Source organism: Sciurus carolinensis, chromosome 11 (assembly GCF_902686445.1).
Source record: "Sciurus carolinensis chromosome 11, mSciCar1.2, whole genome shotgun sequence".
Lineage (NCBI taxonomy): Eukaryota > Metazoa > Chordata > Mammalia > Rodentia > Sciuridae > Sciurus > Sciurus carolinensis.
The window spans coordinates 25,473,789-25,545,877 of NC_062223.1; the positions used below are offsets into that span (position 1 = coordinate 25,473,789).

The window sequence follows — 72,089 nt, forward strand, 5'->3', positions numbered from 1 at the left end:
ACAACTACTTCCTATGAGAACTTCATAATCTATGATATGGTATAGGTAGTTGATGGAAAATGCATTATTTTGCTAAACTCCCTCATGCCTATTTTATGGTTAGAAGTGTTTTCCACTTTAATTCAATTGGTAAAGTGGTAAGAGGTGAAGCACCATAAACCCTTAGAATGTCTAAACTTTGCAACCTGGCCTAGAGAAGCTCTGACAATCTCATACCTACAACATCCAGTGACCTTGTCATATCTTTAAGTAAAATGGGAAAAGGGAGGGAAATATAATGCTCTTTTTGAGTGGGTTCTAGCTCAAATAGGCCTTTTACTTATGTTTTTAAAATATAATTTTATAAGAGCTGAAGAAACTTAGTTGTGTTCATCTTTATATATACAGAGATATAGGTGTAGGTATTTGGTCACTCAGAATGCAGAGTACTTTGAAGGTAGCCACTGGCAGTTTGATGAGAAAAGAAGGCATCAGTGATGATTGTAAGGATTGTACATTTTCCTCCCACATCAAGGATCCTACAATGAGAAAAGAAAGAGATAATTTTGAAAAAGCTTATGAGAAGGTCCCAAAGGGAAGTAAAATATAAATCTGTCAACATCTGCCAGTTTCAGAGACAGTGAGTCAGTTTGTTAAGATACAAATTCAAATAGGATTTTCTGTCCCCTAAGAAATAACCCCACCCTTGTCCCCTAGACTCTGCTGTCTGTCTTTCCAATTTTAGACTCCCAGGCCTCAGCTGAAGGTGGAGGGTCAGGGGATTTTTGACAGTTTGGTTTATGTCATGCACTTGGCATTTTAATTTTTGGCCTTGCCTAACAGCAAGGGGGAATTTGGGCTCTCCATTATGTAACAGTGTGACGAAAAGAGTAAGATTGCAAGTAAAGAAGATTGTGAATTTTCATTCAGACAGATAAAAAAATCTGTCCACTGTATTGAGTTTGAAAGAGCAAGAAAGAATCCAATTTTTATTTCAATTATGCCTTGCCTACGTAAGATCCAATTACACTTTAAATTCCATAGGACTGGATTCCAATGCTTTAAGGATAAATTGTAAGTCACAAAATAAGGAGAATTGTGAGCATTCATCTGGAGGGAGTGTAAACAAATCTGCCACTTGTGAATAGCACTGAGTGCTTTGATAATGTCCTCCTTGGATGTTGATACTTACTCTGCCTCATCTGTATCACAAGTATTTGGAATATTTGGTGCAATGTTGTGACATTTTTTGTTTGGTGGATGGAGATGCTCATGCACATAATAAAGTACATCATATTTTCTTCCATTAATCTGTATCAATTACAGGTAATACTTGGTGCCAATGTAACTGAAATAAAAAGCTCAGGTACTGAATTTATGAAGTGGGGAGTAATGTACCATGCATTATATACCATATATATATATATATCAATATAATATATATAATCATATGTGTGTTCTTTTTTCAAATGAAAATAATGGTGTAAAAACATTTTTTGCATAAAACTAAAGATCTTAAAGGTAGGAAACACTACACCTGGCTTTTCAAATCCTGCATGTTCCCAGGAAATATAATATCTTTCCTGTCAATGTAAGAAAAACCAAAATGAAAGAAGTATACACTATAATACACACAGTATTTATCAAGTGAAGTCATACTTTGCTACACCATAATTTTTCATGGCATTTTTCACTTCTGCATTCCTCAATGTATAGATCAAAGGATTCAGAAAAAGTGTCCCAATTGTGTAAAGCATATCCACCTTCTTGTCTACTGGAGAGGTGGTTGGTGGACAAGCGTATATAAATATAAACAGACCAAAAAATATGACAACAACAATAAAGTGGGAGGTGCATGTGGAAAGGGCTTTTCACCTTTCTTCTGCACTGTGGTTTCTCAAGAGAATAGGATGACAATACAAGAGATAAATAAGAATGTGAAACTCGCCATGCATACGGCCCCACTATTAAACACTATGAGCATATTGATAACATAAGTGTCCATACAGGCAAGTTTCAACAATAGTTGCATGTCACAGAAATAGCAATCAATCATATTGGGACCACAGAAGAGTAATTGCAAAGCCAGAAAAATCTGTGTGGAAGAATGAATTGAAGAACCCACCCAGAACAGAATCACCAATACACCACAGACTCACTGGCTTTTGATGGTTGTGTATTGCAGGGGCTTACAAATGGCCACATAGTGATCAAAAATCATGAGAATGAGCACAAACATCTCCATGCAGTCAAAAAAGTGAACTGCAAAGGTTTGGATCATGCACTCTTTGTAGGAAATGGTCTTCTTCTGAGAAAGGATATCCACAATCAATCTGGGGACTGTGGTTGTTGAGAAGCAAGCATCAGCAAAGGACAGGTAGAAAAGGAAAAAGTACTTTGGATTCCCAAGGGTCTGACTTGTTTTAATGGTCACCACAATGAGACTGTTCCTCAGCAGAGTCGTGAGGTAAAGAATCAAGAAGATCCCAAATATTGCCTTCTGCTTACCAGTGTCTTGTGTCAGCCCAAACAGAGTGAATTCAGTCATGCTGCCCTTATGTATCACCATGTCAGTGGCTAGGAGCAGCCTGTAGTTGATAAATGTTTTACCTGCAGATAAGAGAAATTATATCTTGAGGAGATTGTGGACTGACATCTGAATTCCTGGGTTCTGTTCCATGCTATGCTATCTCTAACTGAGTAGGGAAACTCACACCACAGCTTGCTGTGATGCCAGCTGATCAGGGCTTTCCATAGCTCAGCCTCAGTAACTGCAAAGGCCTACAATCCATGGTGAGTCTTTACCATTTCCTCAGTTTTTCCATCCAGACTGTTTGGTTTATTTAAACCATGGTGTCAGCGACTGCTGTCAAATGAGCTTGAGGAATGTTCCCTACAGTATTCCAGTATAAGTAGGCACTCATACTGTTGGTAAATTCCATCTGATAAGAATCCTTTCAGTTCACTCATTCACTCCGTACAGTCTGGCCCCTTAAATATCTTGGATGAAATTTGCTTTACAAAGAATCTTGACAACCATTTACCTATGTCCCTTGTGTCTAATACATCAGTTCACTAATGGTCATAATATAACAAGGTCTGGATGATTCCTTGAGGCCAACATAATTGAAGGAGACTAAATTTTTCTCTTTCTCCACACAAACATTTTCCATTAGAATATTGAAGTTCTTGGCCTGTAAATTGGACATGGAATAGAATGTCTAATATACTTATAACTTAAGCAGTGTGATTTTAATATGTCTCATATATGTCCTGAACTCCCCAGAATACTTCTTCTGAAAATATCATTTGTAATTTTTTTTATATCCATAACTCCATCCTATAATTTTTGATTTTTCTATTTCAGGTCCTTATTCATATCATGTATAGTTTATTTGATTGAAATTATCATATCCTGCCATTTTAATTTATCATTTTGACTAAGAATTGCTAATAACAAATTATTGTTTGTTTTTCTATTTTGTTTTATTTTATTTTTTATTATTTTTATTTAGCTTTTAATTTTTGCAAACTGCATTTTGATTCAATGTACACAAATGGGGTACACAATTTCATTTCTATGGTTGTACACAAAGCAGATTCATACCATTCATGTAATCATACATGTACATAGGACTATGATGTCTGTCTCATTCCACCATTTTTCATACTCCCCTCCCTCTCATTTTCTTCTACATGTTCTACAGTTCCCCTGTTATTTAATAACAATTGTTTGTTTTATTTCTCAGATTAATTGTTAATTTAATAGTGTAATAGCATATCAATCTTTAGAAGAAGTATTTGGTTAATCTTTTGTTCATTGGGATATTTATGTCATTTCCAATTTTCACTCTCATAAATGGTTCTCCAAATAACTTCAGAATAGTTTATCAAGTGCACTATTATTTCTCAAATGAAAGAGATTACCAAAGTTATCTATTCAAAATTATTTTTCATATTTTTTGCTTCATTATTAACTGCATAATTATTATAGAATACTATATAATTATCACCAAATAATTGTTATAGAATAAACATCATGATGAGACAGAGTAAACAGAACAATGTAAGGAGGAAATTAACATCTTTCTTTAGATTATTTCAATCTTCTTTTCTACTCTCTAGAAATAATCACCCTTATTTTCTATACATACATCCTGAAATATTTATAGACATCCTTGTATGTGTGTACCTCTCTATATTCTTTTTTCTCATATAAAAGTATGGCCAGTTATCAATCTTGATAATTTTTCCAGAGAAGTTTAAGTATTTGCAAAAGAAAATTTATGATGTTACTTTATTATTATACCACAGTTACTTTTTGAAATATAAATTGTTTATAAAATTATATAATATATTCTTATGCTATCAACCAATTTTTACATTTTTATCAGATTTTCTTTCTGAAAATACTGCCCTTCTCATTAGATTTTGTTTGTCAAATCATCTTTAGCGATCATGATATTTTAATAGGATGCATATTAATCTCCCCAAATCATCACTATATTTTTTTATAAGAAACATGGTTTGGCTTTTCTTCTGTGTCTTCTTTCTTTTCCTCTGTGACTTTGTCTCCTTTTTATACAGTACAATCTGTAAACTTTTTCAATCTAGTTTATTCCAGTGTTTAAAAACATTTTTAACATTGTGTTTTTTTTCTACTCTCTCTCCATAATTCCATAATCCTTTTTTGCTGTCATTATTGAAAAAAAAGTATGGAAAAATGTTCCCTTTTATTAACAACTTATCTGAGCTTCAAGACAACATGGATAGGATCATTAATTATGACTGACAGTATGTGATTGGTTTTAAAACAAGAAAAAACATCTTCTCCTAGTACAAACTCCTATTCCATAGATTCAACAGTAAAGAATTCAAAATTATGTGAGGAGATGATCTGTAACTTTCAATGAACAAAGTTGTATTCAGTCTGAGATGCAAACATTGAAAACCAGGGTTAGAAGTGGGTTAGCTCAGTGGCCTGGCATGATCTAAAGCCAAACTGCTTAATCTGAAGTCCCAGGCATTGCCCAAGAGTGACCTGACACTTAGCAAGTGCCTTGATATGGACATAAGTAATAAGATAATCTACCTTTAATTGTTGCTGTGAAGTTTAAATACATCTGCATGCCATGCAGAAAATGTGGCTCTGGATTATGTGCCATTGGAGTAGTCTCATTGAGACTCTTAACCCAATGTTCAAAATCAATTCCAACTGTTCTTCTTCTCATAATGCAGCTGCACAACAGTTTTAAAACTGGAACATATTGTGTTGAGTGACTGGAATTTTCCCAATATTATGGATCACACCTGTTTTTTCTCACTGTAATCAGAAGATAGAAATAACAGTCCAAGTATCTTAAACAATATAAAAAATAAAATGGATAAAACAACATCACATTTTGAATGTACAAGGCCCAGGCAGAGAGGAAAATAGAAATCAAATAAGGCTTTGGTTATAAAAAGAGTTGGGATACAAAGATACAAAAATCAGAGAAGTGAGAACATAAAGGATCAGAAAAATGAAGGTGCATTTTAATGGAAATGAGAAGGAAAATATTTTCTAAGGCAAATAGATCAATGTGAAATTTCTAGTTAGCCCAAGTCCAAACATATCACAGATAAGCTTGGAAAAGTAACTTGTCCTCCAGCAAAGCACCCTGAAACCAAGTTATAATGTTTGGACACCTATTCATTTGCAAAGTATAAAACTTGGAGGCACAAAGTATGTAAGATCAGTTTGTTTTTTAAGATTAATTCATCACCTAAGAATAAAAATTACTCCAAATAATTTACCTGAATTTTCACATTAGTTGTTATTGCTAAAGTTTGTATGATTGGATATAAAGTCATCTCTGCTGAATGTCTACCTCCTTTAAGATACTACAATCCCACTGAAGACATCTGGTTTTCTAGTCCCTGAACTTAGAAACTCAGTGCAAAACATACAAGTATATTTAGCATGTTCCCCATAAACTAAAGACAGCCCTGAAGGCATTTCAAATACAACATATCCTGGCCTCAGACTTATCAACTTCTTTCCCTGAGGCAGTTCAGAAGTACCCACTCTCAACCATTTTCTGTAATGAATAACAATATTAAACATCTTTCCTCAGTTTCAACAAAACTATTCTTATATTTCCAAAATATAGACCATAATTCCATTTGTACAGTATTTAGTACTCATTAAATTCTAAATAAAATGTTTCACACAAGTTAGTGGAATAAAAATAATATCACACTTTGGGTAACATACTTAGGCAAGTTTACATTGTGAGAATTGTTATATTTTAGAACTTTAGTCCTAGATTTAATGCATGCCAATATCATCAATGGTCAGTTATAGAATTCTTTATTTGGATCATCCAGTCATTCACTGAGATCCTAGTCTATATCCCCAAAAGGGAAGAAGTACCCAATTTTGGTGTTCCCTCTTCTCATTTCTCCCACCTCTTTCTCCTTTTGCCTCCTTTCTATTTCTTGGAGTGGAAAAGTGGGCACTTTAGAAATAGAATGATTGACAAATACAAATAAAACAATTACTGTGGTTTCCAATGCAATGGTTGATATACTCTTCTTGGCTTTCAAAACCCTTTCCCAGCCATCTTACTGTCCACTTGTCCTCCCAGTGTTCTGCTTATCAGTGCTCCAGTCACACATGACACTTTCTGAATAGTCTCATTCCCTGAATGTTCCATATCTTACAGCCAGATGGCATTTCCTCTGCTCTAACCTCCACTCTCCATTCCATCAGTGTGTGTGTGTGTGTGTGTGTGTGTGTGTGTGTGTGTGTTCAGATGCACATTTCCTAAATCTACACTTCAATATCCTTTGTTCATTTTATTTAATATCCTGTAAGAAGAGTTGCCTTGTTGTTCTGTGTTCACTTCAGTGTATGATGGAGATAGAATTGAGCAGAGATCAGGCAGAGAAAGTCCAGGTTCAGAACCCAAGACTGTGTGCTCCATGGAATTTCTCTCTAATACTCCATCCCCAATTCCATGCAAAGAATCACAATCCAACCATCCCAGTGGAACCAAAATAAATTCAAGAAACCATTTCTGTAAGGTATGTCATTTGGATTTTAATTGGAATTGCATTGAATCTTTATAGCACTTTTGGTAGTATGGCCATTTTGACAATATTAATTCTGCCTATCCAAGAATGTGGGAGATCTTTGCATCTTCTAAAGTCTTCCTTAATTTCTTTCTTCAGTGTTTTGTAGTTTTCATTGTAGAGATCTTTTACCTCTTTGGTTAGATTGATGCCCAAGTATTTTATTTTATTTTTTTGAGGCTATTGCAAATGGAGTTGTTTTCCTCATTTCCCTTTCAGCTGTTTTGTCACTTGCATATAAAATGTTTTAGATTTATGCATGTTAATTTTATAGCCTGCTATTTTGCTGAATTCATTGATGAGGTCTAGAAGTTTTCTGGACAAGGTTTTTGGATCCTCTAAATATAGAATCATGTCATCCGCAAATAGTGACAGCATAAGTTCCTCTTTTCCTATTCATATCCCTTTAATTTCTTTAGTCTGCCTAATTGCTCTGGCTAGAGTTTCGAGGACAATGTTGAATAGAAGTAGTGAAAGAGGACATCCCTGTCTTGTTCCCATTTTTAAAGGGAATGGTTTCCATTTTTCTCCATTAAGAATGATGTTGGCCACAGGCTTAGCATAAATAGCCTTTACAAAGTTCAGGTATGTTCCAACTATCCCTATTTTTTCTAGTGTTTTGAGCATGAAGGGGTGTTGTATTTTGTCAAATGCTTTTTCTGCGTCAATTGAAATAACCATATGATTCTTATCCTTAAGTCTATTGACATGATGGATTACGTTTATTGATTTACGAATTTTGAACCATCCTTGCATTCCAGGGATGAACCTCACTTGATCGTGGTGCACAATTTTCTTAATATGCTTTTGGATACGGTTTGCCAATATTTTGTTAAGGATCTTTGCATCTATATTCATCAAGGATATTGGTCTAAAATTTTCTTTCCTTCATGTGTCTTTTCCTGGTTTGGGTATGAAGGTGATATTAGCTTCATAGAATGAGTTCGGTAGGGTACCCTCCTTTTCTATTTCCTGGAATACTTTGAAAAGTATTGGAATGAGTTCTTCTTTGAAGGTCTTGTAGAACTCAAATGAGAATCTGTCTGGTCCTGGGCTTTTCTTGCATGGTAGATTTTTAATGGCTTCTTCTATATCATTGCTTGATATTGATCTGTTTAAATCGTGTATGTCCTCCTGGTTCAGTTTGGGAGGAGCATATGCCTCTAGAAATTTGTCAATGTCTTTGGTAGTTTCTGTATTGTTGGGATACAGATTTTCAAGGTAGCTTCTCATTATGTTCTGTATCTCAGTGGTGTCTGTCATGATATTTCCTTTTGCATCATGTATTTAGTAATTTGAGTCTTCTCTCTCCTTCTCTTTGTTTGTGTGGCTAAGGGTTTGTCTATTTTGTTTACTTTCTCAAAGAACCAACCTTTTGTTTTGTCAATTTTTACAATTGTTTCTTTTGTTTCAATTTCATTGATTTCAGCTCTGATTTTAATGATTTCCTGTCTTCTACTACTTTTGCTGTTATTCTGTTCTTCTTTTTCTAGGGCTTTGAGCTGTAATGTTAGGTCATTTAGTTGTTGAATTTTCATTCTTTTCTGGAATGCACTCCATGCAATGAATTTTCCTCTTAGTACCGCTTTCATAGTGTCCCAGACATTTTTTTTATCTCCTTCCTGATGTTTTCTGTTATCCATGTTTCATTCAACAGCATATTATTTAATCTCCAGGTGTTGGAGGTAATTTCTGTTTTTATTTTGTCATTGATTTCTACTCTCAGTCCATTATGATCTGATAGAACAGTTAAGACACATCCTCTAGATTCAGTTTGGGTGAATCATAGGTCTCTACAAACCTGTCCATGTCTTTAATATTTTGCATTTTGTTGGAGTATAGATTTTCAGAAATAGCTTCCAATTATATTTTATATTTCAAAAATGTCTGTCATGATATTTCCTTTTTCATCACCAATATTAGTAATTTGAGTTTTCTCTCTCCTTCTCTTTGTTAATGGGTCTCCTATACTAAAGAGCCATAGTAACAAAAACAGCACCAAAATAGACAGGTAGATCGATGGTACAGAATAGAGGACACAAATACAAATCCACACAAATACAGTCATCTCATACTAGACAAAGGTGCCAAAAACACACAATGGAGACAAGACAGCCTCTTCAACAAATGATTCTGGCAAAACTGGAAATCCATATGCAGAATAATGAAACTAAACCCTTATCTCTCACCCTGCCCAAAAGTCAACTCAAAATGGATCAATTAGACCAGAGACCCTGTACCTAAAAAAGACAAAGTAGGTCCAAATCTTCATCATGTTGGTTTAGGACCAGACTTCTTTAACATAACTCCAAAAGTACAAGAATAAAAGCAGGAATCAATAAGTGGGATAGATTCAAACTAAAAAGTTTTTTCTCAGCAAAGGAAACAATCAACAATGTGAAGAGAGAGACTACAGAGTAGGAGAAAATCTTTGCTACACACACTTCAGATAGAGCACTAATCTCCAGAATCTATAAAGAACTCAAATAACTTTACACCAAGAATACAAATAATGCAATCAATAAATGGACTAAAGAAATGAACAGACACTTCACAGAATATCTGTAAGCAATCAACAGATATACCAAAAAAAATGTTCAACATTTCTAGTAATAAGAGAAATATAAGTCAAAACTACCCTAAGATTTCATCTCACCCAATTAGAATGTCTATTATCAATAGTACAAGCTACAATAGGTGTTGAAGAGGATGGGGGAAAAAAGGTACACTCATACATGGCTGGTGGGGTTGCAAATTGGTGCAGCCACTGTGGAAAGCAGTATGGAGATTCCTTAGAAAACTTGGAATGGAACCACCATTTGATCCAGCTATACCAGTTCTTTACCTATACGCTAAGGACTTAAAATCAGCATACCAGAGAAACACAGTCACATCAATGTTCATAGCTGCTCTATTCACAATAGCTAGAATGTGGAACCAACCTAGATGCCCTTCAATAGATGAATGGATAAAGAAACTGTGATATATATATATATATATATATATATATATACATACACACACACACACACACACACACAATGGAATATTACGCATAAATAGGAATAAAATTATGGCATTTGGAGGTAAATGTATGGAGTTGGAGAATATCATGCTAAGTGAAATAAGTCAATCAAAAAAAAATAAAGGTCGAATGATTTCTCTGATAAGTGGATGATGACACATAACGGGGGGATGGGGGAGAGGCAAGAATGGAGAAAGGATGGACTGTATAGAGGAAAATGAGGACTGGGGAGGGGGTGGCAGCAAAGAAAAGATAATAGAATGGGACAAGCATCATTACTGTATGTACATGTATGATTACACAAATGTGCGACTCTATTTTGTGTACGACCAGAGAAACAAAAGTTGTACCCCATTTGTGTACAATGAATCAAAATAAAAAATAAAATAAAATAAGATAAAATAAAAAAGGACATTTGTAAAAACTAAATGTTAACCTAGGTTAATATTTATGAATCAAAATTATGAACTTGGAAAAATAGAATTATAAAAGTCTTTCTGGCCTCCATCCTGATGTGGTCCCACTCATCAGTGATGAAAAGAATTAAGAGAATATAGACAAAGGTTATACCATATCCCTCCCTGAAGGAGTTTCCCGAAGAGACAGCAAGGGAGCCTGCTTCCAGTGGTCTTCTTGGGAGAGACCCCTCAGGTTGAGTTTTTGTTCTGAACTGATTTCTCTGGTCTCTTAGATAGCAACCATCCAAATTTTAGCCTGGTGTTTTGGTGGACCAACTCCAATAGTTGGGAGTTCCTGCTGGCAGCAATTTACATTTTAATGCAAGCTTTAGTTAATATGGTTAAAAACATTTTTAATCTTTTTTTTTTTTCAAATTTGAATATAAGACATTTGTTCAGGATGTCCAGACTGCCCAAAGACAATTTGGTTGTCCCCTGAGAGGCCTTTCCAATTCAAAAGTTGACCATTCTCCTTTGCAGAATTTAGAGAGAGAAAAGATGTCATGCTAGGTCCTGTAGTCAGCAGCCCTTCTCTGGATTTCCTGGAAATTGGTCAATATGCATTGAAGGGAAGTACATGATGAACATGAGAGAGACTGACCCATGTCCACACTCAAGGGCAACAAAAAACAGAAAAAGATGAAAAACCACAGAACAAGTAAGGCACCAAAGACAATGATGTGACACTCCAGATTCCTGACCTGAGGGATGGGCAACGTCTTGCCAGTCCGAACTTGGGACGTAATGCTGCCTGCAGCTTTCCTCAGAGTCCCCAGATACAGATCAGCTAGAAACAGACTTACCAGAGTCCCCAGGTGGTGCAGAAACAGGCAACTCTCAGAGAATTTAATTCAGTCCTGGGGCAGGGCTCCAGAGATCATGCAGCCTGGAGCTGATGAATGTCTCTCAGAGGGCTTCCCTAGGAGCAATGGTGCAACCTCTCCCCTCCACAGGAGTGTCCACGTCAGTGGTGAGCAGTGGCTATCTACCAGGCAGTGAGGATCTCACTGGGGCCTCCAAATATTGTGAGGCACAATGTAAGAACAGAATGATCACCACCAAGAATTTTGACCAACAAGTAGTCAAAATTTGAGTCTTTATTAGCTGGCTGGCTGACTATCTCACACAATGCCCCAAAATGGGTATTGGAAGAACAACTCTGACCATAGGTTTGCAGGGGTTTTTATACCACAAGTCAGTACATCAACCATAAGTGTCCGTTCCTAAGTTTTAAAATTACAAACTAACATCATGATATCTAAAATCATTAGGAGAAGGGGGAAGTGGGTCAAAATGACCTTACTTAAGTACAAATTCAAGAATGGTTACTAACATCTAGATAATCACTGTTGACATGTTATATTATTTAGAAAAATAGGAATCAAAAAGAGAACAATTTTTCATTATACAAGAATTGCCATTTTGTGTTGCCAAACATGTCATGCTAAGCTACTGATGATGGGTACAGAGGCGGGGTGTTCCCACAGGAGAAGCATTTCCTAATAACATGGAGTCTCAAGGTAAAATGGAGTCTCTTTAGTCATTGCCCATATAGTCTGGCCTATAACATTTCCACGGAATCAAATATGTCAAACCATCACACTCAACAGCTTCAAGAAAGCCATGTTCCCAACACAGTCCCAAAGGATGTCAATGAGTTACCTAGTTCACACAGTCTGAAGACAATTCAAGCACTGGAGAAATATAGTTAAATTTCAATTCACTCTAAACTACAACTAAAAAAAAAAAAAAGAAAACTTGATCCCTTTTTATAAATTGGCTTAAAACCGTCTCTCCTGGAATTACAGAATTCATTGAGGCCAGTTAGATGTTGGTGGATGTGAGCCCTGGCCACACTACTGTCAGCTCTCTGAATTTAATCAACTACATTAATCTCTTCAATTTTCAATTTTATCTTTTGTAAAGGTCAACTAATAATAATAATATTTACTTACCCCATTTCTAATTCCATCTATAATTTTAAATCACTATAGAGGGGAAAAGGGGATGAGAATCATTGAATACTTTTCTTATGCAATTTTTTTTTTTTAATTTTAAAGATACATTCTCTTCTACACAAGGAAGAAAGCTAGATATTTCCTTTTGAATGTGATCACAAGCTGTTAAAGTTTTGGCATTACAAAATTACTTTTCTATAATGGATGGAAACCAGGATTTACTACCTAGTGCACCTGCCAGGTATGCCATTGTCCTTGCGATAGCTATGATGACGTTTATGTCACAGATCCAAAGTGAGGGTGGGAGGACACAAGCAGGAGACAGACTGCACAATGCTTCACACTTTTGCTCATGTGTCTGAGCACCAACCAGCAAGACTAAGTCTCTGAGAGAAACATCTTAGGGAAAAGAATTCTGCCAACCTGGTCCTTTTTGTTACAAACAGACTGGAAGAATCTTGAAAACATTTTTTGATGTGTCTCCTAAGCTTTTGGACTATGAGCTCTCCACCAATTAAATGGGGGTATGAAGACAAATGTATAACTTTATCATTTTACCCCTATTCAACTTTACAAAGACCTAAGGATATAACATAAAACAAGTAGTCCCTGACTCAGAAAAAAATGCAGAAGAAATTACTATGTTCTTATTAATCCTTCTTAAACATGAAGAATTGAGGTGAGAGTGTGAAAAGAATCCCTCAAGGTGACACAACCAATTAGTAACAGAACGAGTTTAGAATCTAAATCTCCCAAGTAGGAGTCTCAAGCTTTTCTTTTATTTTAATATGATATCTATAGCACTGTCATAAGATTTATTGTCCTGTAAAACAATATCAACTAGACAGGAGCCTGGGTCAATGATCTCACCAAGTCCTTTCAAACTCTGAGTGAATTCTGTGAATGCTCATTAAATATTTCTTGTGGATGGTACAGTTAAGATACCTAACAACTCCACATAAAGCCAAACCAGACTAGTATAAGGTTTTGTTGAGGACAGTGAACTCTGGTCATTCAGTCATGGAATCTATGCAAGTCAGAAGAGATGACAAGTGATGTTTGTACTCTTTTGTCTTTTTTTTTTTTTTTTTTGTACCAGCAATTAAACCCAGGTGTGACTTTCTACCACTGATTCACAGTTCTAGTCATTTTTTTAATGGTTTATTTTTAAACCATTTATTTTAGTTTTCACTAAATTGGAGAGTCTGGCCTTGAATCCATGATCCTCCTTCCTCAGTCTCCCAAGCCTCTGGGATTACAGATGTATATCACATTCACAGAACTCTTTTGTCTTTTGATCCATGTGTGTCTCATGTAAGATCTCAAAGAGAATTAGGACCTTACTTTAAAACCTGTTCACTTAAAATTACATCTTAATTGGGTAAACCTTCCAATGAATAATAAAGAAATTGTTCAGATCAAACCTAACCAATAAAATGGACATTTGAAACAATATTTTACTGAGATCTGAAATATCTACAGATAACTAAGACCAATATTTATTTTTTAAAAGAGTGGGAGAATAAATGGAGAATAAAAAGGCTTGTAGAAAATAATGTAGTATAGATATAGGGCACAACTAAAAATAGAATTTACTTGAAAGATCCCATTCTATACTATATTAAAGTATGAGCTGTAATTTTTATCAACATTTTCAGGATAATGCCCACAATGACTATATTCACTTTGCAAACATTTCGAGGGGGTTAATATCAGAGATGGGTTTAAACTTTTCTAAGGGAAGATATAACATGCATTCATTCAGCCAAAGTATGTTTAATAAGACAGAGATGCATCAGTGAACCAAACAGAAAGAAATCCCCTCCATGGAGCTTAGAGTCTATCAAAGGAGACAAACAAAAGTGCAAGTATACAAATTATATGGAGGATCAGAGAGTGATTGATACAGCTGTCAAAGAACAGAGAGTTTGTGATGAGGAGGCTTAACAAAAGTCACAGTGCAGAGTTCTGCTTTTTAAAACCTAGGTGATGTGGGATGAAGAGAGAGTAAGAGAGTGAGCCAGCACACTGATGGAACAAGGGTCCATGGCAAGAAATATGTGCAGCAGGCTGTGAGCTAGAAGATGCCCCTGTGTGTTCATGGAATGAAAAGGGATCCATAGGGAGGGAAGTGTGAGAAAGAAGCAGTCGGGGAGGTCACAGTCACCCAATTTGGAGAGCCTTGGAGGTGACTGTCAGGACTCCACTTTTTCCTCTAATGAAATGAAAACCAATTGCAAGAATATGAGCAAAGTCATATTTTCTTACTACCTATGAGTTAATACAGCATCACTCCTGAATCATTTCCTGTTTAAAGTTAGAAACTTCCTGTTATTCTTTTGAATATACAGAAACATTTTTTAATCCCCATGTTTCACATTTGCAATGTATTCCTGAAACTACAATGTAACTCCAAGGAGCCAACTTAGTGTTTAGTCCAACAAAATCCTTGGGATGAGTGTCATCATGCCTAAGCATAGCTACCTAGAAAACAAAATGGAAATCTAAAGCCATAAGTGTTGAGAGGAGAAATTGAAATATTTCAGTACATAAGTTTGTTTCAGAAACTACAGGATAACCTGAGATTACTAAATGTTAGCAATGAGAATGACATATGTATCTGTATTTAAATTACCTGCATATTATCTGTATTTAAATTACCTCTTCATTGATAATTTTTCCAATAGAATTATATTCACTTAGTAGTCAAAGTTAAGAAAATTAAAATCTTACAAATTTAAATGTGATCCTCTTTTAAAATTGACTTTTTTCTTTGTGGTTCCCCAGGTTATTATTTCATCTGCTAGGGGGAAAATTCACAGCACTACATATGCACCATAATAAGGCAGTTGCTGGTACAGTGGTGCCTCAAGAGTTCCCTTTGACTGCAAATGAATAAGAAATACTAATTGCTGACTCCCATATGGAGTGTGCCCCTCGGTCCTTCCATAGCTGACTGGTGGTTTTCTGATCTGAGAAGAGCTATCCATAGGCAGAACTGGACCAGTAAATTCCTATCTCTCAGGAAATGCAAGATGGGACTCAAATTCTGCAGCCCACGCTGATTGCCGAAGTCACCTAACACAGGATGTCCTACAGTAGAGGGTTGGTAAATCTCTACTCTCTGCTTGTTTTGAGTCCTGGTTGTTCTTCAACAGTCACTAAAATCGCTGACCTCAATCTTTTATAACATGAAATAGTGGGAGTAAATTTCTGTTAATAATGGGAAAAATACTTTTGTCTTCCCTCTGCAAAGATTTTGCAAAGAATAGAGTGAAAGGAGAGTAATCAGTAGGTATTTTGTCTTTCATTCTTAATTTCTTTATTATTATATCCTAAGGAAACATAAAATTCAATCCTTTTTAATTTACTACGAAATATCAAGTTGTCAGCTCAGATCTAATACCTGATGTGAAAGTAAAAACCATTTTCTGATCCCGACATGAAAAATTTTCTATAAATATATATTATCATATTTCTATACAAAATAAATCCTATAAAGTTTTTAATCAAAAGCATTTTACAGGGTGGGAGGGGTTAGTGTTAGAGTTAGAGTTAGGGTTAGGGAGGGGGGCAAGAATGGAGGAAGGAAGGACTGTATAGAGGAAAAAGAGGAGTGGGAGGAGTGGGGGGAAGGGAAAAAATAACAGAATGAATCAACCAACATTACCCTATGTAAATTTATGATTACACAAATGGTATGCCTTTACTCCATGTACAAACAGAGAAACAACATGTATCCCATTTGTTTACAATTAAAAAAATCAGTTATAGACTAAAAAGAACATATTAAAAAATGTAAAAACAGTCAGTCATAGGTTATCAAAATTCAAAGTGACAGAAACCAAAGTTGAATTGTACTACACACAGAAGTCATGATTATCAATTATTAGAAACAAAATTAAAGAGAAAAATATCAGTGTTTCTCATATAAAAAGTATTTTTTTGAAAAAAAAAAGCATTTTACATGCTGATTCAGAAATTTGATTTTTTAAGTATTCAATGTCTACCTTTCATCAGAAACCAGCACCACTCTCTTCCACACTTTCCTCATGGCATTTTCACTTCTTTCTTCCTGAAAGTGTAAATCAAAGGCTTAATCAAGGGAGTCAGGATGGTGTAAAATGTGGCCACCATTTTCTCATAGAGGAAGGAAGATGGAGACCATGCACATGTAAGTATGTATGGAACAAATTAAAAAACCACCACAGCAATGTGAGATCCACAGGTGGACAGAGTTTTCCCCCATGCTTCAGCACTGTGTGTCCTCAGGAAGAACAAGATGACACCATAGGACACAAGCAACAAGGAGAAGTTGATGCAGATTAACCCACTGTTGGTGATCACCAGAAGACCTAGAATGTGGGTGTCAGTGCAGGCCAGCTCCAGTAATGGGTACAGGTCACATAAGAAATGATCAATGACATAAGGCCCACAGAAGGGCAAGTGGACGGTAAAGAGAATATGGATGATGGAATTCAAGAAGCCCCCTGTGCAGGCCACCCCCATCAGAATTCCACAGAGCCTCCAGTTCATGATGGAAGAGTAGTGCAAGGGCTTGTAAATGGCTACATAGCAGTCATAGGCAAAGACGATGAGGGTAACAATTCCTGTCCCAGCAAGGAAGCATTCAGCAAAAAGTTGAATCATGCATCCTTTGTAAGAGATGGTTTTCCTCTCATACAGGGGGCCTGTGATCATCTTTGGTGTGATTGCAGAGGAAAAGAAATCATCAAGGATGAACAGGACTGCCAAGAAGAAGTACATGGTGGAGCCCAGCAGTGCAGGGCTACAGAGGATGATCACTACAATCAGCATGTTGCCTCCAATGGTTAAGATGTGGACCAAAAAAACCACAACAAATACTATTTTCAGAACTCTTGGATGACTGGAAATCCCCAGGAGGACAAATTCAGTTATAATGCTATGATTTTACATGATTTCCATGGAAAAGGTGAAAGTAAAAGAGCAATCATGAAAATATACTATTAGGAATAAAAAATTGCTTCAAGCTATATGTAATATGATAGTCATCAACTAGTTGGTACATCAATATTTGAACTTATTTTGAGTGCTTTTGTGATTAATGAGAACATAATATTAGATATTTATTGAAGGCTGTTGTAGATCAGGCAAAATTAAGGTGCAGATAAATTACTGTACACTTTAAGAAAGACACATTTTCAACATGGTGGGAATGTTACTTTTTATTTTAAAGTCCAGGTTTACCACTGTGTAGTAGCTGCCTAAGTGAGTTACTGAAAGGTATCCTGAAGCCCATACTCAAGTTGCAAACCAGGAGAGACTATTATTTATTAATCATGTTTTCCGTAGGCATGGGATGAGGCAGGGATGAGTAGCCCGCCATGCTTGACAAGAGGACTTCTTCATCTACCATTAGAAGAAGAAATAAAAACTTTCTTTAAAACTTTGGAAAGAAATGGTCCTTTGAATGAAATGATTCATTCTTTATAAAACAAAGACATTTGAAAAACTGCTTAGCTCTACTATCCTATAAGCGTAAGTATATACAAAGTGTTGAGATTTTACTTGCAACTTATCATTTAAAAATCTGAAAAAGGTTAATAAAAATAATTCCTTTTTTATAATGAATTACTGGCACAATGCAAGGAAAACAATTGCTCAGAATTCACATCTGTGTGGTCTTGTTATCCATATTTACTGGAGAGGAATTTATAATTAAAGTTGTTAATTTGAAGCAAACAACAGACACTTGATTTGGAATTTTAGCATGGAATTTCTAGCTTTAAAATTCAATTATTTTTAAGAAGATCAACAAAGAAAGGAGTAGGGCTTTTCCTTTTCCAGCAGGAAGTTCAGAGCAGGCACGCTCTCTATAGTTTCAGTCCATCTTAAATTTAAGGCATATTATTCCTTTACTCATGTTTGAATGAGGAGTCTTGACAAAGTAAGCAGAGCACATGATGAAGAGTCAGAAGGCAAGTTTCGAACCACCTACAAATGCTTATTGGCAATCTCCTTACCTTTTCTAGGTAAGGAAAGAAAGAACTGAAGGAATTTAATTTAGAGTCTTGAGACTTTATTTTATGTTAATTCTTTATACAATGTGACCCTGTCTAAGCAGATATAATTCTTCAAAACACATTGTTTCAAATTTAAGGGACTTTATTGTCAGATAGAAATGTTCACAAACAGCTTATGTAATCTCCCAGGATTATAATGATGGTCAAATCTGTAAATGTAAAAATATAAAAGATAAAAATGTCCCTATTTGAAAGGCAGATGGCCACACTCACAGGAATCTTTTCCATAAATTCTCCAGAAAAACACTCCAAATCATGAAATCATTTACCACTGACTGACTGCTTCAAATGTGATTGTAGCCTCACCTGTACATATAACTGAAATGCAAATAGCATTTGTACCTGTGGATATTTATATGAACATATATGCATACATATGCATTTTTGGTTATTAAAATAGGGGAATATAACAATCATTGGGTTTTTTCAAGAATAAAAAGTGAGCTGATTTTTATGACTTCCCCTTAGAGCCAGCAGAAACAACTTGAAATTTTAATAAAGCTAACGTACACAACTGTGTGCCTTAGCATGTGTCCTCTGTCAGTCTGAAGACAATCACTGTCACTGTGCTTTCACTTCATTCCTCACTAGTGTCTGCACCATGAGCTCTGTGTCTACCACTCACATGCTGTCACCAAGGAAACCAGAGTATAAAGCAAACACTACAAGGTGACTGGGTCAGACAATAGTCTTAGAAGATCAATATATAATTACCAAAGCAGAAAAGAAAAAGAATGAGGAAACATATCTCTCCAGACTCATGCAGACCTGAGTTCCAATCTTTCTGAGGCTGAGACCAGATTATTAATAACTCTTAAAAATTCTAAAAACCTGTTTTATGCTCTGTGAATGAGTTTTATAGGAAACTATATCTGCATCATTCTTCTGCAGAGACCAGTGAGGTCATCCTCTAGAGACCTTAATGCAGTCAGAGGACAGATGATGGGGAGGGCTGAGGATGACCAGGACACAGAGCAGAATGACAACCTTTGCCTCTGACTCTGACCTCACATTGACAAGGCTGATAAGCACTTTTCCTCTTATTGATTTACAAATGTAAAGTGTTTTGATGATTTATTGCCATGAAAAAATGATGCTTTAAAAATACACAACAATTTTAAATGTCTTGAGCATTCCTTGAATGCATTACTGTGGCCCTCACTCCCCCTGGTATCATTTAAAAGTAATTTTCTTAAATGTACTGTGCTCTCCCAGATTGAATCCTACTATGGAAAATGGAAAGTAGTGGAGAATTATTTAAATATAAGTAGTTATTATTATTATTATTATTATTATTTAATATCAAGCATTGACCGCAGCAGCACTAAACTGCTGAGCCACATCCTCAGTCAGTCCTTTTTATTTTTTGACCATTCTCACTATGTTGCTTAGGGCCTCACTAAATTGCTGAGGCTGGCCTGAAATTTGTGATTCTCCTGCCTCAACCTCCCCAGTGGCTGAGATTATGGCATGTGCCACCATGCCCAGCAAAGTCTTATATTATTTACAAGTATCTCTTGATCTTGACAAACATACCCATGATAACATAAGAAAACAGTGTTAAAGGAAATTGAGTGAGTAACATACTAGAACCTGCTATACCATCTTGTTTCTGTTAATCTAAAATTATTCCAAATAGTTGAGCAAAAAAGAAAATATCTGGTTTTTTTGTTGTTGTTGTTGTTTGTTTGTTTGTTTCTTATCCAAAAGGTAGCAATCCCAGTTTCATGGTTAATACCTGTGTGCCACTGAATGACCTACCATGCCTAAACTTTCTGATTCATGAAAGGAATAAATCAAAAGGAAAATGTGAGTATTCAGGTGAGCAATATTTTAGGCAGGGTCTGCATAAAAAAAGTGAAGCAAAAATTAAGTCATAAGAATATTATGTGTCTTTTAAAAAGCATGCTGGCTCTGTCCCTCTGAGGGAGTTTGTGACAACAGACCCCAAGACCCTCAGGAGGCTACCCCAGTGGGCATACGCTTGGGGGGGCACTCCAGCGCTGTGCTCCTTCCTCTTTCATACCCAGCTACCAAGATCTTGGAAGCTTTGAAACTCAGCAAAGAAGGGAAATCCACTGAGAACGGTCTGTAAAGTATAGGTATCCTAGGACAACCTGCTGACCTCAACCCCTCTACAATAAAATCTGTGCATCTAGCCACTGAGGACTCCAAGGAAGCAGCAGTAGTCTAAAAGATTTCAGAGGGTGATCCAAGATGTCGGACTAGAGGGTGAATGCATCTCCTGTCACTCCATAACCCAGGATTCAAGAAGGGGAGGCATTGAGAGACTCAGACTAACATAGAGCCATGGGGTGAGTCTCCCCCACCGGGTGAAGCTCGGCCCTGGCGGCAGGCTCAGAGAGGGGTGGCATCCCAGAGCAGGGCAGGGCACCTAGAGTCTTCCCCAGGCAGCTCTGCTCCCTCTGGTGGCAGGTTCCTTCCACAGCCAGCTTCTCAGAGCAGGCCACCCAGGGAGAGCCTTTCTGCACAGAGCCAGTTCCCAGTCCCGGAGCCAGCGGCAAGCTCCGGCCTGCAGGCAGCCTCTGGGACCAGGGCAGGGCAGCCAGAGACTTCTCCAAGCAGTCCTGCTTTCTCTCGGCAGCAGACTCCTTCCAAGGCCAGCTTCTCGGAGCAGAGAGCCCAGTGAGAACCTTTTCATACAGAGCCAGCTCCAAGCCCTGGAAGCAGTAGCAGGCTAGGGGCAGCTTTCTTCAGAAACATTGCATTATCAAGTTCCTCCAATACTTCAGGCTACTGAAGTCTGGAAGGTGATATACTGGAAACATACAGGGACACTATAAGCCAATAGAGGAAATCTGCAATATCTCAGAGTCCCACTGATATCTGACCAATATGAGAAAACAAGGGAAGAAAATGTCCCAAAGAAACCTAGATACTATTTCAATAAAACCCAATGACAGCACAGAAGAAGAAATGTCAGATAGGGAGATCAGAATGTACATAATTAAAACAATCAGCGAAGCAATAGAGGAGATGAAAGAGCAAATGCAGACATTGAAGGAAGAGATGAAAGAGCAAATACAGGCATTAAATGATCACACCAATCAACAGTTAAAAGAGCAAATACAGGGAAGCAAAAGATCATTTCAATAAAGAGTTGGAGATACTGAAAAAAAAAAAAAAACAGAAATCCTTGAAATGAAGGAATCAATAAACCAAGTTAAAAACTCCATAGAAAGCATAACCAATAGGATAGAACACCTGGAAGACAGAACCTCAGACATAGAAGACAAAATATTTAACCTTGAAAACAAAGTTGACCAAACAGAGAAGATGGTAAGAAATCATGAATAGAATCTACAAGAATTATGGGATATCATGAAAAGGCCAAATTTAAGAATTATTGGGATTGAGGAAGACTTACAGAAACAAACCAAAGGAATGAACAATCTATTCAATGAAATAATATCAGAAAATTTCCCAAATCTGAAGAATGAAATGGAAAACCAAGTACAAGAGGCTTATAGGACTCCAAATATACAAAATTACAACAGACCCACACCAAGGCACATTATTATGAAAATACCTAACATACAAAATAAAGACAGAATTTTAAAGGCCACGAGAGAAAAGAATCAAATTACATTCAGGGGGAAACCAATAAGAATATCAGCAGATTTTTCAATCCAGACCCTAAAAGCTAGAAGGGCTTGGAAAAACATTTACAAAGCCCTGAAAGAAAACGGATGCCAACCAGAAATCTTACACCCAGCAAAACTTACTTTCAGATTTGACGACAAAATAAGATCCTTCCATGATAAACAAAAGTTAAAGGAATTTATAAAAAGAAGGCAGGCATTACAGAACATTCTCAGCAAAATATTAGATGAGGAAGAGATGAAAAACAATGATGCAAATCAGCAACGGGAGGAACTAGCCTAAAGGAATAGCCAAATAAAGGAGAAACCAAATCAGGTCAAAAAACAAAAATGAGTCAAATGACTGGGAATACAAATCATATCACAATAATAACCCTGAATGTTAATGGCCTGAACTCATCAATCAAAAGACATAGACTGGCAGATTGGATTAAAAAGAAAAATCCAACAATATGCTGCCTGCAAGAGACTCATCTCATAGAAAGAGATACCCATAGACTAAAGGTGAAAGGATGGGGAAAAACATACCATGCACACGGACACAGCAAAAAAGCTGGAGTATCCATCCTCATTTCATATAATGTGAACTTCAAGCCAAAACTAGTAAGAAGGGATAAAGACGGACATTACATGCTGCTTAAGGGAAGCATAAATCAGCAAGACATAACAATCATAAATGTGTATGCCCCAAACATTGGCTCATCCATGTATGTCAAACAAATCCTTCTCAATTCCAGAAATCAAATGGACCTCAACACATTAATACTAGGCAATTTTATCACACCTCTCTCACCACTGGATAGATCGTCCAAACAAAAATTGAATAAAGAAACCATAGATCTCAATAATACAATCAACAATTTAGACTTAATGGACATATATAGAATATACCATCCAACAAAGAATGAATACACTTTCTTCTCAGCAGCACATGGATCCTTCTCTAAAATAGACCATATTTTATGCCACAAAGCTACTGTTAGCAAATACAAGAAGATAGAGATACTACCTTGTATTCTATCAGATCATAATGGATTGAAATTAGAAATAAATGAGAGAATAAAAAAGAAACTTCTCCAATACTTGTAGAAGAAATAATACACTATTATATTATGAATGGATAAGAGAAGACATCAGGAGGGAAATAAAAAAAATTCTTGGAAGTAAACAAAAACAAAGACAAATCATATCAAAATCTCTGGGACACTATGAAAGCAGTATTAGAGGAAGTTTTATTTCATGGGGTGCGTTCAACAAAAGAAGTAGAAATCAACAAATAAACGACTTAACACTACAGCTCAAAGTGCTAGAAAAAGAAGAGTGGACGAACACCAAAAGTAGTAGAAGACAGGAAATATTTGAAATCAGAGCTGAAATCAACAAAATTGAAACAAAGGAAAGGATCGGAAAAATTAACAAAATAAATAGCTGGTTCTTTGAAAAAATAATCAAAATTGATAAACTCTTAGCCACACTAACAAAGAGAAAGTGGGAGAAAACTCAAATTACTAAAATTTGGAATGAGCAAGGAAATATCACAACAGACACAAGTGAAATACAAAACATAATTAGAAGCTATTTTAAAAATCAATATTCCAATAAAACAGAAAACCTCGAAGACATCAACAAATTTCTAGAGACATATGAATTACCTAAACTGAACGAGGAGGCTACACACAATTTAAATAAATCGATTTCAAGCAAAGAAATAGAAGAGGTCATCAAAACTCTACCAAAAAGAAAACTCTGGGACCAGATGGGTTCTCAGCCAAGTTCTACAAAACCTTTAAAGAAGAGCTCATTCCAATACTCCTCAAAGTATTCCATGAAATAGAAGAGGAGGGAACCCTCCCAAACTCATTTTATGAAGCCAATATCACCCTGATACCTAAACCAGACAGAGACACATTGAGGAAAGAAAATTTCAGACCAATATCCTTAATAAACATCGATGCAAAAATTCTCAACAAAATTTTAGCAAATCGCGTACAAAAATATATTAAAAAGATAGTTCACCACGATCAAGTGGGTTTTATCCCAGGGATGCAGGGTTGGTTCAACATCCGGAAATCAATAAATGTCATTCACCATATCAACAGACTTAAAGTTAAGAATCATATGATTATTTTGATACATGCAGAAAAAGCATTCAATAAAATACAGCATCCCTTCATGCTCAAAACACTAGAAAAAATAGGGATAGTGGGAACATTCCTTAACATTGTAAAGGCTATCTACGCTAAGCCCATGACTAATATCATTCTAAATGGTGAAAAACTGAAAGCATTCCCCCTAAAAACTGGAACAAGGCAGGGATGCCCTCTTTCACCACTTATATTCAACATCGTCCTTGAAACTCTAGCCACAGCAATTACACAAACCAAAGATATTAAAGGGTTACAAATTGGAAAAGAAGAACTCAAACTATCCCTGCTCACTGATGACATGATTATATATTTAGAGGAACCTGGAAATTCCACCAGAAAACTTTTAGAACTCATAAGTGAATTCAGTAATGTAGCAGGTTACAAGATCAATGCTCATAAATCCAATGCATTTTTATACATAAGTGATGAATCTTCAGAAAGAATCTTTAGGAAAACTACCCCATTCACAATAGCATCAAAAACAATAAAATACTTGGGAATCAATCTCACAAAAGAGGTGAAAGGCCTCTACAATGAGAAGTACAGAACACTAAAGAAAGAAATTAAAGAAAATCTGAGAAGATGGAAAGATCTCCCATGTTCTTGGATAGGCAGAATTAATATTATCAAAATGGCCATACTACTAAAAGTGCTATACAGACTCAATGCAATTTCAAATAAAATACCAATGATGTATCTTACAGAAATAGGGCAAGCAATTATGAAATTCATCTGTAAGAATAAGAAACCCAGAATAGCTAAAGCAATCCTCAGTAGAAAGAGCAAAGCAGGGGGTATCACAATACCAGATCTTCAACTCTACTACAAAGCAATAGTAACAAAAATGGAATGGTATTGGTACCAAAATAGACAGGTAGATCCACGGTACAGAATAGAGGACATGGACATAAACCCAAATAAACACAATTTTCTCATACTAGACAAAGGGTCCAAAAATATGAAATGGAGAAAAAATAGCCTCTTCAACAAATGGTGCTGGGAAAACTGGAAAACCAATGGAACAGAATGAAATTAAACCCCTATCTCTCTTCCTACACAAAACTCAACTCAAAATGGATCAAGGCCCTCGGAACCAGACCAGAGACCCTGCATCTTATAGAAGAAAAATAGGTCCAAATCTTCAACTTGTTGGCTTAGGATCAGACTTCCTTAACAGGACTCCCATAGCACAAGAAATAAAAACAAGAATCAACAACTGGATTAGATTCAAACTAAAAAGCTTTCTCTCAGCAAAGGAAACTATCACCAATGTTAAGAGAGAGCCTACAGAGTGTGAGAATATCTTTGCTGCTCATACTTCAGATAGAGCACTAATTTCCAGAATATATAAAGAACTCAGAAAACTCTACACCAAGAATACAAATAATCCAATCAATGTATGGGCTAAGGAAATGAACAGACACTTCACAGAAGAAGGTGTAAAAGCAATCAACAAACATATGGAAAAATGTTCAACATCTCTAGTAATAAAAGAAATGCAAATCAAAACTACACTAAGATTCCATCTCACCCCAATTAGAATGGCGATTATCAAGAACACAAGCAACAATAGGTGTTGGAGAGGATGTGGGAGAAAAAGGAACACTCACACATTGCTGGTGGGGTTGCAAATTAGTGCATTCACTCTGGAAAGCAGTATGGAGATTCCTCAGAAAGCTTGGAATGGAACCACCATTTGACCCAGCTATCCCACTCCTTGGCCTATACCCAAAGGACTTAAAATCAGCATACTACAGAGATACAGTCACATCAATGTTCATAGCTGCTCAATTCACCATAGCCAGATTGTGGAACCAACCTAGATGTCCTTCAATTGATGAATGGATAAAGAAACTGTGGCATATATATACAATGGAATTCTACTCTGCCATAAAGAATGATAAAATTATGGCATTTGCAGGCAAATGGATGAAATTGGAGAATATCATGCTAAGTGAGATAAGCCAATCTCAAAAAACTAAAGGATGAATGATCTCGCTGATAAGTGGATGATGACATATAATGGGGGGAGGGAGGTGTTAGCATTAGGGTTAGGGTTAGGTTTGGGGTTGGGGTTAAGGAGGGTGGCAAGAATGGAGGAAGGCAGGACTGTATAGAGGGAAAAGAGGGGTGGGAGAGGTGGGGGGGAGAAAAAAAATAACAGAATGAATCAAACAACATTACCCTATGTAAATTTATGATTACACAAATAGTATGCATTGACTCCATGTACAAACAGAGAAACAACATGTATCCCACTTGTTTACAATAAAGAAAAAAGAAAAAAATAATAAAAAGCATATTTTAGGGGCTGGGGATATAGCTCACTTGGTAGAGTTCCTGCCTCGCAAGTACAAGACCCTGGGTTCAATTCCCAGTACTGCCAAAAAAAAAAAGTATGCTTTAGCAGTGCATTGTGGTGCACACCTCTAATCCCAGCTGCTTGGGAGACTGAAGCAGGGGGATCTCAAGTTCAAAGCAAGTCTCTGCAAAAGGAAGACCCTATGCAACTCAATGACATCCTGTGTCTAAATAAAATACAAAACAAGGCTGGGGATGTTGCTCAATGGTCAAATGACCCTGAGTTCAATCCTGGTACCCTCCCTCCCAAAAAAAAAAACATTCTTTAAAAAATGACTCCTAAAATGGCAACAAAATTGATCAATTCAGGTAATATTTCTAAAAATATACAACTAAATAATTCCAGAATTATAAGTATGCATGTATTGCTTTTACTAGTAACCCCAAGCATATAAATTTATAAAAATGAAGAGATGGGGAATATTTACATTGCAAAATTATTCAATGTTAATATTGGCAATTGAGAAATATCTAACATATTCAGCAATTCAGATGTTGTTATAAATATGACTATTACAAATTGTTATTCAGATGATATTATCAATAAAACATTAATAGCATGAGGACATAAAATAAGAAGCATTTTATAATATATGAGAAATGCAGAAGAAAAATAAAATCACTGACCATTTATAATTATTTAAGTGTAATTTTACAAATTAGAAGGAAACATACAACAATTAAAGACTTTTTAATTGAAATATGTGTTTTGTTACTGTTATAGGAATATTTAGAATTAAACCTCAAGATTACAACCTAAATATCAAATTTCCTTAAAGTTCAGAAATAGAATGTGAGATTTATGCTTAATTTATTTGCAAAGGCAGAACTAACAAGCTAAAATAATCCAGCATCTTATATAAAAATTTTAAACTATTGAAAACTTTCCATAAATGACCACACCATAGACCCAACCCTCTCTAACCTCCATATATTCTTCAATATCAATTTTAGGTCTGTATTCTGATGTAGGTAGCAGGCTACACTGTCCATGTTTCTCCTAGAACACTCCTCAGTCTCTTCTTCCTTCGTAGCCTACTCTTGATTTGCTGGTCCTGTTCCTGAGATTGTTCAGGGGTCCCTCAAATCATGACTTGTGAGCACCAGGCCACCTCCTTGGACAGTGGCCTTGGGAGGTTGATCTCTCTGTGCACCCAATATTCACATTACTCACTCTACTATTCCTAACAAAACTAAATCTTTAGCAACAAAACTATTTCTTGCATCAATTGCTCTGCAAATAGAAGAATTTGTGTTTTAAATTTTCTTACTTATACATACATATGAGTCTTTCAAAAATTGTAAGAGATTGCTAATAGGGCTGTCATTAGAGGCACTGTTTTACTAACTGTACTTCAAGCAATAAATCTCAGACAATTTACATGAATGCATTTGGTACATATTAGTAACATTTTCATACTTTTATTAAATAATTATTTTTACAAATTTAAAAATAAATTCAAATTCTACTTATAATTAAGTTTTCTGTAATTCTTTAAATTTACCATATATTTGATCTAGGATTATTCTTTACCAGTTAAAGATTTATCTTGTCCTAATATTTATATTCCCTTTCCTGGCTATGTACAATATCCATTCTTCTCAGATTGCCAGTCCTCTCCTCTCTCCTCACCATAACTCTGCTGATTTCCCTAGATGTCTCAACATTTATACTTTTGCTATTTCTTAAATGTGGGTGAAAAAATATCCTTTCTCTCTGCTGGTTTCTTCTTAACAGATGCCTGAACTTCTCTTCTGTTGTCTTAGTGATTTAGCTAATTGCAAGGATGACACCTAGTTATAAAAACTAGACCTGAAGCAGTTCTGCACATCAGCCACTTGGATTTTCCTGAACAATTCTGCAGCAGGAACCCAATGCAATCTATGACATCAGGCACACTTAGTAAACTACACAGACAGTTAAATCAGAAGCTTCCATTCTGTATTATGAGTCCCATTGTCTTATCTTTAATGTCCTTCCCAGTGCCATTTGTTAGTCTGTGGTTTGGCAACAGTAAATTTTATATTCTCTATCGGTATCCATGATTGGCAGAGTAGTAATTGATTTTGCCACGGTCTTACATCTGTAATTTGATACAGATTTATAATATTAAACTTTTAATCTAAAGCACAAGAATGGGAGTATGAATAGAGAATAAATGAGAATATATTTAGAAGAGGCAAATAAGATGTTATTCGAGAAATAGTAGAAAAATGTGCACTTGAATTCCTAAGTTGTTTAGTTTTTACACAAAGATAAAAAACTGAGTATGGATTTAATTTCATTAGACATGGAAGAATTGGAGTTCCAAAATCAAAGAAAGGACAGGAAGAAATAGGAGAAAGATCTGAATTCTGTGACAACTGCTTTCTCTTGGGTACCTTCAGCTGTCAAGTGTTGTCCTTTCAGCTCCACATGCATTGCTTCGTCCCCTGCTACATCCATTCATCTTGGTACAATCATCACTAAAGATGAGGAATCTGGGGGCCAGAAAGTTTATGCAGTTAACTCAAGTGTACATGGTTATTAAGGAAAAGGACAGTGCGTGACATTAGTCATGAGAACCTGACTACAGCACCTGCACTTTGAAGCATTACATCATCTTTGCAAATCCTTTCTAAAAATTCAGAAGTGTGAATTAGAATTCTCGACATGAATCAGTTCCTTCACCATTCTGGTAATGGCCCAAGCATGATGCTCTTTTTTCCAACTCTTCATTCTTTATCTAAGAGAGGGACAGCATCTCTGGCAGAAGAGAAGGAGAATGCTCCCATTGCTGCTCCAGTGCTACTTTTGACATAATCTTAGGAAAAAAAGAAAAATGAATTAAAAGCTTCTACCTTGACTTCTGACTGGAATTTTAAGAGATTTCCCTGAGAGGCCATGTTTCTCTGTATTCCCAAGGCTTGGAATTTTTCTATTAGCCTGATTAATCAATACAATTTTGTGTGGCTTTTCAAGAATTTATAAAACATTTATGTTCTTAAATAATGAGGTTTTTTTCCTTTTTCTAAAAACTTCTCTTGCATTAATGAAAGATGTTTTCATCTCCTATCTTATTCAGGAATAGAATACACTGTATAAGAGGATGGAATATAGTATCTCTTTGCAGTATTCAGGTAAAGTACTCTTTTATTACTAAGTATAAGAGTTGAGTTCTATGATAAGAAATTCCTTCTTTGGTCCATGAAGAAAATGCATACAATTTGTTGGATTGAGGTAGCAAGAAGTGTGTATTAGGAAAAAAAAAAGCTTACATTAAAGCATGTAAAGGATATACATTAATTGAACTTTTTTCAAAAAGTTGATCTGGAGAATCCATGACTTTAAAACTAAAACATGATTTCTGGGGATTAAAGGAATCTTTTCTGTTTTCATTTAAAAGATCATAAGGCAGATGTGTGTGATGTCAGGAAATACAGCATGGAGACTAATGCTTGAGGGAAACTCAGAAGCAGCTCCTCAGGCTCCTCTAGGAGGACCCACAACAGACCATTTGCTACTTCATACAGTCTTCAATCATTGTGTCCTCTTTGTATTTCTGTTTACTCCCCAGAGGAAAAAAGGTAGAATCAAAGTGATTTATGAAAAGAAAGTTAAGGCTCAGAAAAACCTTGTCAATCATTCATACGATTAGAAACAAGTGTTCTTCTCTTTTAATTGAAATTCTACATGTGAGTGCTGATACAGAAGAATTACCTGATGTGAATCACACTCTTGGTCAGGGGGAGATTCCAAAAATGCCAGTCAGTAATAACATGCTACCAACACATCTGGACTTCAAACTGCCCTGCAACTCCCACTGTAGTCTTGGGCCTGCTTTGCTTGATGCTTTATTTGTTTCTATTAGAAAAATAAAGTTGGATGACATGGAAATGGGATCACAAATATAGAATGGTACAGATGGTATAACATCAAAGCTTTATGCAGTTGTGAAAAATAGCGTTACTTTTTTTTTAAGTTTGATTCAGAAAAGAAACAGAGACAGAGGAAGCCAGGGTCAGAGAAATGTGAATGAAGGGAGGTGTGGGGTAGCATTTAGCCCTTCCAGGATTTAGTCAATATTCCATTCTTTCCCACATGTTTTATGTTCATGGGCAGCAATATATTTTATTAGTTAGATAATTTTGGCATTTTTTTTTCATTTTTATGTTTTTGTTAGTGCACTGTAGTTAGATATAATAGTGGAGTTCTTTTGACATAATCATAAATGCATATAATCTAGTTTGCTCATTTTTAATCTCCAGTACTGCTCCTTTCTCTCTCATGGTCCTTCTCCCTGATTCCCTTCCTTTACTCTACTGCTTTTATTTATTTATCAGTTTTAAATTTCTTCTTCACCATTAAATTTAAAAATTAAGAAAGTATTCGAGAGACAAATCATTTAGTTTTTGGACAATTTCTTTTTTTATTAAGAATTCTTTGTGACTTTGTTTACAGTAAAATGTAAACAATAACCTATGTTCTGAGACTGAGTAGACTCAATTCTCTATTTCTTCAAAAAAATTTTTTTAAGTTACCAGGGCTGCTTTTCAAACCAAGCAAGCATTCAAACATATTTTAGAATTGTCTAATCAATATATGGGAAAAGATGTTTTGTTGTTATGAGGGGAATGTGTGGGTGGATATCAGTTCATTAGAAAATTATTTTTGGTCATGTCAGGGCCTCTCCTGTGTTGTGCAGGGCCAGATAAATGTTCTTACAGGAATACTCTTCATATAATCAGCAGGATGAAAAATAATAAACAATTTGACTAAGGAGTATATTTTTAAAACTCTAGAAAGTGTAAGATGTAGTGATTTGTGAAAGAATATTTAGTATAGTGAGCAAAAAGGAGGTATGAATCAGAGCACATAAAGACTATTTCTACTGAGCCAGCATGTCTCCATCACATCCAGGAATCAACTCTCCTTTTTCTCTGCAAATCCTATTTACATTGAAATAATGCCTCTGAATTTCCTTTACTACCATTCTTAAACCCCATTTTACATCACACTCAGACAGCCCATCATTTATTGGGCTGCCCAAGATTACTGTTCTCCAGGGACTCCTTACTTATACTTTCTTGATAATGATCACAGACACAATACAATGACCATAGTATGCAAGAAAATGTGAATAATAACCCTTTCCTTGTTCATGTCAAATTGAACATTTACAATTTCTTAGCACAAGGATAGAAATACTCATTCTGACCATATTATTCCTAGAATTCCCTAGGTTTTAATGACTGCATGCCATAATGTGGTATTTGTTGACTGTGTCCACAGCCCTGCAACCACACACTGCAACCAGCAGGAAGAGAGAGTGGTCAGATAATTTAAAATCTTGCAAACTTTAATTTAGATAATCTGGTTACCAACTAGATGCTCAGACATGCAAACAAAATCAGATTGAGAGTTTGTTATCTCAGTGATTCAGACTTGTAGTCTGAAGTCACCCTGCCTCCTGTCAAACCACACTCCATTACCCACGAGGGATCTGTCATCCAACCACTCTCTTGATCTTCACCTGTAGAGCACACATGATTCTAAAAACCACCTTTAAGGGATGCTAGGAAGTCTAGGTCATTCAATATGTGCAAAGCATATAGAAGATGTAGCTGTGCACTGTGTGCTACTAAAACAATTACATCCATTATATTTATTAGAACTGGCATTCCTAAAGGTAATTTTTATTATTTAAAAATGTTCATTTCAATTATTGACTTACCAATAATACAGTTACAAAAATGTTTCAAGCCTGATGTCGTGGCACATGCCTATAATTCCAGTGGCTCAAGTAACAAAAGCAGTGGGGGGGCATTTAAAATATGAATTTGCTTTGATGAGTGACATAAGGTTTTAGTGGTACCATAGATAATCTTAGTTTTTTCACAGTGTTCAAAAGGTATGAATGACAGCTCCAAATAACTTTGGTAAATATTTTAAAAAATGAATTAATAGTGCACACCATCTAGAAGATTGGCATGAAAAGAAAGCAAAAATAAAATTGCTTTCTTGGACAGAGAGATCAACATGAAAACTCCAGATAGACTCCAAGGTCATAGAAGGAAAAGTTGTAAATAACTTATCCTCTTAGCTGTAGTCTATGAAAGCAAAGATATGAAATTTTGATATCTTTTCATTAAAATTTAGAGGCATAGAAACATGATAAAGGTTTGATTGAGTCATCTGAGAACAAAAATCAGTCTGATTTATTTAATTGAATTTTATCTTTCTTTCAAACTTAAATTACACACAATTGGACTTGGAGGTTATCCAAAACAAAGAGCCTACCCTTTTTCAGATGAAACGGTCCCGCTGGAGACATTCATCTTTCTGTTTCCTGCATTTAGTAATTCAGTGCAAAATACAAGCAGACTCATGGTGGTCCCCATAAAATAAAGACTGGCATGCAGGGCATCTAAAACATGATTTCTCAATGCCAATTTGTTTCTTATCAAAGACTCAAAAGAGCTTACTCTCAAATATACTCCATGGGGTATATAAAAACTAAACATCTTCCCTCAACTGAGAAATTCACATGATTTTTTGTGAAAATCAATAGGTCACAAAACCAAAATGTCATAAATTCCAATATTGTACTCACCAATCCTATAATGCTTTAAATAGATCCTCACAGGTCTTTATCAAGATACTTATTTTATTTCTCTAAAGAAGGAAAAAATTCAGGTATTATCTCCTCTTCTCCCATTTTCCAACTTCTTCTAATTTTTCACTTCATTTCTATCATTTGGAAAAGAAAAGTAAGCTGGGTACCATTGTGATGCCTGTAATCCCAAGGGTTTGGGAGGCTAAGGCAGTAGAATCACAAGTTCAAAGCCAGCCTCAACAACTTAGTTAGGCCCTAAGTAACTTAGCAAGAAGCTGTCTCAAATTAAAAAAAAAAAAAAGTAAAGGGCTAGAGATAGGGTTCAGTGGACAAGCACCCCTGTATTCAACCCCTGATTTAAAATATATGTGTGTGTGTGTGTGTGTGTGTGTGTGTGTGTGTGCACGTACACATGTGTGTATAGGTATTTAAAAATATGGTGATTCAGACCAGATGCCATGGCTCATGCCTGTAATCCCAGGGTTTCCAGAGGTGAAGCAGGAGGATCGTGAGTTCAATGTCAGCCTCAGCAATAGCAAAGCTCTAAGCAACTCAGTGAGACTCTGTCTCTAAATTAAATACAAAATATAGCTGGGAATGTGGCTCAGTCATTGAGTGCCCCTGAATTCAATTTCTGATATCCCCCAAAATAAGTATGATGCTTGATAAACATAATGAAATAGTTGCTACAGTTCTCAGATGCAATGGTTGAAATGTTCTCAATAACTTTCAAAGTTCCTTGTGCCACCATCTGCCTTTCCATTTGTCCTCATAGACTTGAGTTCATGCATGCTCCATGAGCTCCTGTCCCTACTGAATACATTCCCTGATCAATCCATGTTGCACACCGTAAACCCTTCCTCTGGTCTCATTTCCAGTATTCATTTCTACTGTGGACACTGTACCAATTTAAATACCACCACATCAGAAAAGCCTCCCCAATTGCATCAGGAAAGTCACTTACTTCCTAAGTATTACTTTCACTATTTGTTTACCACCCTGATGAATATTAGTGGAAGTTCTCCTTGTATAGATCTGCAGGTCCACAGTGAAATGTTGGGCATTAAAATAATATAAACATATTTGAATTCGAATGTATGATGGTGCAGATATGATTTGGTGTTGGTCAGTGCAATCTGGCCAGAACAGTGTTCTACCTTATAGCTACATTTCAAGTCTGGGCTGCACAGGTACATAAAGCAATGGAGTCAACCTAGCAGATCCATACTTCTTGAGCTAGCTCTTAGGAATAAATAAATGAAAAAGGAGGACCTTGAAAGGCAGAGGGCATGAAGAAGCTTCCCAGGCTTTGAGGACAGGAAGGTGTGAAGAAACCGAAAGGCAAAGGGGAAGCACACTCACATGTCTGAGCCTCATCACACTTGGTCTGCTACAGGGCACCCACACTGTCAAAGTGAGGTGCAGACTCAGAATTCAGTTTTTCATGAACTTTTTCAAGGATGATCAATGAAATTACATTTATCTTTTGCAGTCTATTATGAGAAAGGTAACTAATATATACTCTTCTACTTTGGGGTGGCTGGTAATATTAAAGAAAGGAAAAATGGATGATTTACTTTGTTTGCCCATAATACTCAACTGGAATGTTATCAGTGTTTTTGTTTGTTAGGTCAAAGGTTAAATATTTAATTCTCAACAAACTTATCACCTGTGACTCTTGACAACCAGAGACTAACAAAACATTGTAATGACAACAAATATATTCATAACTTGGAATGATATTTTTATTGATATTTGCTCAAATGAATTATTTGTACTTAGGTATAAGAAATGAGGAAGATGAAAATCACCAAGTAAACTGTAATTAACCCTCTTTTGAAAATCTTCTTTTACATCTAGTTCTTCTGGGTTCTATTCCTCTGCAGGGGCATGGGGAAAGTGTGGTCACTACACCTGTAGTTTGACATAGTATACCTAGTAGTGTGGTATCTCAGGCGTTGTCATTGATTGTAGAATGAAAGACCCCCATTGCTGACTCCCCTTTGGAATCACTCCAACTTCTCTGTTATAGCCAATTGGTATGAGGTGTCCACCTGATCCAAGGGGACTACCTGCATAGGCAGGAATGAGCTGATCAGATTCTATCTCTCAAATTCAAAAAGTGACTCAACTTTAGCAGATGGTATTAGACCCACCATTAAAATGAAGTGAAATGATGCAGGTGCCTTGAAAACTCCTCTCTCTGATTTTCCTGAGTCCTGATGTTTTACATCAGAATCACTGATTTCATGGTCAGAGAATATGTTCTTTACACTTGAAATGTGTACTTTCTAATATTTTCTTACACAAAGGTTTTTGTTCTTCAAACTTATGAATGGGAATCATTCTCATAATTTAAATACTTTCTAATTTTAAAAATTCAAGAAATTATTAAATTGAACTATCTTTAATTTACATATGAGAATATTGAGTAGGCTACTCCCAGTAAAAGTGTGATTTCCAATTGAAAACATAAGTTTTAACTCCCCCACATGGTATAATTTCTCCTGAGAATTATGTAATCTCTTTTCATGTAAGGGACATGCCAAAAGTATCTGAATGTTCATCTAAGTAAATATTAAGTTTTTCAGACTACACATTATATTTTTTGAATTGTGATGTATTATGTTTTAATCAGAAACCATCAATAGTCTTCAACAATTTCCTCATGGCATGTTTCACTTCCCTGTTTCTCAAAGTATAAATCAAAGGATTAAGCAAGGGAGTCAGGATGGTGTAAAATATTTCCACTTCTTTATCAAAAGAGAAGGCAGATGGTGGCCTTGCATATATAAATATGCACGGGACAAATAACAAGACCACGACAGTAATGTGAGACCCACAGGTGGACAGAGCTTTCCTCTGCCCTTCAGCACTATGTGTCCTCAGGGAGAACAAGATGACACCATAGGAGACAAGCAACAGGCAGAAGTTGATGATGCAGACTAACCCACTGTTGGCAATCACCAGAAGGCCTAGGATGTGAGTGTCAGTGCAGGCCAGCCCCAGTAATGGGTACAGATCACACATGAAATGATCAATGACATTAGGCCCACAGAAGGGCAAGTGGAAGGTAAAGAGAATCTGGATGATGGAATGCAAGAAGCCCCCTGTCCAGGACACCCCCACCAGAATGCCACAGAGTCTCCAGTTCATGATGGAAGAGTAGTGCAAGGGCTTACAAATGGCCACATAGCAGTCAAAGGCCATGACTGTGAGGATAATCATCTCTGCCCCACCAAAGAAGTGTTCAGCAAAAAGTTGAATCATGCATCCTTCATAAGAGATGGTTTTCCTTTCACGAATGGTGTCCACTACCATTTTTGGTGTGATGGCAGAGGAGAAGCAGGCATCCAGGAAGGACAGGACTGCCAAGAAGTAGTACATGGGGGACACCAGAAGTGCAGGACTGCAGAGAATGGTCACGACAATCAGCATGTTGCCCACAATTGTTGCAATGTAGACCAACAAAAACACGCCAAATACTATTTTCTGAACAGTAGGATTCTGTGAAAGCCCCAGGAGGACAAATTCAGTTGTGAAGCTTTGGTTTTTCATGATTTCTAATGAAATGGTTGAAGTAAAACTGATCATGTAAATCTGCAGTACAATAAAAAAAAAAAAATTTACATGACAGTTGTTTATAACAGTCACACCAACAAGCTGATACATACTCATGAGGATTTTTTTCCTTCTTTGTTTATTTTTCTGGGTACCAGAAATGGAAGCCTGAGGTGCTCAAACACTGAGACACATTCCCAGCATTTGTATATTTTTTTATTTTGAGACAGAGTCTCACTAAGTTTCTTAGGGTCCTGCTGTGTTGCTGAGGTTAACTTTGAAATTGTGATCCACCTGCCTCAGCTTCCTGAGCCTCTGAAATTAGAAGAGTGTGCTCGCATTGTACACTGCTTATGAATATTTTATTATTATGATGAGAACTACTCATTGAGATATTATCACTGAGAGGAAAAGCAAGAAATTTGTTGTGGGTAGTTTTCAGAGGTCAAGATAAAACTGTGATAGGGATGAATTATCCCAAATGCTTCAAAATTCCAGAGATTTAATAAGGGGAAAAGAAAGCATGCACATATATTAAAGAAGAATAGTTTTTATTTCAAGCAACATTGATGAATTAACAGTGACTTCTTGGGTAAATGACTGAGAACCATTCTGAAACTTTGGAAGAACTTTGATTTACTAACCATACCTACCAAGGGAATGAAGCAGTGGAGAACAGCATGCCAATTACTACTGGGGACAGTATTATCTATAAAAGAAATAGAAAAGCATTCACTTCATGAGGTTCTGAAAAATGATGACTTATTCCTTCAATATTTCTTTAAAAACTTTGAAGTGAATTGGCCATTCACCTGAATTCATTCTTTCATTAAAAAGAAAATGTCTTGGGAAAGTATCCAGCCCTGTAATAACCATGAAACAAGTATAGATTTTATTTTCAATACTTCATCATTTAAAAGTAAGTATGCAAGTTTGTGCAAATAATGATGCCTACTGCTGTGTGTTATCATGACCCCTGAATGATGTATTCATGTACAGTCAGAGCTCAGGGCTCACAGTCTAGGATCCAGTCTGTTTTAAGTGTTATTATCTCAATTTTACTAATGAGAAACTCAAGCTTAAAGACCCTAAGTTCAAGCAAACACAGATGCTTGACATGGGATGTCATGCTCAGCCCCTCTGTTCCCCATCCAAGTCCTTTGTCCTTTTCCCTGTTGAGGGAAGGATGGGATTTGTCTTTTCCAGCAAGGACTTCACTGCAGTCTTACCATTCTAGAATTACTCTAACTCATAAATCTTGAAGCCTCTGATTCATTGTTCACATTTGAGTGAGGCACCTTGATGAAGGAAATCTAACAAGTGATCAGGAATGAGAATGTATGACTAATCCCCTAAACATGCAAACCAGCAACAACCACATAGGTAAGGAAGAGAACATGATAGCTATCAGCCACAGTCTAGAGACTTAATCATTTGCCAATGTTTGTTACTACATGACCCACTCTCATCAAGCATAACTCAAGATAAATGTTTCAAATAGATGAGACATTTCTTGTCAGGCAGAGTTGTTCTTTTATAGCTTACCTGCTCATCTTCCAGGGTTATCATGACAGTCAAATTTGAAAGTGTGAAAATGTTGCTTATCAATTGTAGATATTATGTGCTCACTTAAAGAAGCCAGCTGTCTTGCCTGCAGAGAGCTCCTCTATGATTCACACATATAATTACATGAACTCTTGATATCACAGTCCACAGACAGACACAGTTTCAAAGAACACTGTGTCCTTCCATGTATGTATAACTGAAATGCATCAGTCAAATAGCATGTGTGTGTCCATATAAAATTTTTTACATATATATGTATTAACAAAGATTAATAGGGGTTTATGTGAGAATAAAAAACAAGCTGATTTTTATGACTTCCATTTAGAGTAAACAGAACAAATATAAAATTTTTACATACATAATATATATTTGTATGAATTAATACTCCTTTGTTCACTTACTTTAAAGCAATCATTTCCATTGGGATTACAGGTCCTTCCTGAACAATGTCTGTACTTTGAATTTCATAGCCGCTTAAAAGAAAACAATAATATAAAAGAAACTTTCAAAGGTCATTGGATCAGTAAGAAACCCACTGATTACAGAATAAAGAATAGCAATACATCATCTAACAGTGTATGTCTTAGGCTAGGACCAAAGCAGGAAAGACAAAGAAAGGAAATGAGTGAGAATATTGGTGGATATGGACCCAAACTCAGATCCTTTTGTTTGTTACTTAACTGGGTATGAACTGGGTTACTTAAAATCCTTAAATTTCTGTAAGACTCTGGTTATGCTTCTTCTAATTATGGGATTAAGGCTTATAAATAGATTTCTTGTGGAAATCAGATAAAGTCATAGACATAAAAATCCTCATTAGCAGTGAAGAAATATTGTTTTAAATGCACTGCATTTTGACTATCCCTACAAGCCCTTAATTTTGTTACTTTGGACTCAGACCCATGTGTATGCATTCATCCTTCAGATGCTTCATTGTGAAAGAAAACCAAATGGAATGAGAGGGTGAAGACAGAGTCCTAAATTAATCTATAATTACAGACATCTTATCTTTCCACTTCTGTATTCTGGGTGGTCTAAGAGCAATACCACTGCACAGTAAAAATATTGTTGAATGTAAACAAAACAATCCCTTTTCTCCCAAATAAAAGTAATTCTCAATATTAATGTTAAAAATCTGACATAGAGAATGTGCTCTGCCTTATGGTTCATAATCACAAAGTGTAGAATTTTAAATCATTAGATGGAAATTATCTTAAATAAAAGTTTTTTTCTTGGATTGAACCCTGGGATATCAAAAGGACAATAGTGGCAAAATTAGTGAAATATGAATAAAATTTGGTATGTATTTATAAAAATGTATCTATGTTTAATTTACACATTGACAAATGCACCCATAACAGTGTAATAATATTAACAGAAATTGAGTATTCCACATGAATTTTCTATATTTATGCAACTTTTGAGTTGGTTGGTCTAAAATTACTCCAAAGGAAAAGTTAATAGAAAGAAAAGCAGTGATCAATTTCTGCTATCAAAACCCTACAATTCCAGCCTCATTGTCTAACATAAATGTGCCATTTAACAAAGCCCCATATCTCAAGTGGCCTGACCATGACACTGAACACACAGGAATTATAAATGTGGGGTTCACAATGGAAGTCAAAAGGAATATAAGAAATAATGATGTCACCATTTTTGAGCAGCACAAACATATACACAGTGAAGTAAAGGATTGAATGAATCACAAGATTATCAATTGTAATAAAATATATTTTAAATGTAATGGTGTTGAAAACAAATTGGCAAATACTTTCAGAATCTAAATGTGTTTGTATTCTGTCAACTAATTTTCTAAATTCTAAAAATATATCATGAAGGTAAATAACATAGGGACAGTTCATCATGCAAAGTGCCACAGTATCATATGAAAGAGAATTTCAGCTCAATATGAACGATGTACATTTAATTATATAATTAATGATATAAGGAAATAGAAGGTAAAAGACAGCAATGGGTTAAGGAAGAAACAAAATCATTATAATAATTCCCCCCACTAGTATTCACATTTGAAATAGAGTTTTAAAATCAGAAAGATAAAATATTATAGTGAGAGATTCTTAATTTGCTATAAACATCTGGTTACAATTATGAAAATATTTATAATTGAACATAATTATCAAATACCACACAAGACTCTCCATCATCAGAAAGGTTCAGAAAGAGGATGTGAGGTTGGAGGAACATTTATTTGCAAAGGGGGAACAACACACTCCCAAAACAGGGAATCTTAAATTAAAATAGCAACCTACTGTAAACTCTCTATTAATGACCATATGATAGGCCCAGCCCACCCCACCCTTTGTGCATTTACTAATTTTAGTTTAAATCCATATTCTCCTATAGGTAGGAGTCTAATGTGCCTGTATTTGTCCTAGATTGTTTCTAAATACTGTTATTGCAAATTGAAAGAATAGTCCTATTTGTGATTATGCTCCCTGTAGTTTCTTTAAATCAAACATATTTTATCACTTCTTTTTAGTTACACATAATGATAGGATTCATTTGACAGAAATATAAAAGCATGGAATATACTTTGCTTTATCAGTTCCCAGTACTCCCCTTTCCCTCCCCTCCTCTGTTCCCCATTCCCTTTCTTCTACTCCACTGATCTTTGTGCTATTTACTTAAAGATTATTTAACCATTTTTTGATCCAGGATATTAATGAGTGATAAAGGATAAATTTCCTCACACTGGGGTCCTTTTTATGCCCCTCAATGTTGCTCTGTTGCCTAACCTAAATGTCTAATCTTATATATGTATTATATATTTTTCAAATATATACATATAGAAGGATGGATGGATGGGTAGATAGATAGATGATAGATAGATAGATAGATAGATAGATAGATAGATAGATAGATATGCCATGCTTCTGGAATTTGAGAAAATAAATTTCTGTGTTTCCACTGGTGTGTTTCCAAAATGGATGCCTGAACTCTCTTTTCTGTTGTCTCAATGGTTTAGATCATTTTATTGCAGAGACAAACCATAACAGGAAGCTCTGAAGCAGTTCAGAGCTTAGCCACTTAGATATTTCTGAACAATTCTGAGGCAAGAACCTAGTGCTACTTATGAAATCGAATACACATAAGAAAAATTAAACAATTAAACCTAATAACTCCATTCTGTGGCTTAGTCACCTTTTTCAGCCTTACTGTTTTTCCCTGTGCTTTTCAGCAGTGTGTTGTGGAAAGCGTGAATGTTACATTCTTTATCAATGATTCTGTGACTGGTCCTGATATACTTAGTGTGTACGATGTTCACATCAGTACTCGTTCTAAAGCCTCTGAAAAGGTCACTTTTTAATCTAAAACATCACATTGATGCAAACATAAGCAAGCAAATAACCTTTTGTCACTTGTAAGTGGAAGATAAATGGACAGATCTCACAGAAGTAGAGAGTAAATCATGATTCCTGAAGCCTGGAAAAAGTAGGGTGGGAAGACAGAGGATGGCTAGTTGGTGCAGTGGTGCCCTAAGATGGGCAGCAAAATGTCTACTTTAGCACAACCAGGGTTGAAACCAATGAACTGTATATTTCTGAAAAGCTGGTAGAGAACATTTTGTATTTTCTCAGTCAAATATATAATACATATTTGAACTGACAGGTAATGCCGATTACCTTGACCCGATCAAACTGTTTCCATAAATATGTACAATAATTATGTGTCCATTAAAAATAGATGATGAAAAAACTTAATTAGGAAGTGTGAATAAAGATCTACATATTTGGATTAATATTCCATATCAATTTACAATGCACTCAATGACATAAAATTTTCCCCCATTACACACACACACACACACATACACACACACATTGTCCTTTGATGGTTTTTTTTTTTTTTTCAGTGTTTGGATTTCTTTTGAACATAAAAAACTGAAAATGGACCTTATTTTAGTAGACTTGATGTTATCATTTTACCAAATTTCTCCCACCAAAAAAATATACACTCTAAGAGCTACTGCTTATTGGACATTTATTCTGAGCCAACTATGTACAGTGCACTCCAAATGTATTATTTTATTGACGTCCACTTCCCTTGACATTTCTAATCTTATAATCCTTGTTCAACATGACCTGAGATCCTAAAGTTCATGCAGTTATACCAAGTGCACAGTTGCTGACAGTTTCATTCTGTGCCCTGAACTAAGTCCTACCAAAACAACCACCATTTCAATCACTGCATCACAACTTGAAATCATTCATGAAAATCCAAACCATAAATCTCACCATGCATCAGTTATTTTAAAATTCCTGTCATGGCCATCTCTGTGGAAAAATGTTTGCTCAGTGGGCTGCAAAATGTGATGTCTGTATCCAAGGCTTTGCACCTAAGAGAGAGGAAGAGACCCTATGACTGTCAAGGTAGAGAAAGACTCCTCAGGAGCAGTCTCATAAATAAAGTAAAACAGAGAAGAAAAATTTTCCTCCTGGATTTCCATCTGGACATTAAAGAGTCTTCCCTCATAGGTCATGAACTTGAAGAAATACTCTTTGGTTCTCCCCAAGGAGAAATTTTTCATCAGTATCATGTGCCAAGACACAATTTTGTGTGGTATTTTACTTGCTCATATATCTGCAAAACTTTTGTCCCAAGCAATTAGAGATTTTGTTTTCTGTTTTCCTGTCTTATTGCTCTTGAGTTTATATCTAAAGATGCTTTCATCTCCCACCATACTCAGGAATAGAGCACTGGGCATTTGTGTATAGAATGTACTGTCTTCTGTAGGATTCAGGCTAAATGCTTGTGCATCTAGTAAATATAAAAACAGAGTTCTGTGATAAACTATCCAGCCACCAGTTCATATGGAAAACATGTACTACACGAGGAGTATTTAAGAAAGAAAAATATTTCATGTAAAATATGTGAAGAGATATACATTATTTCAAATGTTATTTTTCTCTCAGAAACTGAGCTTATAAAACACATTTTAAAACCAAAAAAAATTTACATAGGAAATTTAAGGATATTTTTCTAATTTCATTTATTTGGAAGTTGGTATGGCAGATGTAATTAATGTAAAGGAACATAGCCTTTAAAATGATATTTTGGGGAAAACTTGGATATGACTCTTTAACCCCTTTCACGAAGATCCTCATCAACAATTTTCTATTTTTACAGCATCTAAATATAGCATCCTATCTAATTTTATGTCCATTCATCCACCACAGAAGTGCAAAATTTAGGTGATTCATGATAAATATTGATATTAAAAGGACCATCAATTTCACAGTCTATGGACTTAATGTACTGCCCACAGCCCTGCAGCCATACACTGCAATCACTGCAATTGTCTGAGTGGTCAGACAATTTAAAACCATGCAAACTTCAATTTAGATAATCAAGTTCTTGTCTAGATTCTGAGACACACAGATGAAACCAGAATAAAGTGTGTTTTCTCAGTGATCCGTATGGTGTTTGATGTAAACCACATCCCACTGCCCACCAGAGATCTGTCATTCAACCAGTCCCTTGATCTTCACTTGTAGAACATAAATGATTCTAAAAACTACCTTTAAGGGATGCTACGAAGGCTAGAAAATTCAATGTAAGCAGAGCCTATAGAAGATGTGGCTGTGCACCATGTGCTTTTGGGGTAAATTACATTCATTATGATCATTTGTACTGACTTCCCAAGAGGTAAATTTCATTGTTTAAAAACGTTAATTGCAATTGTTCACTTACCGATAAAACAGATGCCTGTACAACTGCTTTAAAACAAAAAGTTCCTTTTCTGAGTGAAATAAGTTATATTGGTATCATACATCATCCTAGTCTTTTCACAAAGTCAGAAGGTACAAATGATAGATCCAAAAATCTTAAGTAATTATAAAAGAATTAAATGAATTTAAAGTGCATGAAATCTTGAAGATTGGTATGAATATAAAATAAAAATAAAATAGGTTTTTGGTTGTGGAAAAGGCTGCTATCTGCATATATGAAAACCCTAGGAATGAGGGAATTTACAACGAGAAAAATGAAACCAAGCTATAATGGAAATAAGAAAAATATTTTTCTGGGCAAAAAGTTCAATGTGAATTTTCCAGTTATCCAGATTCCAATGTCATAGTCATACAATGAAAACAATAACAAAACTTGGAATAAGTCATCCTCCTAGCAGGAGGCCACATAAACAAGGTTGTGAGATTTGGATGTCTTTTGGTTAAGCGAGTACAAAATGAAATCATGATAGTATCTTTTCAAGATTAAGTCTTCACTGAAGAACAATAGTCATTAAAAATTATTTAATTGAATTCATTTTTTTTACCTGTTACTTACAATTGAATTTAGAAATCATTCACAATGAAGATCCTATCCCTTTTCAAATGTCAGACACCCACTCAAGACATCCATCTGTCTGTTCCCTGCATTTAGAAACTCAGTGCAAAATATACAAGTGGACTCATTGTGCTCTCCATAAAATAAAGACTGACATGCAGGGATTCCCACATACCCTCAATCAGTGGCTTTGGACTTGCCAATTTCTTTCTCATTGAAGGCTCAGAAGAGCTTACTATCAAGTGTTATCTATGAGTATTAAAAAAAAAAAAGAACTTAACATCTTCCTCCAGCTTTAAGAAGACCTTTTTATGTTAGCAAACATCAAAAACAAGCTTTGCACAATATTTGTTATTCATAAATTCTATATAAAATGTTGCACACAGTTTAATGGCAGACAAAACTCTCTCACTTTTGGTGAGAAAGTCATTGGAGCTTACAGACCAGATATTCTCAATGACATGTCATAAGTCCCAGTATGATATGGTAAATCCTACAACCTTTTAAGTAAATCCTCACAGGCTTTTATTGAGATGCTTATCTTAATTCTCTAGAGGAGAAAATTCAGATAATACCAATTATTCTCACATTTTCCAATCACTCCCAGTTTTTTATTTCCTATCACTTGAGAAGTAAAAGAGGGAAGTTAAAATATGATTCATAAACATAATGAAGTAAATACTACAGTTTTCAAATTCTTTGGTTGAGATGCTAACCATGACTTTTAAAGCTCCCTGTACCACCATCTGCCTTTCCAGTTATCCTTCTTGGGCTTGAGCTCATCCAAGTTGCAGTCTAACAACTCCTCTCCCTCCTGAATACATTCACTAATTGCTCAATATCTCATCATCAACCTTGCCTATGCCATCCCCCATCCCACTGTCCATTTCTACTATGGACACACCAGTTTACTTATCGTCTCCTCAGAAAAGCCTTCCCAGATTGCTCCAAGCAAGTGACATACTTGATAGAGTCTTCCACTATTAAAATGTATGTGTATAAATTGAATCATATAATCCTTTAATGTGTCATTCCCCCATTTTTGTTTCAACAGATTTCCTTTATAAGACTTTATAATATAACTGCTCTGCCCAACTTGGGGTCAAACTGGGTTATAGAGTTTTGTAGGGAGAAGTCAGAGATCCAGGATGAGAACCTGAGATTTAAAACTCCATTAAATGACACTCTAACACACCACCCAACATGCCACACAAAGCTGCACACTCCAACAATCCAGGTAGAGCCAACATAAATCCAAGAAATCATAGATAATTAATTGAGGAAACTACTAACCTGTTCACAAAATTTCTTGACTAATAATTATGGAGGCAATCTTCAGAATGGCTCAAGGAGAATGTCAGTTTATATTTAAAAAACAATAGTGAGGAAAATATGTTAGTGTTTAGAGGATAAGGGGAGGAGTCAGAGCCAAAGGGAAAATAATGACATTTTCACTAAGAGCTACACAATAAAGATAATCTGGGAATCAGACAGGGTAATATCTCTAGTACAAGACTGAGCAATGATCCACGGTAGCCACAGAGTAGTTTGGGAAGAGAACTATTGCAAGATGGTAAGCAAAGTCAAGAAAATATCTGACTTATGATTTCACAAAGGGTTATTTCTGAATAATTTCTGAAATTAGGATCTTGTTCTATATTGTCTTCTTTCAGATATCCAGAGACATTTTCTAAATTCATGCTTTTTACATTAACAAACTGTATCTCTGAAAACCCTTTAAATAACTACAGAAACTGTCATCAGTGAACTTAGTATTAACACAAGTGTTAGATACCTAAATGCTAAAAGCATTGGAATGTGCCTTATCCTGCCTAAGACAATCTACATAGAAAAGAAAATGGAAAGCCAAAGTTAAAGTAACAGTCATTTGGGGGAGAATTTTTACTTATTCTGTTCATCAAACCAGTGGGAATGACAAATGTTGGGTAGAGGCCTTTCATACTTGTTTATTCCTCTACTGAATGTTAGTGGATTCTCCCCTTGTATACAACAACAGAGTTGGCAATGAAATGTTGGGCATTAAAATAATAAAAATTTGTTAGAATTTGAGTATATGAATTGGTGTTGGTTAGTTCAATCTGGCCAGAATAGTGTTTTCCTTTGTAGCTTCATTTCAAATCTTTGCTTCACAGATTAATAAAGCAATGGAGCCAATCTAGCAGATCCACACTTCTTGAGCTAGTTTTTAGGGATAAATGAACTGAAATATGAGGACCTTGGAATGCAGAGGGCCTAAAGAAGCTCTGCCTACTTTGAGGACAGGCAGAGGTGAAGAAGAGGGAACACATGTCTGATCCTTGTTACAATCTTAGTAGGCTAACATCTACATAGTCTAGGTAACATTTTAGGCTCACAGCTTAAACTTTCATAGACTTTTGCAGGGGTGGTCAATGAAATTACATGTATCTTTTGCATGTCTGCTATGAGAAAGAAAACTAATATCATATACTCTTCTGTTTTGGGGGTGACATATAAGGTTAAAGACTGTGGAAAAAAAAAAAAACCCATAATTTCCCCACAATACTCAACTAGCATATCATCAGTGTTTATTTGCCAAGGGAAACTTAATTAATTTACTCTAAATAAATGTATTGCCCATAAAACTTGACAACCTGAGACTAACAAAACAGAAATGACCACCAAATATGTTTCTAAATTTGAATGATCTCTTTATTGATAATCACATGAATTATTTGCACTTAGGTACTCTAAGTCAAGAAAATAAAAATCAATGAGTAAACTAATTAATCATCTTTAGAAAAATCTGCTTTTACTTCTCATTTCTCTGGGTTCTATTCCCTCTGTTGTGGTTTGGGGAAAGTATGCTCACTCCACCTATAGCTCTGACCTGGAGTTGCTAGTAGTGCAGTGTCTCAGGATCTGCCTTGGTTTGTACTAGAGTAAGAGACTCTGTGGAATTGCACCACCTACTCTCCCAGAGCCCATTGATATAACGTGGCTACCTGAGCCCAGGGGACCACCACTATAGGCAGAATTGGACCAATAAGATTCTCTCAAAGTCAAGAAATAACTCTAATTCTAACAGACTTTGGACCCACCTCTAAGAGGAACTGAAAAGGTGTAAGCTCTTCTCTCTGATTTTCCTAAGTCTTGATGTTTCACATCAGAATGACTGATATTAGTATCAAAACATTGTATCTTTTTACATCATATCTTATGTTTCTTTTCCTGATCTCTAATATTTTCTTCCACAAGGGTTGTTTTCAACGCTTTATATGATTGGAAATCATTCTGATGGGTTAAATCTCTTCCATTTTTTCAAAGTAAATTTCAGAAAGTACAAAATTAAGCTATCTTTAATTTACATAACAATGATGAGTAGTAAACTCAGAGAGAAGGGGCCATCTCAAATTGAAATCATGAATTTTAAATTCCTGACATATTAACATCTTCTTTTTAGAAATATGTAATCTCTTTCCATAGAAGGACATTTAATGAATTCTTTTGTAGATTAATAATAACTGTTTATCTCTTTACATTATAGTTTTGGTAAAGTTCTGTGACCTGCACAGCATCAACAAAGGATTCTCAAGTAGGCGAAAGAGGAGATGAAGAAAAAGATGACACAGAGATATTTTTGCAAAAAGCTGGACCAAGTAGGACACTGCACTTTGATGGAGGAACAGTGATCCAGAACAAGCTCCCCAAGTTGATCAAGAAGTTAAACTAAGAAGCACTGTAAGTCGTTCCAGATTTTTATGTTGTCAGAGTCTTCTTTTTGCATGAAAATATTACAGTGCTAGAAACATTTTTGCAACCATACTACCATTGCAGTCTAAGAATATTCTTCTATAATCCTTCTGTAAACAGGACACCAACAGTTATTGGACATCTGGTAACTGTTGGCACCAGAGTCCAGAGTCAAGGCTAATAACATTCTCACCTTTGGCAAGAAGTGTTTCCCAAGCTTGACTTTTTGCTGACACAACAGATCACCCTATAATCACGTTTCATGGTAAAGTATTTTACTTTCCCTTAAAAACCACCACCAATCTCTTCCACACTTTCCTCATGGAATTTATCACTTCCTTATTCCTCAGAGTATAAACCAAAGGATTGAGCAAGGGAGTTAAGATGGTGTAAACGATTTCTACTTCTTTGTCAAAGGGAAAGGAAGAAAAAGGCCGTGAATATATAAATATGCATGGGACAAATAACAAAACCACAACAGTAATGTGAGATCTACAGGTGGACAGAGCTTTTTTCCGTCCCTCAGCACTGTGTTTTCTCAGGGAGAACAAGATGACACCATAGGACACAAGCAACAGGGAGAAGTTGATCATGCAGATTAACCCACTGTTTGCAATCACCAGAAGACCAAAGATGTAAGTGTCAGTGCATGCAAGCTTTAGTAATGGTTACAACTCACACATCAAATGATCAATGACATTAGGTCCACAAAAGGGCAGCTGGAAAGTAAAGAAAATTTGTATGATGGAATGCAGAAATACCCGTGTCCAGGACACCCCCACCAGAATGCCACAGAGCCTCCAGAGCATGATGGAAGAGTAGTGCAAGGGCTTGCAAATGGCCACATAGTGGTCATAGGCCATGGTTGTGAGGATAATCATCTCTGCCCCACCAAAGAAGTGTCCAGCAAAAAGTTGAACCATCCATCCTTTATAAGAGACAGATTTCTGCTTGTACAGGAAGTCTGTGATCAGTTTTGGTGTGATGGCGGAGTTGAAACCTTTTCTTGTAAGGACAGGAATGCCAGGAAGAAATACATGGGGGATCCCAGCAGCGCCAGGCTGTAGAGGATGGTCACTACAATCAGCATGTTGCCCACAATAGTTGCAATGTAGACCAACAAAACCACAACAAATACTATCTTCTGAACAGTAGGATCCTGTGAACGTCCCGCAAAGATGAATTCAGTTATGAAGCTTTGGTTTTGCATGATTTTTAAGGAAAGGGTGAAAGTACAACAGTGATCATGTCAATCTGCAAGTATGATAAAAAACAGTGTCTTCAGATCAGTTCATATTATTGCAATCAACAACAGGTTTATGGCTACCATGAGTATTGCATTGCTATTATGAGTACTACTTACTGAGATATTATCTTTAACAACAAAAAATAGATATATTTGAAGGTAACAGAGATTGGAAAATATAAAGATTGGGAAGAAATAGTGAATACTTCAAACTATCAGAGTTTTAATAAGGGGAAATAATAATCCTCATGTGTTAAAGAAGAGTAGTTTTTATACCAAGTGCCGCCTTGATCATTTTTAGTGAGTTCCAGGGTGAATTATTGAGAACCATTCTGAAACTGAACCGCAGATATAAGAAAAGGAAGACTACGATTTATTAACTTTGCTTGTCATTGGTACACAACCGATGGTGATTAAACCAAGCCAACTATTATCTGGAAATGGTCTCATCTATCAAAACATGTACTTTAATTCAGTCTGGAAATGATTACTCCTCCAATATTTCTTTAAAAATATGAAGCAAATTGGACTTTAAATGAATGAATTAATTCTTTTTTATAAGAGGAGGATTCATGGGAATGTGTCCAGGTCTATAGTACATGTAACAAGTTAATTATGCATAATCCTGAGTGTCCTCCTGATCCCTAAATGATATATTCAAGGCCCATCTTGGCTTAGGGCTCACTATGTAGGAGTCAGTCTTTGTTAGATGTTATCATCCAAATTTTACTAATGGGAAACATGAGCTTAGCAACACTATATTCAAGCAAACAACAGATGCCTGATACTGATTGTTACAGACAGCACCTCTGTCTCCACACCAATTCCTTTACCATGGATCAACATGAAAATAATGGGGACTTTTTCTTTCCAGCAAGGAATTTGGTGCAGACTGATTTTTCTAGAATTTCTCTTCAGTCTTAAACCTTGAAATCTCTGATTCTTTGTTAATGTTTGAATGAGGCACCTTGATGAAGGAAACACAATGAATGATGAGAAATGGCAATGTATGGCCAATCTCCTAAACACGCAAACCAGCAACAACCACATAGGTAAGGAAGAGTATGTTAGCTGTTAGTCATAGTCCAGAGGCTTAGTTAATCATTTTCCAATACTTACTCCAACATGACCCACTTTCATCAGACATGTCTCATGATAAATGTTTCAAAATGATGAGAGTTTCTTTTCATGAAGAGATGTTCATTTGTAACTTACCTGCTCATCTCCCAGGGTTATCATGAGGATCAAATTTGAAAATGTGCAAAGGTTGCTTATGATGATGGGACTTTACCCATTGTAGTTATTGTGTGCTCATTTAAAGAAGCCAGCTGCCTTGCCTTCAGAAAACTCCTTTAAATATCATCAAGATAATTACTTGAACTCTTGATATCACAGACACAGACAATCATAGCTTCAGAGAATGATGTGCCCTCACCTGTACATATAAATAAAATGTATCAGTGAAATAGCATATGTGTGTGTGTAAAACTTTTCTACATATATATGTACCTATATGTACATAGATATATAATTCTATTGGTTCTAATTACTGATACATGACAGTAGAATTCATTTTGATAGAATTATGCAAGCATGGAATATGTTCTATTCTAACTAGTACCCTATTCCTATGGATCTACATGATGATGCGATTCATTATGTTGTATACATATAAGAACAGAAAAATTAATTCAGATTCATTCCAATGTGTGTCTGTATGTGTGTGTGTGTCTGTGTGTATATAAATGAATTAAAAATCAATGAATAATGGGTTTTATATGAGAATAAAAAGTAAACAGTTTCATGACTCCCATTTAGCGTAAGCATAAGTGATTTAAAATTTTTACAATTAACTAATATATATTTCTGTAAATTAATATTTTTGTGTTCATTTACCTTAAAACTATCATTTCATTTTTGTTCACAGGTTATTTCTGACCAACGTCTGTACTTTGAACTCCATAGCCATTTACAAGGAAACACTAATATAAAAGATACTGAAAGCTCATTGGATCAGTCAGAAACCACTGATTACAGAAAAAAGAATAGTCTATCATCCAGCAGTGTACATCTTAGCCTAGGACCAAAGCAGGAAAGACAAAGAGGAAATGAGTGAGAACAACACCAGCCTTGTGTAGGCCTGGGTTCAATTCCAGATCCCTCTATTTGTTTCATGAAATGGATCAGATTACTTAAAACTCTTAAAATTCTGTAAACCTCAGGTTGTACTTCTACATATTGTTTAATAAGAATTTGTATCAATAGGGTTTTTGTGGAAATCAGATAGGTCATAAAAACAAAAATACTGATGGTCATTAGCAGTGAATAAATAGTATTTTTAAATGTACTACCCTTTTGAATATGTCTAGTAGTCCATGAATATGTGATTGTGGACTGAAACACACTGTGTATCCATGCCTCCTTCAGATTACTTTACTATGCAAAGAAAACCAAATGAAGTGGGAAGGTGAAGACAGGGTCCTAAATTAATCTAATAATTACATAAATCTTTTCTCTCTGCTTCCTTTTTCTGAGTGATCTAAAAGCAATATCATTGCATAAATAAATGTTGTTGGATATAAACAAATGGATCCCTTTTTTTTTTCCTGATTAAAACAATATTAGTATTAAAACTGATGATGGAGACTATGTTGTACCCCATGGTTTATGATTACAGGTTTAGGATTTTAGAACAGTTAATTGGTATTCTCTTGAAAAAAAGTAATTGTCATGAATTGAATCCTGCAATTTCAAAGGGACAATAGGGGCAAACTAATGAAATATGAATAAAATTTGCTATTTACTTAGAATAATGTATCTACATTCACTTCATACATTGACAAATGTACCCAGAATAATGTAAGGTAATAAAGTCAAGGAAAATTGAGTAGTCCACATGAATTTTCCATATTTATGCAACCTTTTGATTAATCTAAAACTACTCCAAATAAAAAGTTTAATAGAATGAAGCATAGTGATCAATTTCCGCTATCAGAAATCTATAATTCTAGCCTCAGTGTGTGATATTGATGCAACATTAATCAAAGTCCTGTGCCTCAAGATGCCTGACCATAGGGACAAACAGAAAGCATTTATGAACATGTCGTGTTCTTTAGAGGTCAAAAAGAATATAAGGAATCCTGATGCCACAGTTTTTAAGGAGCATGCAAATACACAAAATGAAATTAAAGTTTGCATCACAAGAATGCCTTTGGAAGTTATTATATTTTTTAAACTTCTATCCCTACTAAAATTGTAATAAAACAACTTCATTCATGACATCCTTTTAAAATATATTGATAGATATTTCCAGAATCATAAATGTGTTTGTATTCTCTCTACTTATTACCCTAGTCCTAAATATTTATTATGAAAGTGAAATGATAGTGACATTTTATAATGTGAAATGCTATAGTAACATATGAACCAGAAACATACCTAAAATATTCAGTGAGAAACACATCTACATAAATCAGACCATTGCATTAATACCACATGATGTAATGAATAGAACAATTAATGTTATAAATAAACAGTGAAACATTTTGCTATATGTTAAGTCAGAAACAGAAAATCATTGCTAATTCCCCTCACTATTTATATTAATATTTTAAATACAGTTTACCATCCAGAAGAGAAAATTTCTAAATGATTGAGATTTTAATTTGCAATAAATATATAATTGAACATAATTAACAAACACAACAAAAAACTCTCCACCATGAGTACAGTTCAGAAAGAAGGTGTGAGGATTGAAGATAATTCATTTGCAAATGTGGAAACTACATACTCTCATGACAGAGAATCTTTAATTAAAATTGTAACCTATTGTAAACTTTCTATTAATGGCCCTACCATAAGTCCAGCTTTCCCCATCCTTTATGCAGTTACTGATATCAATTTTAAATTTATGTTCTCTTACAGGTAGAAGTTTAATGTGTCTATATTTGTCCTGGAAGAATTTGTGGTTTTTCCTTTCTCAGTTACCATAGCCTCAAATATGGTGGAGGTGAAACTTGATTGTTCAGAGTCCCTCACAGCATGAACTCTGGGGACTGGATCATCTCTTGGGACAGTGACATGGAGAAGTTTGCTTCCCTTTTCACAACTGTGCACACTGTTCACTGCTTTCTTCCTACTAACTTTATTAGCACAAATAATTTTAGGACCAAAGTGAAAGAAATACAATTTCTTTATTAACTTTAAATCACATACATAACCTAAAAGAGTGATTAGATGTAAGACTGTCTTCATAAATAGTGTTTTGTAATCACATCTCAAGCAGTAACTTTCAGAATTATTTATATATATATATATAAATGTGTGCATGTGTGTGCTTATCAGTTGGATTTGCATACATTGTTTCTCAATTCTGTAACTACATTTTAAAACAATATAATCCTATTTGTATTACCACCCCTATAATTTATTTAAATCAATTATATTTTTTGATTCAGGCTAATTATTCAGAAATAAATTCTCTCAGATTTCAGATACTATTCCAAATGTCAATGTTGCTCCAAGGCTTTCCTTAAATGTCTAATTTTATATGTGTATAGTGTATATTTATTTATATTTATATGTGCATAATGTATTTCAGATGGAAATCTTCATATATGTGCTTATATATATACACACACATATAACATATCTCTAAACTTTGAGAAAAAAAATTCTTTGTTCCCACTGGTGCACTTCGAGATAAATGCCTGTGCCTTCTTTTCTTTTGTCTCAATGGTTTATTTAATTCATTTTAAGGTAGAGACAAAGTCAAACCAGCAAGTATTAAAGCAGTTAAGAGCTTAGCCACTTAGATTTTTTTGAACAATGGAGGCAAGAACCTCATGATACTTACAATATCAAATACATATAGGAAAAATTAAACCATTAAACCTAATGACTGGATTCTGCATTTTTTTTAGCTTTAATGTTTTTCCCTGTGCTTTTCAGTAGTATGTTATTGTGGAAATACTGGATATTACATTTTGTATCAATGAATCTGTGAATGTTCCTGCAAGACTAATGTTTAACATGTTAATATGTCAGTATTCTTTGTATAATATCTGAAATGACCACATTCATCTGAAACATCAGAGTGCTGCAACATTAGCAAGCAAGTGATAAATGAGAATGAGTATTCATAAATGAGTATTGTCATTTATGAACCTGAACAAGTCACACAGAAGACAGATGCCACCTGTTCTCATGAATATGTTGAAGTTAAAAGAGTAGTTCTCAAGCAAAGTGTTAGAATGTGGTTCCTAGAGGCTGGGAAAAGTGGGATGAGAAGATGAATAGGGCATGGTTAAATGGGATAGCGGATATGAAGAAAAACACAGTAGTGTGACCAGGGTTGAGACTAATTCATTGCATATTTCTACAAAGCTTGTAGAGTTGATTTTTAATTTTACAAATCAAAGAAAATATAAATCCCTAATGTGACAGATAATGCCAATTACCTTGATCTGGTCAAAATGTTCCCATGAATATTAACAATCATCATGTGTCCATTAAAATAGGTAACAAAAAAATTAATTAAGAAGTATGAATAAAGATCTACATATTTGGAATAACATTCCATGTTCATTGTTTGGAAAACTCAATGAATTGTAAATTCTCCCCTCTTCTCACATACACACACAAAAACTGCATTTGATGTGTTTCTAAGTGTTTGGATTTACTTTGAATACAAAAAGTTGAAAATGGGTCTTATTTCATTAGATTTAATAGTATCAATGCAACAATCTATTCTCCATGCTCCCAAAAATAACCAGTGCACTCCAAGATGTGTCACTTTTGGACACTTATTCTGCCTCAACTATTTCTTGTGTTCTTCACATATATTGTTTTCTTCAATTCCACATCCCTTGACCCTGCTAATGTTATAATTCTCATTAAACTTGAGAAGTCAGAGGTTGTAAAGGTCATGCAGTTATACCGAGTGCACAGATGCTGACAAAGGCATCCTGTGGCTGAAGTTAATACTACCACAACATCCGCAATTTTAAGCACTGCATCACAATTTATAATAATCATCCATGAAAATGCAAACAGTTAAACTATAAATCTCAACGTGTGTCACTTCTTTGAAAATTCTAGTGATGGCCATCTCCTGTTCTCCATGGATAAAAATTCACTCAGTGGTCCCCAGACTGTAATATCTGTACCCAGTCTTTGCTCTACATTCAAGGGAGAGAGGAAGAACCTCTCTGACAGTCACAGTAGCAAATGTCCTCACTGCTACTCAAGAGCTATTTTCACCAAGGTCTCAGAAACAAAGAAAGAGAGGGAAGCAAAACTTTCCTCCTGGATTTCCATCTGGACTTTAAAGAGGCTTCTGTCTTAGTTCATGAACCTGTAGAATTACTGCTTGTCCCCAGGGCTTGGAAATTCTCCATCAGCATGATGTGCTAAGACACAAGTTTGTGTGGTTTTTCACCTGCTCAAGTATTTACAAAACTTTTGTCCTAAGCAATTAGAAGTGTTTGGTTGTTGTTGTTGTTGTTGTTGCTTTCTGTTCTCTTGTCTTACTCTTCTGGGGTTTCTATTTGCAGGTTCTTCACTTCCATTCATACTCAGGAATAGAGCACTGGATATTTGCGTATAGAATACACTGTCTCTTCCAAGATTCAGGCCAAATGCTTGTGCATTTTGTAAACACAAAGACAGAGTTTCATGATAAATCATCTATTCACCAATCCTTAGGGAAATGATGTTCTGTTTTGAGATAGAAATAGCAAGGAGTACTCATTAAAGAGAAATATTTTATATAAATGTGAAGAGGTATACATTATTTGAAATGTTACTTTTCCTTTCATAAACTGATCTTATAAAACATAAACTTTAAAAACAAAAACAAAATTTAAAAAGGAGTTTGAAGAAACTTTGCACTTTTCATTTAGTTGAAAGATGGTATGGGAGATATAATTAATGTAAAGGAACATAGCATTTAAAATGATGTTTGGGGAAAACTTGTACCTAGCTCCTCAAACCCCTTCAGGAGGATCCTCACCAATAATTTGTTGTTTTGAAGTATTTCTATATTGCATTCTATGTATTTTTATATGTAGTCACACTCCATAAAAATTGTAACATTTAAGTGATTCATGAGAAAAGTTAAGAATCCAAAGGACCATCATTTCCATATTCTACAGACTTAAAAGAAGTGTTATTTCCATTAATTGAAATTTTACATGTGTTTCCTGACAAAGAATTATCACCTAACATGACTCAAACTCCAGACTATGGTTATATTTTTAAAATACCATTCAGAAATTAAAATCTATCAATATGTACTACAACCCTGATTCTTGCTATGTAACATTCTTATCATTTCCTTATACTGTCCTGATTTATTTTATCTTTCATTGGGTATTATTTGTTTCAGTTAGATAGTGTGCCATATTATGTAAATAATTTTGCAAGATGAAATACAACAGTTAACATAACTAAAATATTTTGCACAATGTGAAAATAACAGGGTAACTTCCACCCTTCCTGAAATTCAAATCAGGAATTAGAAAAAGAGTGATAGATGGAAACCACAGCCAAGGAGATGTGAGGGAGAGGAACTAGCAATGTGCCCTTGAGTAATTTTTCCAAAGGTCTATAACTTCCCACTATCAAAACTTCCATCTTCATCATTGTTAAATCACAGAAGTTCTAGTAAGTTTCCAGAGAGACACAGTGGTTTAGATGTTAGATGAGAGGTGTCCCTGAAAAGTTCATGTGTGAGACAATGCAAGAATTTTGAGATAAAATTATTAGAGCCTCTAAAACCATGAACCAAAATACACAGCTCCTCCTTTTAGTTGGTCTCAGTTCACTTGGTCAGAATAACTAAAAGCTAAATAAAACATGTGACCTTTGGGTTAATTTTTTTCTGTGTTCTGAATGACCTATTACTTTATTCAGTTTATAGCAAAACTTTTAAAGTACAGCTTTTATGTTTGTTCTGATACAGGAGATGTAGACCTCTATTTATATTCACATTGTTTTTAACAAGGCTGCTGTTCAGATACAGGCTGATATCTATATAAAGTTTAGAGTTGGCTTCTCGATCTTTGTGAAAACTTTTTTGTCTTTGTGGGAGAAATACTAGGGTATTAATTTATCAAAATTTACTTCTAAAATCTGTGCCTCATCTATAGCCAGTCACAGATAACCTGTTTATATAGTCAGGTTGTTTAAAGACTACATATCAGCTACCAAAGTCATCTTTTACTGTTCCCTGTAGAGCCTGTTAATGTTGAAGTGATGTCTCTGATGTTACTTAGTACCATTGACTTCACTCTATTCATGATCCTAAATTATTTATCTAGCTGCCTATATTTACTGACTTCTGATGACTGTCTCAAAGATACTTAAATCATGGTTACAGACACATATCTTATGACTAGAGTACACAAGAAAATGGAAGCAATGATTCCCTTCAGTGTAATGTTAAATTGACTGAAATTTTACAGCACAAATGCAGAACTATGCATCTTCTACCTATGTCTTCCATGGTATTGGCCATAGTTACTACACTCCTCAAGTGTGAAGTCCATTAACATTGTCCACTTTATCACTCTCCAGATACTGTTAACATCAGAGGATAGGTTGTCCAGTGAAGAATAAAAAATTATGTAACTTAATGAAGTATAATGAAAGATATTCAGATTCCAATCCTGGTTCTTCCAAATGCAGATGAATCCAAAGTTAGATTGTTGTGAGAAAATAGTGCCTAGCATGAAGCCTTACTGCTTAGTCTCAAACTCTTTCCCTGCACAATGGTGGTCTGCCAGTTAACAAGTCCCTTGATATTCACATGTGAATATGAAATAATAAAAATTCTATCATTTTGGGGTTGCTTTAAAGGTTACATTGTCCAGTATTAGGAAAACATACAGATGCTTTGGCTATGTGCTATGAGCAAATATGTTCTGACTACCAAACATACACTCACTAGTGTGGTTCAAAGAGATCAGAATTTTATGCATATATTTGAAAATAAAAGGGGGAAGAAATAGAAATGTTAAAGAATGATGGGAGAATTCAGAGCCAATCCTTATTTCTTTTGAGTAAAAGTAAGAGAATGAAGGATCACCAGGGTATGAAATAAGAAAAAAAAAAAAAAATTCCCACAGTGCAAAGAAGGGCAAAAATCCATGAGAAGATTGAGAAATAAAATCGACATCTGCACTCTTTTCCTTTGGGCCTAACATGGAAGAATAAGGAAAGAAACGAAAGATTTATATTTGTGTTCATAATAGGCATTTCATTACTATTGATGGGCTAGAAGAAACTGAAACATTTTGCTGTAATCATATTTATTCCAGAAGCCATATGACAACCTGAGATTAACCAGCCTTAAATGTGGGAATGGCATCAAAAATGTGTCTAAATTTGAAAGATCTCTTGATCTCTTGACAATTATTCAAATAGAATTATTTTTCACTTGGGCACACAGATTCACAAAAACTAAAATCATTGAGTAGATTGAAATGTAATCTTTTAAATAGTCCCTTAATCTCTGGTGCCTCTAAATTTACTCATTCTTTGGTGATAGGAGGATTCGGCTCTCTACATCCACAATTGGTCCTGTTTTTGTTGGTAATACGGCATCTCAAAATTTCCCTTTGATTGTACTTGAATAAGATATATTCATTGCTGACTCTATCATGGAATCCTCTGCCCCTTTTCTCCCAAAGCCAATTAATTGGTAGAAGAAAGTCACCTAATCCAAGAGAAACTTTTCATAGGTAGCACTGGGTCAATCAGGTTTTATCTGCCAAGAAATTCAATGAGTGACTCAAATTCTGTAGTAAATGGTACTGGACCCATGTTAAATGATACAGTCATATAGAGGAACTGCTATATGGAGGGTCTCTCATTGCTCTTCTCTATGCCCTTCCTGAGTTTGAATTATTTTTCCCCCAGTGTCACTGAGTTCATTGTTCTAAATCATATACATTTTTCACTTGTTGAATCAAAGATCTAAGAATTAGACCAGAAACTGCAATTGCTAGAAGAAAATGTAGGCCCAACATTCCAAAATATTGGAAAAAGAATTGACTTCCTTAATAAGACTCCTAAAGCACAAGAAGTAAAACCTAAAATCATTAAACCAATGGCATCAAATTAAAAAGCTCTGCACAGCAAAGAAAAAAGAGCATGAAGAGAGAATCTACTGAATGGGAGAAGGTCTTTTCCACCTGCTCCTCAGAGAGGACATTAATATCCAGAATATATCAAGATCCAAAAAACTTGACACACACACACACACACACACACACAAAAAAAAAAAATAAAAAATAAATAAATAAATAAATAAATGGCAAAAGGACTAAACAGACACTTCTCAAAGGAAGAAATACAATTGGTCAACAAATATGTGAAAAAAATTTCAACTTATCTACTAATTAGTGAAATGCAAATCAAAACTACATTTAGATTTTATCTCACTCCAGTCAGAATGGCAATTATCAAAAATAACAATCATAATGTGTTAATGAGAATGTGGCAAAAACAAAAGGTGCACATATACGTTGTTGATTGGTCTGCAAATTTCTGCAATTACTATGGAAAGCAGTATGTAGATTCCTCAAAAACTAGGAAAGAAAACACCATATGATCCAGCTATCCCACTCCTTGGTATATATCCAAAAGATCTAAAATCAGCATCCTATAGTGATACAGTCACCTCAATGTGCTGGAACAATTTACAATAGCCAAATTGTGGAATCAACCTAAGTGCTGTTCAACAAATGAATGAATAAAGAAAACAGGGTATATACATAATGGAGTATTATTCAGCCATAAAAAATAATGAAATTATGTCATTTTCTGGTAAATTAATGGAACTAGAGACTACCCTGCTAAGTGAAATAAATCAGACTTATAAAGGCAAAATTTAAATATTTTCTCTGATATGTGGTAACTACTCCAAAATAAGAGCAAAAACATATATATATATATATATATATATATATATAGAGAGAGAGAGAGAGAGAGAGAGAGAGAGAGAGAGAGAGACAGAGAGAGAGAGAGAGAGACAGAGAGAGAGAGAGAAACACAGAGAGAGACAGAGGGAGAGAAAATGTAGAACAGAGACTGATGGACTAGTTGAAGGGACTGAGGAAGAGGGGAAAAGGATGGGATAAAGGAAGAACAGAGGAATGAGTCTAACCTAACTTTCCTATGAACATATATGAATATAACACAGTGTGTCCCATCAGGGTGTATATCCACAAAACACTATCTTGAAAAAAATAACTAAAAGTAAATAGCAGAAAGATCAGTAGATGGAAGGGAATAGGGAGAAGGAGGAGAGAGGGGAAAGGGTAAATACTGGGGAACAATTTAAAGCAAATTATACTCCATGTTTTTCCATTTATATCAAAATGAATCTTGCTTTTATGTATAACTAAAAAAGAAACAATAAAAAGGGAAATAAAAGAAAACGTTAATGGATAAAATGTCCTCTTGCCAGCTGGGGTCATACTCAGCAGTAGACTGCGTGACTAGGGTTTACAAGGTCCTGGATTTTATCACCAGTTCTGCATAAAGTAATAATATTAATAAATATTTTAAAACTTTTTCACTTCAAATACAATGTATTTGTATCCTGAATGTTTAGGGAATTTTGTTTACCCTCCACATGTTTTAAAGCATAGAATCAATAGCCAACAACAACAATCTGACAGGTAATTTTTCTATCCTTTTTTTTATTGATTACTAGGTTTATATAAGGATAAAATTTATGTCTCTTTAATTCACATAACAGGATATTGAATTGCCAACTTGGAATTGATGACTTATGTGAAAGTAAAAGTATCATCTCTGACCCTAAAAATATTACAATTTTTATAGAATTGGCTTCTCACTTCACAGATAATGAGCAGCCCATAATATTTTGGTCTAATACCATTTTTATTTCTTTACATTTTACCCTTTTTTTGTAAAGTCTAAGGTTTTGCTTTTCATTGGAAACCACCTCCAGTCTCTTCCACACTTTCCTTATGGCATTATTCACTTCCTTATTCCTCAAAGTAGAAATCAAAGAATTGAGCCAGAGAGTTAAGATAGTGTAGAATATGGCCACCCCTTTGTCAAAGGGGAAGGCAGAAGGTAGTCTTGCGTATATAAATATGCACAGAACAAAGAACAAAACCATGGTAGCAATGTGAGATCCACAGGAAGACAGAGGATTTCCTTGGCCCTTCAGAACTGATGCTTTTCAGAGAGTGCAAGATGACACCATAGAAGAAAAGCAACAAGGAGAAAATTATCATGAAGATAGATACATTGTTGGTAATCACCAAAAGTCCAGAGATGTGTCAGTGCAGACCAGCTCCAGTAATGGTTACAATCACATAAAAAATGATCAATGATATTGGGGTCACAAAATGGCAGCCACAGAGCCTCCAGTACATATGGAAGAGTAGTGCAAGGGCTTTCAAATGGCCACATAACAGTCATAGACCATGGCTGTGAGGATAGTCATCTTCACCCCAGTGAAGCAGTGTTTAGCAAAACTTCTATCATGCATCTTTATAAGAGATGGTTTTCCTCTCATACAGCAAATTCACAACTATTTTGGTGTCATGGTGGAAGAGAAGCACACACCCAGGAAGGACAGGAATACCAGGAAGAAGTACATGGGGGATCCCAGCAGTTCAGGGCTACAGAGGATGATCACTACAATCAGCATATTGTTCACAATAGTCACAACATAGACTAACAAAAACAAAACAAATACTGTTTTCTGAACAGCGGGATAGTGTAAAAGCCCCAGAAGAACAAATTTATGATGCTTTCATTTTGCATAATTTTCAAAGCAATGGTGAAAAGAAACAGTTACTGAAATTTCACAATCAAAATTTGTAATTATGATAAAGGAAGATTTGCTTCATATCAGATTATCATTTTCTCATCCTCAACATTTCTGTGCACCTAGCTGCACCTTTATCTTTAATGTTTCTTTTGTCATTGAGAACAGAAGTTTAGACATGTATCAAGGATAGAAGTTGAATGTAAGGGTTAATGGGGTCCAGCTATAAAGGTTAAGAGGAAAGAAATAAAGAGGCAAGCACACAGGATGGTGAAGAGAAGAAGTGGTTTCCATGGTAAAGACAGTCCAGTTTATTATCTATTCCATGGTCATATCAAATTACCTAGGCTACATAGTACAGTTATCTCTGTGTGTGTGTGCAGATCACATAACTTGCTTGCTTCTCAGAGTCCACTACTACCAATGGTTATTATAATAAGATAAAGTCTCCAGGCCTCAAGGACAGTGGAATTGCAGAGAATCTCTAAGCCATTCAGAGTGCCTTTTGTCCTGAGGCATTTACTTGACTCGAAGGACTTTTGCTCCTCTGTATATTGACAGTCCTGAAATTCCTACAACTCCACTTTTTTGTTTTATATGGCCTTTTGAATAGACATGACTTGTCTTCTGTTTAAGGAAGGTGGAAAGAGAAAGCAAGTCAAATATTGGCAAAGTAAAGTACAGCATATTAAGGCAAGTATCAATAAACATCTTCCAATGAAAACTTGTTTGATCCATGTAAACTTTAGCAGTCATGAGGTTAAAAATCTAATAAATCCCAACCTCCATCATCTTTCTGTACATTTTTTGCAATGTCCTTAAGATGATCCAATTTTCTTTGAATGGGGCTAATATTATCAGTTAAATTTAAACAACTCATATTATTAAAATCTTGGCATCCCTTATGATATAATAATAATCATAAAATAATCAATAGCTGCCCTATTAATCAGAAAATAATCAATAGCTGCCCTATTATCAAGAATAGCTTGATTATACAAATTTTAGAAGAATGAACAATTTCCACTAAGTATGGAGACACCACCAACAGAGATACAATAACAGAGAACACAATAAGAGCCAGAATAGTTATAGAATTTTGGGTAAGTTTGGCAAACAGAGTTGTGACCAAGTTTTCTGGGGTACATTATAAACCCATTTAGGCTAGCAATTGTTAAGCATTGTTGTTAAACTCTTTATATCTCCCCAAGTCAGTAGATAATTAGAAGAGAGAGGGTTTCTTGGGCCTTTTGTTCTTATTGGATATTCCTTCTTTGAATCAAGATCATCTTCATCCAGAGTCAAGTGGAATTTGGGAATCAGATTGTGAAGTCCTTGATGCCAACTCATTGTGATTGACAAGTCTCACACATCTGGCAGGAATCCATAACTGTAGGAGTAAGAACAACAGCATATCCTCTCCCCCAAGTAATCAAAGGTATAGGGTTCTGCCATATCAGATCTGGTGGAACTCGGTGTTTTATATAAATCGTTGGTAGTTGTTCCTTAGGGGTAAAGTGCCTATCCAAGGCAGAGGACCAGTGATGTGTATTATCTTCATACTGTACATTAAGAACATTTATTGTGAACCAGGCAATATTGAGAGCATTATTAACATGAATAAAGCTAATTGTCCTTTTTAGTTTTTGTTTTAAAAGGCAAGTTTTAAGCATGCAATGTGCACATTAAACTAAGGCCTGTCCAGTAGGATTGTGAGGAATTCCCTGAGTTAAAATTATATTCCATTGATTACAAAATGGAGCAAAAGCACTAGAAGTATAAGTGAGGGCATTGTCAGTTTTTAAACCATGAGGTTTACCCATGGTGGCAATGCAAAGGAGCACATGAGAGATACAGGCTGACACCTTCTCTGAACAATGTTCTCTGGCCCATATAAGGCCTGAGGAGGTATCTATGGTAACATGTATGAAGGAATAGGGATGAAAAGGAGGGAAATGAGTTAAATCCATCTGCCAAAGGGCACTAGAGTGTAAACCTTGAGAGTTTACAGTTGCCCAAGTAGGGGAATGAAAAGGTGTGCAATGAGAGCAATTATTACCAATGAAATAGGCCTGTTCAGAGGAAATAGAAAAGATTTTCATTAAGGAATGAACATTTTGATGAAAAAAAAAATGTGTGATTCCATGGCATCTGGAAAGAGAGGATAAAGTGAGTTTATATCATCAGCAAGAACATTTTGTTCAATAGTTTTAGTCAATTGGTTAACAAAATGAATGGAAGATTCCCCTGATGCTTATATAATTACAGCAAAGGACATGGGAGGGTCCAGAGTGTCTGGGATCCTCCTCCATGCTTTACAACCTAAGGTTCTAATCTGAGCAATGGCGGCAGCAGGGAACTGAGCTTGTTGTTGTAATGTCTCTCTTTGTTCCATGCCAAATAAGTCATCATAATCAATATTATCATTTCCTTGAACATTATCTTCAGCTTGAACGTGCTCAGAGTATTTTTGTAAAAACACTATATTTTGGGCAGGAGCAGTAAGCATTTTCACCAATGCTTTCCAATCACTTGAACCAAGGCATAACCCATCCCCAGCCCCTTTATCATATTGAGTGAAATTCTTGTTTTATAAGAATTAGTTTCACATGCATTTTAAAATCTTGTTTACACTAATGTAATAAATTATTTCTCTTTTTTAAATTTTATTTTTACAGACTGCATTTTGATTCATTGTACACAAATGGGGTACAACTTTTATTTCTATGGTTGTATACAATGTAGATTCACACCATTCATGTAATCATACATATACATAGGTTAATATCATCTGTCTCATTTAACTATCTTTCCTTCCCAACCCTCTCCATCCCTATTTTCTCCAGCCCTATTTTTTTCTACACCATCCAGAGTTCCTTCATTATTCTCTTCCCCCATCAGTACCCACCTCATTATGTATCATCGTCCACTTACCAGAAAAAACATTTGGCCTTTGATTTTTTGGGCTTGACCTATTTCACTTAGCATGATATTCTCCAACATCTCTAGTACTTACAGAAATGCAAATTAAACTTGAATACAAACAACAAATAGGTGTTGACAAGGAGGTGGGGAAAAAAGGTACACACATACATTGCTGGTGGGGTTGCTAGTTGGTATAACCACTATTGAAAGCGGTATGAAAATTTCTTAGAAAACTTGGAATGGACCCACCACTTTACTCAGCTATCCCAGTTCTTAGTTTATACCCAAAGGAATTACAATCAACATACTACAGTGATGTGGCCACATCAATGCTCATAGTTGCTCAATTCACAATAGCTAGTTTGTGAAATCAACATTGATGCCCTTTAAAGATGAATGGATAAACTGTGGTATATATACACAATGGAATATTATTCAGCCATTAAAAAGAATAAAATTATGGTATTTGCTGGTAAATGGATGGAGTCAGAGTGAAATTACAATTAATTCCACTCTCCAACACTGTCCTTCTTAATTCTTTAAACACAGCAAAAGGCCATTGTTTGTATTATGCCTGATTAGCATTGTTTAATCTAATGGGGTAGACAGCAAAGGTCTGAGTTTCTCCCTCTGCAGTTGCCTGCCTGAGACATTCAGACAAACAAGAGTGAACTGGAGGAGAAAAAGGTGGAGAAGGAGGAGTAGGAATGCAAGGAGAGGACTGAGAAAAAACTTTCATCTTAGAGACTACCAGAAAGTTTCCAGCTCTGTCAAGGCTATTTTTGAGATAGCATCTCGACATGAATACCAAGAATGTAGCACAGGTATAGGAGCCCTCGGTTCCTCATGCAATTTTTTACCTATGTCTTCCAAATATTTGGGTCCTAAGGACCCACTCTCCAGATACCATGGACAGCAAGAATCTCTTTCAAGACAGTAAAGGAGCAATATCAACAATACTCACAGTATGTGTAGCCTTAGGAAGTAAATAAGAAAGTTCAGCCCGATGACAATGTTGAGAATCAGACAGTTCCCCATAGATTACCAGTGGGTTCGGTACCAGTCAATGGGTGACACGCATTAAAGCCTGTTCCAGGCAGTAAGCTAACCCCTTCTCCCATCAACACATCCAGAAGTGTCCCTGCTCAAGGCAACAACTGTAAAGGTTAATTGGGGTCCAGCTATAAGGGTTAAGGAGAGGGCAAGAAACAGACAAGCACACAGGATGGCAAAGAACAAGAGGTATCTTCCATGGGAAAGCCAGTCCAGTTTATTATCTATTCCAGGATCATATCAAGTTACCTAGGTTACATAGTTCAGTTATCTCTGTGTGGTGTGCAGATCACATAACTTGCTTGCTTCTCAGAGTCCACTACTACCAAAGGTTGTTATAATAAGATAAAGTCTCCAGATCTCAAGGACAGAGAAGTTGCAGAGCATCTCTTAGCTATTCAACCAGAGTGCCTTTTGTCCTGAGGTGTTTGCTTGACTTGAAGAACTTTTGCTGCTCTGCAAATTGCCTGACCTGAAATCCCTACAGTTGGAGATCAGATAGAATTGATTTGGAGATAAAGTATCTGTACTTTAAATTTGCTAGAACTTCTGAATGGAGAAATGGAAGCATCCTCATGTGGTAGAGAAGATTAATACTTTTAAACTCATATGTCAGCTTTGATAATTTACTAGGGTCTTCCCTAAGTGGTTCTCTGGGAGAGATTATGAAGTCCTACCCATATTATATGAAAATGAGGATAGTGATTACATTAGTCCTGCATGTCATTGTCATGAAAGGGTTGACTTGCAAACCAGTCATCACTGATCTGAAGACTCTCATGTCTATAAGTAGAAGAAGCATCATTCATTTTAGAAGACACTTATAAATACTATTTATACATCAATTGTTTGTTTACAGTCTATACTGAATTTGGTCCTTCGTGAATTAATTCCTTCTTTATATAAGAAAAAGTCCTAGAAAATTGTGTCTTAGTTGCACGCCTAATACATCACCAAATGTTGAGGTCTTTTCTTACTATTCATCTTTCAAAATGAGAACAGAAATTCATGAAAAAAATAAAGCCTAGATCCAAATGTTGTACTAATGACTAAGTGAAATAAGGCAAGGAAAGAAATTCCATAAAACCCCCTGTTTATGGAATAGTCTAAATCTTATTAATCCTGTTTTCCTGTTAGGAAACATATGCTTCAAGATATTGAGTTTAAATAAGCAAATGATGCAGGATCAGGGATCCTACACAGAACAGTTGTCCCCATGCCCAGGCCCTTTCAACTGGATCACAGGGAAAAAGGTAAGGATCTTTTCTTTCCATCAGGAACTTCAGAGCAGGGGTGACCTTTCTAGAGTCTGAGTCCTCCTGAAACATTAAGGCTTCTCATACCTGTGTGAATGTAGCATCACAATAAAGCAAAGAGCAAACAATGAGTAATCAGTAGGTGACGGTTCAATCAGCTCCATATAGCATACAGCATAAACTACAAGTGAGAAAGAGAAGCGGGTGTTGAATATCAATCAGAGTCTTAAGGCCTTATACTTCATTTTCCAATTTTTGATATAATATGCCTAGTCTGATAAAGTACACCTCCCCAAGATGCATCTCACATTTATACAACTTTCTTTCAAAGCAGAGATATCATACATAGCTTACCTACTCTTTTCCAGGATTATGCTGAGGGCCAAATGTGAAAATGTTGCTATAATAATTTGTCCATAGCAGTTGTGGTTTTTCTGTGCTAAAGTTAAAAGCCAGCTGCCTTACAGGCATTTCTATCTGTCATGCAGACAGTTAGCTGAATTCTCTTGTTTTTGTACCAGGGTTTGAACCCAAGGATGCTGAACTAATTAGCCACATTCCCAGTGCTGTTTTCATTGTTATTTTGAGTCAGGATCTCACTAATTTGCTTAGAGCATTGCTGAGTTGCTGACGCTGGCTTTGAACTTGTGATCCTCCTTCCTCTGCCACCCAAACTGCTGAGATTACAGGTGTGTCCCACCACACTCTGTTATTAATTCCCTGAACTCTTGATGTCATATTCCAACAGATACACACAGGTTCAAAAGATGATTATGTACTCACCTGTAAAACCTACCGCAACATATCAGGCAAATAGCACATATGTGCTTGAATGATTTTATATGTACATACATATATGTGATTAAAACATTGTCATAAAGGAATAATAGTGTTTATTGTGAGAATTAGAAAATAAGCTTGTTTTATGAATGCTACCATTAACAAGAACAATTTTAAATGTTCATAGAACTAACAAATATACAAATTATCACATTACTATCTGTCCTTCTGCTTACTTTAAAACAACCATTTTCATTGGGGTCTCAGGACCATTCCTAAACAATATCTGTACTATGAACTCAATATTCTCTCACTGTCAGTAAATAAAGTATTCATTTAAAAGAAAGAGTATGAATACATGATCTTGTTCTGGTCAACTGATTGTAGACCTAAAGAAGTAAAGAGAATGAATGTGAAACTAGTGAGAACACTGTCTCCAGACTCATGTGAGCCTGGGTGCATACCTAGGATGTTACATTTGCTCTGTGGTGTGGACCAGATTAAAATTATTAAAATGTTGTAAGTCTTGGTTCACAATTCTGCATCTGGGTTTAGTTAGAATGTCCATCAACAGGACTCCTGTGAGGATAAGATTAGACAGGTAGAAAACTTGATGCAGTCAATAGCACAGGGGAAGGTGATGTGTGCTTAGAACAAGCTGCCATTGTTTACCCAGAGCAGAAGTGACAATATGCTCATTTCTAATTCCTGCCTCACAACAACCCATGCTGCTAAGTGTGTTACTCATTTTCAAATTTGCATTAAAATGCATGGTGTTTATTCAGTTGTATTGAAAATATGTTTTTTTAAGTAATGATGACATAAATATCCCTGATGGATTTTCAATGCCTTATTTTGCTCTCAGACCCACATGCATTCACTCCTCTTTTGACAGATTCATTGTATAAGGAAAACCATATAGAGTGGGAGTCTTAAAGACAGGGCTATATATTAAACTAATAATTAAATAAGACTATCACTCCACTTCCTTCTTATAGAGTGTTCTAAGATCAATAGATTTAATTTTTTAAATTATTAATTATAAACAAATACTCCTTCTTTTATCAAATAAAGGGACTTCCAAAATTAGTGTCAAAATATTGACGATGGGGAATATAGTGCACTTGTGTTTATGATCACAGAGTTTATGATTTTAAATCTTTTGAAAGATAATTGTCTTGAATACAGTGAGTTATCCTACAATGAATCTTACAACAGAAAAAGGTCAGAAGTAGAAAATAGCTAAATATCATATGTTAAGAGCAATGGCCCTGCCCAGCACCTGGGTGCAACTCCAGCAATGTCCCCACACAACACACTAGAGTCTAATGCCCATGCTGCGACTGACCATCTACCAACACACAGGGTCACCTCTGCCTGCTAGCATGGATTATTCCCAACCTGGAGGCATCCATCCCTAGTGGGACAGCTCCCTTCTTGGAATGTCACATTATCAGGTAACTCTCAGGTATCAGGCCACTAAAGACTAGAAGATGTGAACAGTAGAATACACTTTTATTGTAGAATTTTTTATTAATAATATTATTATGATTATTCCTATCATACCTACTATTATTTCTACTTTTCTTTTATTATTATTTTTATATTTCTCTCTACTTTCCTCTTATCTATCTGCTCCCTTGGAGACACTTTCTCCCTTTTCTCATGCTAACAAACAATTTCTTTTAATTTTGTTTCACTATTCCTACAACCTAATATCTCTATAGAGTCACTTCTTATTTCATTAACATTACATCCTATACCCCTTCCCATCCTCTTTGTCCACCATGAGAAAGTGAAATCCTTATTGCTATAAATTGGTTATGCTATAGATAATAATCAAACTCATCACCTCTGTCTATTAAGACAATACAGTTAATATCTTAGCAGGGATTTTTGGGTTAAGGATACATATTATTTGCATGGTGTGATGCTAATATTGATCTCCCACTTTAAGGTGAGGTATCAGGAACCTGCAGGGGCACTATAAGTCTATGGGGGAAAACTGCAATACCTTAGATTTACACTCCTAGAGAACATACATGAGCAACATGAAAAAACAAGGGAAGAAATTGTCCCAAGCATACCTAGATGCTACTTCAATAGAATCCAATGACAGCATGGCAGAAGAAATGTCAGAAAGAGAGTTCATAATGTACATAATTAAAATGATCTGGAAGCAAAGGATGAGCTAAGAGAACAATTGCAGGCAATGAATGATTCCAACAATAATCAGTTGAAAGAACAAATGCAAGAAGCAAAAAATTATTTCAACAAAGAAATAAAGAGGTAGAGATTCTGAAAAAAATCAGATATACTTGAAATGAAGGAAACAATAGACCAAATTAAAATCTCAATAGGAAGCATAACCAACAGACTAGATCACTGGGAAGGTAGAACCTTAGACAATGAAGACAAAATGTTTAATCTTGAAAATGAAGGTGATCAAACAAAAAAGAAATCATAAATAGAACCTTCAAAAATTACAAAATATCATAAAAAGACCAAATTTAAGAATTTTTGGATTGAGAAAGGCACAGAGATACAAACCAAAGAATGAATAACCTATTCAATAAAATAATATCAAAATTCTTCCCAAATCTTAAGAATGAAATGGAAAATCAAATACAAGAAGTTTACAGGACACCAAATGTACAAGATTACAACAGATCCACATCAAGTCACATTATAATGAAAATACGTAAAACATGGAATAAAGAGAACTTTAAAGGTTGCCAGAGTAAAGTAGCAGATTACATATAGGGGGGAACCAATACTGGTATCAGAAGATTTATCAGACCAGAACCTAAAAGCTAAAAGGACCTAGAACAACATATTTCAATCTCTGAAAGAAAATGGATGCCAACCAAGAATCCCAGCAAAACTTACCTTTAGATCTGAGGACAAAATAAAATCCTTCCATGATAAACAAAAGTTAAAAGAATTTACAAATAGAAAGCCTGCACTCCAAAACATTCTCAGCAAAATATTTCATGAGGGAGAAATTTAAAAAAAAAAATGTAAGTCAGCAAAGGGAAGAAGCTACCAATTAAAAGAGAAGCCAAGTCAAGTTAAAAACCAAAAGTAAGCCAAAATCACCAGGAATACAAGTCATATCTCAATCATAACCCTGAATATTAGTGGCATAAATTCATTAATCAAAAGACATAGACTGGCAGATTGGATTAAAAACAAATACCTAGCAATGCCTACAAGAGACTCATCCCATAGAAAAAACACCCACACACTGAGGATGAAAGGATGGGGGAAAAAATACCATGCACCCAGATTTTGTATTTAAAAAGTGTGGGTTCCCCTCCTCATATTAGATAAATCAGAAGTCAAGCCAAAATTAGAAGGGAAAAATAAAGACATTTCATACTGCTTAAGGGAAGCATAAATCAGAAAGATATAACAATCATAAATATTTATGCCCCAAACAATGATGCATCCATATTCTTCAAACAAATCCTGCTCAATTCCAGGAACCAAATAGACCACAACGCAATAATACTATGTGAC

At 35.4% G+C, this 72,089-nt stretch overlaps 1 protein-coding gene and 2 pseudogenes across 1 annotated transcript; all 3 read right to left on the reverse strand.

The window, feature by feature from the left end:
* Nucleotides 1-16,542: 16,542 nt before the first annotated feature.
* LOC124959263 (olfactory receptor 4C15-like) lies at nt 16,543-17,474 on the reverse strand (annotated as a pseudogene).
* An 11,642-nt stretch (nt 17,475-29,116) lies between these two features.
* LOC124959264 (olfactory receptor 4C15-like) lies at nt 29,117-36,895 on the reverse strand. The gene is made up of 3 exons (XM_047517827.1): nt 35,980-36,895; nt 34,293-34,446; nt 29,117-29,213 (listed from the first exon to the last, which is right to left on the reverse strand). Exons 1-3 carry the CDS (start codon nt 36,884-36,886, stop codon nt 29,117-29,119), a joined length of 1,158 nt encoding a protein of 385 aa, XP_047373783.1. The 5' UTR covers nt 36,887-36,895.
* An 11,873-nt stretch (nt 36,896-48,768) lies between these two features.
* LOC124959265 (olfactory receptor 4C15-like) lies at nt 48,769-49,703 on the reverse strand (annotated as a pseudogene).
* Nucleotides 49,704-72,089: the final 22,386 nt, after the last annotated feature.

Excerpts from the sequence above, each read along its gene's own strand:
- LOC124959264 (XM_047517827.1), bottom strand. The coding sequence starts at position 36,886 with ATGAAAAACCAAAGCTTCACAACTGAATTTGTCCTCCTGGGGCTTTCA. Across the intron at positions 34,447-35,979 it reads CATGAGGAAATTGTTGAAGA|AAATCATATCTGCACCATCA; the intron begins CTATTGATGGTT and ends CTGACCAACACC. Across the intron at positions 29,214-34,292 it reads GTGAAAGTAATACTTAGGAA|ATTCCTCATCTTTAGTGATG; the intron begins GTAAGTGACTTT and ends TCTGGCCCCCAG.